We start from the raw sequence: 72,089 nt of genomic DNA on the forward strand, positions 1-72,089 counted from the left end.
CTATGTTTGAATGCATGATATGGTTGTATGGCGGCATAATGATGTAATTGGGCTTCATAGGGACATAATGAGACTACAGTGTATGATGTCATAATGATGGATATAAATCACTTTATAATAGACTTCTGGATGTGATGTGAACTGTAATTTGCCATATAACGCTCGCTAAGGGTAGAATTTCGTGTCAGTTGAATTTCGCAGTGAATCGGTGGTTTTGCCCTTAATCCTTATCTATCTCAGCATTCTTTATGCGAATAAACCATGTGGCTCAATAATGATTTGTCCTCCCAGTTTTTCGAAGTCAGATATTGCAGCCTTTTATATACAAATTATATTTTGCCTAATTAGTACAATCATTTAATCTTAGTGGTCAGGATGTATTGGCTTCTGCTCCTAGTAGCCAGTCAGTGCCCTTACTCCATCCACATCACCTGACTCCCCTCACCACTCAACCCCAAAGCCATCGCACCACCTGGAGGTAGTTTTGTTGCTGACTCAAACACTGGCTGCGGTAATCTTGTTACAGGCAGCCTTGTGGTGATGTTACAGAGAGAGAGAGAGAGACTATTTAGTCCCGTTGATGGCATTGATTCAGCCCTGGTTTAAATCCTGGTTATTTCTGGATGAGTTAGGTAATGCTGCATCTTCTAAACTAAGATTCACAGGCAGCATTGGCAATTATGTACGTTTAGGCCTTTTAGACTTATTGAGGTGTCATTCTGTACACAAGACCCTTTCCTTTAACTAAATTTCAGCCTTATGTGGCCGCTTTCCTCATAATGTGCTGATGTATTAGGAAGACATGAAGCGCATTGGAGGCAGAGGCACGGTTAAGTTAGATTTATTTTGTTATAGAAAATACACAACTGAAGCTTTACACAAGAGAAGTAATTAGAACAATCTTCTGGCGGTTTCCAGCGGGTGCGGGGTTAATGGAGCAATGTACAGCGGGTGTCACTGGTAAGATGCTTTACAGGCAATAGTTGCATGTAGTTATGTGCTGCTGTTCTTTTACTAGTAATGGTCTGCAGATCTCTGTCGAGGATAGATTAGTGGAGCGATGTTCTGCACAGAGAAAAGTTCAAGATTCCCCACAAACACATGGAAGGGTTTCAGAGGGTAACAAACTGCGGGTCCATGGCCAGGAATGGCTGCAGAGAGCTGATATTTGGCATGAACAAGCCTCTTTCGGGGACGGACAACACACTCTGCAGGTCACTAGCAGGTCAGCTCCGTCTACCAGTGCGATAGTCTGCAGGATATTGGATATAATCACATGTTCTCTTTGAGCAGCTTGGAAGCAAATCTGGGAGAGAGAAGAGTCAACAGATGAGTCTGGAAGTGGTTGGAACCAGCTGCTTATTTACACATAGTTACACACTTACCCCTTACACTGACATCGCCTCTGCTGGTGGATGTTCTGCAGCAGCCACGCCCTATACCGGGCCCTCCGCTACAAAGAGAAGCAGCAATAATCAGCACAAACACGCAGACCATTGTCACGCAAACATCAGGACATATACAAGGGAATTATACACAAAACTGCTTTCCACAAAGTAAACTTTATTATAAACAATGTAAAACTGTGCAAAGTCTCCAAAATAGAGAGATTATATGCATATATGGGGCTACGTTAGGTCTTTTGGGTTAGTGGGTGACTGGAATCAACCAACAAGAAAGTAAATTGGGGGCCGGTTCAGGGCCGAAAGATGATAAGTGCTGAGGATGTAACAATAAGGTTTTCAATATTGGGTGAGGCAGGGGAAAATGCAGGATTTGTAGAGGGGGGTTTCCACACCACGCCACCAGTGGGCGTGACCAGCATGCATGGGGGCGTGGCTATAATATTAGACAGTGCTTGGCTGCTCCTCAACTCTTCCTATCCCCATAATATACATGGGCAATGCTGCGTGCACTACTGTTAGGTGCACGCAGCTCTCCCTTGTCAAGCAGAGCTGTGTGAAGCAGGAGCAGGGTCCAGCACCCTCAATTATACAGTGCCCCAGGCTTGGAGGGGGGTTTCCAGGCACTAGGAACCCCTCCCCCCTCGGTTTGCCTATGTGAGGGTGCTGCTTAGCCCTAGCTAGAGAAAGATGAGAGCAGGGGGAGGTACAGGCGGGAATAACTATAGTGATGAAAGGGAGAAGTTAGGGAATGGCCAATGGGAAAACAACAGGGCAGCGGAATAGCGGGCAGCGCTTGGGAGTAAAAGGAGATTAAAAGCAATACAAGGTGGGCTGGAGACAATAGCCTGTTCATAGGCAAACCAAGGGGGGGGGGGTTCTAGTGCCTGGAAACCCCCCTCTACAAATCCTGCATTTGCCCATGCCTGTTGGATCTGCAATGTCCCATCCGTCCACACACAATATACAGGGTCATTTATGTCACTTGCTAACATCATCCTATTCTAGATGGGACATTAATGGGGAAGGCAGATCTCTATAAATGTTAGCGTATATATCGGCTTCAACACTGATAAAATTGTTAACTAAGAATCTCCTTTTTTGGGAAAGAACGACCTAGTTTAACAATAAAAAGCTGTTTTTTTTGTGTAGTTTATTTGCATTTATTTTAGGTGTGCTCGTGCTATTTTGCATGTTTTTTACGTTTAGTTACTTCAGTGTAGAACATTTTGGAGTCTTTAAATAACAGGGTTTGTGCAGACACTTTTTGGGTTTTGATTCTCTAACAAGGAAAAAAGCCTCCTAAAGACGAGTAGAAAATCATTTCTCTGCTGCCTTTGGTGTCTTTTGCCTTGGTCTTATTAAGTCTATTCAGACACTATACATACACCCCTGCCTATATGGTGCTATATCTCATCATTATCTCCAAGGAATATAGAACAGTGGAAACACCAGCAGCTGTTTACACCAGACTAAATTGTTTTTCCTTCTGAAATGCGTCAGTTTTGAAGGTGTTTATGAATCACTAATGTAGCTAATTAATAACAAAATTGTAATGTTATTCACCAACTGTTTGTAATTATAGCCAGCAATGTTTCATATTTATATACCCAAGTTAGTTTAAAGGCAAAATTAGAATGTATATGCTTATAACATACAAGAACTGGTTTCCCATAACTTGTATGGCAACAACTGTAGTGCATTTTGTTTTATAGTATGTCTAAGTCACGACTGACGATAAGTAAAACTGTGTGTTATATTGGCTTTCCAAGAGATTGGACACACCACTGAAAATTTTGGACTTTGCCAAAAGGTTTACTGAACTGCCAGAGACTGCATTAAGGGTATAAATTGCAAGCCCATGAAACCAATATAATTGTGTTAATAGATTTCCAGTAATAGGCCCTACATCTCAGTCATATGCATACATTTGGGATTTCAGTAACATCCAACTTCATAATCTGATTGAAAAGCTGACTTTTATGGCTGGGACTGAAAAAAGAAATATAAATAACCCATGTAAGTAACTAATGATGATGGCTGAGTGATAGGCAGCAGGCTAGTGCTACCAAGGTCTCTGTAGGGGGATGGTGGAGACACTTTCCCTCCTTGTCTTTATCCCTTATCCCCCCAGCCCAGTGGCGGATCCAGGAAGGGGCGATCACCCCCCCTAGCAGGGGCTTGCTGCCGGCGGCTGCACATTATGTGCAGGTCCATTCAGCAGTGACAGGCAGGGCCAGCGTGCTGCCCGGCCGGTCTGATTGTGCTTTAAACACAATCAGAGCATCCGGGCAGCACACTGTCCCTGCCTGTCACTGCTGAACGGACTTGCACATAGTATGCAGACGCCAGCAGCCTCAAATGTCAAAAAGGGGGTGGGGCCTAAATTGCCCCTCCCTACATCGCCCCGGGTAGCAGTATTCTCTAGATCCGCCCCTGCCCCAGCCCACACCTGTCTCTCATCTTGGTTTCCATAACAGTGGGGTTTTGATGTGATCAAATGTCCGTAGCATGTAGCAAGTTTTCCTAGCATGAGCAAATAGTGTTTCCCTCTCACTGTTGTGCATTAGACTGTGCCTTGATGAAGGAGGAGTCATTGACATTTAAGGACATGTGATGAATTCCAGCCCTCCAATTGGCTGTTTTCTCTTTCTGAACAAATTTGCGACTCCCATGTTGACCCCATATTTAGAAATTGTCTCTCTGGTCATGATAAATCAATATTAAAATTTCAAACTTTGCTAGTTCATGTCTCTCAGCTCTAGTCACAACTACTTTCCTTCATGTTTGGGGCATGAAAGAACAGAGAGGTACAAAGAGAGGGTCATTGTTTCCGTTACTCACCATCCTGCGGCATCGAGCGGTCATAATAGTTATGGTCACCACAATTAACAGAAGCACCAGGACTCCCACTCCAACCGCTACCCAGACCAGGTAGTTTGACATATCCAGGAAAATCGGCTGCGCCTCTGAGGAAAGAATAGAAGACAAATATTTCTCATTTTAAAAGATTGAGGCAACTTCAGTAGTCCGTGTTGTGACCTATTGGTGTCTAACATTGAGCAGGGTCTGAATAAATTGCCACTAGACACATAAAATGATAGATAGATAGATAGATAGATAGATAGATAGATAGATAGATAGATAGATAGATAGATATGAGATAGATAGCGGGGAATTCAATTAGCCGTGTTACTTGAAAAAGTAACGCGGCTTGCGCACTATTACTGCTATTACGGTACTTTTAATGCTGGCTTTCTGCTCGCAGCTCCCGGGTTAGAATTACCGTAATAACGGTAATAGTTTTAACGCCACATTACTTTTGCTAGTAACATGGCTAACTGTATTCCCCACATAGATAGATAGATAGATAGATAGATAGATAGATAGATAGATAGATAGATATGAGACAGTGGCTTAGTGGTTAGCACTTCTGTCTTGCAGCACTGGGGTCATGAGTTTGATTCCCAAAGATGGCCTCATCTGTGTGGAGTTTGTATGTTTTGCGTGGGTTTCCTCCGGGTGCTCCGGTTTCCTCCCACACTCCAAAAATATACTAGTAGGTTAAATGACTCCTATCAAAATTGACCCTAGTCTGTCTGTGTGTTAGGGAATTTAGACTGTAAGCTCCAACGGGGCAGGGACTGAAGTGAATGAGTTCTCTGTACAGCGCTGCGGAATTAGTGGCTCTATATAAATAACTGATGATGATGATGATAGATAGATAGATAGATAGATAGATAGATAGATAGATATGATACAGATAGATAGATAGATAGATTTCATGTGTTTATTTGTTTGCTGTGAACCATTACACTTGTGTTCTATAGCTAGAAAAGAGAGGGAAGATAGAACACCATTTGCTTTCGCAACAGCCAATACCACCAGACTTCACAAATTGAAATTTGAATTTTGACACCTATTAAACATCTCAGGTCTTACTAAGTTTTATTGTGATGTGTGATTTCAGCTAGCAGCACACTTTAATACAATGTTCTTCATCTATCCAGGAACAGGATTGGCTGGACAATCTCTCACTTTAGTGGAGTGATCACTCACATAGAGTAAACAAGCCCAGTGTCTATCACACAGATATTTATGACTCACCCAGCTCCAGGTTAGCGCTGACCTTCCTCTCCTCTCCGACAACAACGCCGCAGGTCCAGTCTCCCACAGTCTCCGGTAAAACGGTGACTTCCTTGGAGAAGTTACTTTTCCCCGCTTGCCCACAGAATTCTTGTCCTATCTTCAGATGATACCAGCACAGCTTATGGTCTTTGTCAATGCAGGTGACATTACACAGGAGATTGACGGTGGACTCCATGCTGATGCCACTGTGTGACGCAGACACTGAGAAGAGACATCAGGGAACAGAACATCAGATATAACACAGACGTAGGAACCCAGTTATCACATACAGTGGGAGCGAGGAAGCCGGTATTACACAGAGACCCAACAGACTGTTTTGTCCTCAACAATCTAATCAATCAGGACCTCTGTGATAGGTTCACCCAGATACAATTTAAAATAAGTTTCTTAATCAAAATAACAAAATAGCCCTTTTGGCTCAAGGGTAGAGTAAAAGTCAGTTTGGCGCTAGTGTGTTTGGATTGGGCCGGTTTGTGGCTTGGTTCTTGGTTTCTTAGGTCCATCTGGTAATCAATCAGTTTAGTTTAGACATTCAGCGGTGCAGAGAGTCTCGTTATTACATTTTAATTGTCCCTATGGAGTAGTGTGGGACACCCAAGTATCACCCGGCGACAAAGTTAGTGTTATCCTGCCACTGCTTCCCACGGACGTGTGGTGCGGTTCAGACATGTATGCTTTGGAACATCATGCAGAAATGTACATGTATCCAGGGCCCTCTTAAGAACATCTTGGGCCCCCAGGCACAGCAGTGCATCGGGGCCCCTATATATACAGAAAAAAAAAAAAGATTATATATATGGGCCCTGCAGCCCAGGGGGGCCCGTCGGAGGCAGCAAAAAAAACCAAAAAACCTGAAGAAAATACTTACCTTGCGGTCAGCTGGCGATCCGGCTGCCTCTATGGTCTTCTCCTTCGTCGCGCTCCGCAATGGATGTCGGGCGGCGTGATGATGTCACGCCCGACATGCACTGCGAGCGCGACGGAGGAGGAGACCAGGGAGGGAGCCAGATCGCCAGCTGACCGCAAGGTAAGTTTTTTCTTCTTTTTTTTCAGGTTTTGTTTTTTTTTGCTGCCTCCGACGGGCCCCCCTGGGCTGCAGGGCCCCCGGGCACCTGCCCATTGTGCCCAATGGGAAAGACGGCTCTGCATGTATCATGTACAGAAATATACCTGTACATATGTAGCATTCCTCCCTACACAGATAAACAGTTGACTATATCACTACTGTCTCCCACACTTTATCATTCCTGATAAACCAATATAGTAACACTTATTTTCTTGGCCTCTTAAAGTGGACCTCGCTTAGTTTTTAAATACACATTTAAATATTTAACAATGACGCTGCTGACTTTTTTCCTGCCTGCAGCCCCTACCCACGGTTTGTCAGGAAAGACCCAACAATATGTAATTCACTCCTCTCATAGCTACTAGTTGGGCATAGGTGGATATCTGCCCCGTCTACGCCATCTTCTGCTTGTTAGTGGTGATCAAAATGTTGCACGTGCCGTGAGCGCAGGGGTTAACCTGCTGATCATCCTTCAGAGGATATTAATGTATTACCTAGTAGATGCCCTCATGCAGCATTTTAAAATTTATTTATCTTTAAGTCTTCTGTGTGTTTCATCAAAAGATTTTTTTTATCATTAGATTTGCTCATTTTGTTGCACTAACAACAAAAATCTCAGTCTCCCTGGACTTTATAGGGTTATGAAATAATCATCATCGTCATCCTCATCACAACAGTCAATTTGTTCTTTGGCTTAAAGGGTAACTCTGCTGCAATATGATTTTGCCTTTTGGAAATCATCCTGGCCTCAGAATCTTTCAGACCCCACCATGCCTATCATCCCACTTGCTCCCATTGTCTCTCATTACCCCCTCCCTTTAGAATGTAAGCTCTCACGGGCAGGGTCCTCTGCTCTATGTCTCGTGTCTGTCTACTGTCTGTCTTCCTCACTTGTCCCTGTCATGTCTTATGCTGAGTTGTTTCTGTATACCACGCGTATTGTTTTGTCAATTGCATCCATGCATCTATTATTCTGTTCTCTCTATACCCGTGTATATATTCATGTATGATTATGTCAGACCCTACGAAATCTGTGACTCCATATAAATAAACAATAATGTTGATGATGACACTTGTGGGTCTCATTTTACCTGCGAGTTTAGCCAGACACACATGGGTCAAGAGCGTCTTCTCTCTGCCGCCAATCTTTAGAGTAATTGCCATCTCGTAATGACCAGTGTTAGGGTTAGACAGAGAGACGCTCAGGTTATACAATTGCTCAGGTGGAGTTTTTAGATCGGTCGTTTCAGGCCAGGACGCAGCCATGGAAGTGACAGTGAGTTCTTTAATAATCTTGGACTGGTAAGCGATGTTCCCTCCTACAGTGCCAACTTCATTGGCTAGAGGTATCTGCCGCACCTTAAAATTGAAGATCCATGGGAGAGTTATGGGGTGTTTCCCCGCCATGTACACAATGGCTGAAGATTGCACAACACCTGTGAAAATGCAAAAGAAATATAAAGATTAAGGACAGTGGCAGATACATTAAGATGGAGGACAAATAAGAGACAAGGGTCACTTCTAATATAAAAGATAAAGAAGCATAAAAGGCAATATATATAATGCACACTCAAAGCGATCTCTAACGTCCCTTGCTTTAAACCACTGCCAGTAGATGGTTAGCTGCTCCTGTGTTTCCTCACCTACCTTCTCCTAACAGCTAACCTGAGCATTCTGGATGTGTCTGCGAGGGAGCACACAGGGAGAGACAGCGCAAAAAGTGCTAATGCTCATTCAGAGTTTTCTTTACAGTGGTGACAGTTAGTGGTGGAGCCAGGGAATACGATTTGTGGTTTTTGATTTTTACTTTCACATATATTACTTGATGATTTGTTTCTCTTTTTATAGTGTGGTTTACTTTTTAAGACATCAAAAACAGCTTATTTGGTGCATAAAAATAATTAATGAGAATATCATTCTTCCTAATTGTATGATAATTAGCTTGCAACAACCTATTAGCCTACGCTTCGATCTGTTCGTCTCCCTCACTTGAAAAGTGCAAGTATAACGGAAACGAGAAAAAAAAGCTAGCGAGCTGCGTATGTTTGTATGCTAATTATGTTAGTTACCTGAAGACTAGTGAGCTTAAAAGCAAAACAAAAAGAGCTGAGATGTCATCTATGTAGAATAACACATTGATAAAATCCAACAGATTCAAACAACTCTTGGAGGTAAATTTATCAAGCTGCGGGTTTGAAAAAGTAGAGATGTTGCCTATAGCAACCAATCAGATGCTAGCTATCATTTTGTAGAATGTACTAAATGAATAATAACTAGAATCTGATTGGTTGCTATAGGCAACATCTCAACTTTCTCAAACCCGCAGCTTGATAAATTAAATCTTTGGGCTCTCTTGACCATTATTTTTCTTTGTAAAGTAAAAACCATGAATCAGTAAAGATACATTGTGAATAGAGGTTACACTACCTTTAACTGCGATTCTTGTATCTATGGTCACGTCATTTGCACCATCTATTTTAACGTGACACACGTAACTTCCGCTGTCTACTAGCTGGACATTCTTCTTCAGCAGTTTGGAGTCCCTGCTAATAGATTCACCATCCTTCTTCCAGGTGACTTGTAAACCAGAAATAGTCCCGGGAGATGACTTAATGGTCAATTCCAGGTCTTCCGATGAGATGAGATCGGCTGAAGGGTTTACGGATACTGTAGAATAAAGCAAATGAAACGATAAAGTCTCCTTTCTTCACTTGGAGTAATGTCTTCCTTCTGGAAGGCTTTCAGGAAGCCAGATAGATGACTAACATCTTCCCTGAGCTGTTAGCTTCATGCAAGTAGCTTATATTTGCTACAGAGGTTGTATAAACAGTATTCATACAGTTCTTCAATGTTAATCAATGCATGTACATTGTCACAAAGCTGTATGACTCTGCGCCAGACATGATTGGGTGAATTGGGGGGGAGCTGGTTGTCAAAAGATTCCTATAAGGAACAAATAGCCTGGTAGTTTAATTGTCCCTTATATACAGTCATGTCCAAAAGTTTTCAGAGTGACACAAGTAATGGTTTTCACAAAGTTTACTGCAGTGGCGGATCTAGGGGGGGCGATCGGGGCGATCGCCCCCCCTAGCAATCGCCCCGGGCAGCACACTGTCCCTGCCTGTCACTGCTGAACGGACCTGCACATAGTATGCAGCCGCTGACAGCCTCAGATGTCAAAAAGGGGGCGGGGCCTGAATCGCCCCCCATTCCCCCCCCCTACATTGGCCCGGCTAGCAGTATTCTCTAGATCCGCCCCTGGTTTACTGCTTCAGTGTTTTTAGACCGTTTTGTCAGATGTTGCTATTGTATACTGAAGTATAATTACAAGCATTTCATAGGTGTCAAAGGCTTTTATTAACAATTACATTAAGTTTATGCAAAGAGTCAATATTTGCAGTGTTGACCCTTCTTTTTGAAGACCTCTGCAATTCGCCCTGGCATACTGTCAATCAACTTCTGGGCCACATACTGACTGATGGCCGCCCATCTTTGCCTAATCAATGCTCAGAGTTTGTCAATTTGTGGGTTTTTGTTTGTCCACCCGCCTCTTGAGGATTGACCACAAGTTCTCAATGGGATTAAGGTCTGGGGAGGTTCCTGGCCATGGACCCAAAATTTTGATGTTTTGATTCCTGAGCCACTTAGTTATCACTTTTGCCGTATGACAAGGTGTCCATCATGCTGAAAAAGGCATTGTTCATAACCAAACTGTTCTTGGATGGTTGGGAGAAGTTGCTCTTGGAGGATGTTTTGATACCATTCTTTATTCATGGCTGTGTTCTTAGGCAAAATTGTGAGTGACCCCACTCCCTTGGCTGAGAAGCAATCCCACACCTGAATGGTCTCAGGATGCTTTACTGTTGGCATGACACAGGACTGATGGTAGCGCTCACCTTTCCTTCTCTGGACAAGCGTTTTTGCAGATGCCCTAAAGTATGGTTGTCCAACCAGCGGCCCGCGGGCCGCATGCGGCCCAGCATGCCTGTAATTGTGGCCCAGCAGGAGTTTTGGTTGTGGCAAGGGGGCAGGGCTGAAAAAAAAATCCTGCAAAAAAAAAAAGAAAATACCTTGCGGTCACGTCAGCTGGCGCTCCGGCTCCCTCCCTGGTCTCCTCCTCTGTGTGGCGCTCGCAGTGAATGTCGGGGGTGACATCATCACACCCGACATCCATTGCGTAGCGCAGCGGAGTCACCCGCGCGAACTATCACCAGCAGTGAAAGATTATCCAGTATCTTATTGTTGTTACTCTGAATTTGGACTTTCTGCACCGCAATTATGAACTAGCTGTGTTCTCTGTATGTATCTAATATAAATATCAAGAGATAATTGTATTTTTAATATTTTAAACCATTTTAAATGTGCAGTGCTGAGTAGGGTAAAAATATCACCCACTGTTACTCTCATCGGAGGCTGCTCCATTAGCCATTTTTCCTGCCACCCTATCTTTAAATCCCTGTAGATTTCTATTAGTCCTCCTGATGCTACCTATATCGGTGATAATTTCAAACTGGTCAATAAAAAAATGATTCATGGGTGCAGAAAGAGAGGAAAAAAAAGTTTTTGGCATTTAATTACCCAAACCCCACTAAGTGACAGATGCAGGTAAGTTAAATTGCAGCTGGTAATGGGACTACTGCTTTAATCATGATTCTGCAACAGGTTTCCTAACTCTTACTAACTTCATTTCCAAGTAAGTTTAATATGTTAACTATGTTTTCTATGTTTTTTTTCGATGATCAGCTATCGTTAGGATTAGTGTATTTTATGTGCGGCCTAAACCAACTCGTCATCTTCCAATGTGGCCCAGGGAAGCTAAAAGGTTGGACACCCCTGCCCTAAACAATCTGAAAGTGCATTCATCAGAGAAAATGACTTTACACCAGTCCTCGGCAGTCCAATCCCTGTACCTTTTGCAGAATATCAGTCAATCCCAGATGTTTTCCTGGAGAGAAGTGGCTTCTTTGCTGCCTTCTTGGCATCAGGCCATCCTCCAAAAGTCTTCGCCTCACTGTGCGTGCAGATGCACTCACACCTGACTGATGCCATTCCTGATCAAGCTCTGCAGTGGTGGTGCCCTGATCCTTCAGCTGAATCAACTTTAGGAGATGGTCCTGGCGCTTGCTGGACGTTCTTTGGCGCCCTGAAGCCTTCTTCACAATTATTGAACCTCTCTCCTTGAAGTTCTTGATGATCCGATAAATGATTGATTTAGGTGCAATCTTACTAGCAGCAATATCCTTGCCTGTGAAGCCCTTTTTGTGTAAAGCAATGATGACTGCACGTGTTTCCTTGTAGCTAACCATAGTTAACAAAGGAAGAACAATGATTTCAAGCACCACCCTCCTTTTAAAGCTTCCAGTCTGTTATTCTAACTCAATAAGCATGACAGAGTGATCTCCAGCCTTGTCCTCGTCAACACTCTCATCTGTGTTAACGAGAGAATCACTAACCTGATGTTGGTTCTTTTGTGATAGGGCTGAAATGCAGTGGAAATGATGTTGTTTTTGGGATAAAGTTCATTGTCATGGCAAAGAGGGACTTTAAAATGAATTGCAACTCATCTGATCACTCTTTGTGACATTCTGGACTATATGCAAATTGCCATCATAAAAACTGAGACAGCAGACTTTGTGAAAAGTAATATTGTGTCATTCTCAAAACTTTTGGCCATGACTGGATGTTTTTGTGGGGCTGTATTAGGGAAATTAGACTGTATGTTCCCCTGAGTCAGGTACTGATGTGCCTCACTAAATATTATCTCTATACAGCACTGTGGAATATATTGTCACTATAAAAAAAGGGATGATCGTAAACATCGTCTAGATTGGATTTTGCCAAAATGAAACCATAAAATATTAATTTGGTAATTTTAAGAGCCTAGTTTACGAGCAAGTTATCCATCCTATCGTAAGATCCCACCACCCGATCTCTGCCGCACCGCACACATTCCTACCTTGGATGACCAAGAGCTCCACCTTTCGAAAATACTTTTCTTTAATGCAAGTGAAAGTGCCTGAATCCGACAGTTGTACGTTAGTCACTTTCAAGTCGTTTGTGGAGTGTGATGGGACGCTAAACCGACTATCTGTAGAAAGGATCAACAATGAAACAAGATAATTATTTATTTGTAAACTTCAGTGGTATATCCCTGCTCTGGTCTCTATGTGAATGTAGCAAGTAGACGGACTAAGATTGTAGTCAAACAATCCGCACCCAATATCTCCATTATGATGAAACTCTGCTCATTTGCTGAGCTACATTACACAGTGCATTAGGGTAATGGGTGGGGGGCGTTGTATCTATCCACATTGTCAATATTTGGGGCACTTGTATAACAGAAAGCAATACAACTATAAACAAGCAGTGCCCATTCCCCCATACCCGGCATAGCGCAGACTAAGGCCAGTAACAGAGCCTTGTAATTGTTATTTTAGTCTTACCTTTTCCAATATTTCTCGGTAATGTCCCTTGTCGGTATCTCAAAAGCAGACCATCGTTTTTGTTCCACACAATATCTCCCTGTGTATCCACACCACAAGGAAGAGAGATATCCTTTCCAGCCACAGCTATAATCTTTTCACTGGATACCAGAGACAGACCTGTAATACAATATATTGGTCAGCAACATTGGACCTGATTCTTTAAGGAAAGTTAAGCAAAATTAAGTAAGTAAGGCAAAACCATGTTGCTTGGAGGGGGGGGGGTAAATTTAAAATGTGATGGCAGATTTATATTTAGGGTAGAGCATGTCCTAGATCAACTTTAAATTTCAGTGTACCAATAAGCTATAAAGTATTTGTGTGCTACATGAAAACAGTCAGTTTTGTCCTTAAGTGCAAAATAATAAACTAATTTGCACCCCTTGCATTGTAACATGGTTTTGTACAGAAAACTTGAGTAAGAAAACTTACTCAAGTTCTTGCTTAACTTTCCTTAATGAATCAGGTCTTTTGTCTCCTGTTCCCAATCGTTCCATTGATATCACCTGTTACATTGGCGCTAAGCTGTGCAGTCGGTAAGACAGGAACAAGAATCAAAGCAAGAGGGCAACAAAGTAGATTTAGTGTAGTGTAATTGGATATTCATTAATATAGCCCTCCGTAAAGTATAAAGGGGGAAACGAGAGACTGTTTATGTGTAGAAGCAGGACCACTTTCCAACATTAATGGCCCATGTAACAGTATTTTAGGAGATAAGGGTATCACATTTTATGCAGCAGAGCTGTAAGGGTTTTGCTAAATTTTTATAATAAGGGGAAGGTTAGATCATACTTGCCTACTCTCCCGGAATTCCCGGGAGGCTCACGAATTTCGGGGAGTCCTCACGGACTCCCGGAAGAGTAGGCAAAGCTCCCGTATTTGCCGAAATTCACGGCAGTGAATGGAGGGGGCAGGGCTTAACTGTGTCATTAAGCTCCTCCCCTCCATTCAATGCCGTGTATTTCGTCCTTTTATAGTCACCACGCCCCCTCCTATCCCTTGTCACAAGAAATCTTAAAAGTTGGCATGAATGGGTTAGATGAGAGACTCACAATCTGGTATTAAATCTGGGGGTTGGCAGATATTTAGGGCACGGGCAGGAGGAATAATTAATGTCCAAACAATCTAATATCTTCACCTGCGGGGGGTCCACAGATTATGTATTCTTGTGAAATTAGAGGACAGGGCTAGAAGCACACAATCAGTTTCAGCCTATCCCACAACAACCCCCTTTGATCTGAAGCTGTTGGTGTTTATTGGGACTGCTAGGTAAAAACAATCTCAGTCCTTCTAATATGTAATCATCGACTGTTACATTCAAGGAGGCTTCATGAAACATAATATAAAAAAAAAAAAAAAATATTTATACTCTACGTATCTGCTTCACACTTACATGTCTGTAAATACAGGAGGGAAAGGATGAGTCTCAGTAATTTCTCCTTCATTTCTGAAAGTCGGAGTCAGGTTAATGGGCCTAAACTCTTTATGTGGCTCTACAGTACGTCCAGAGTGCTGTGAACAAGATACATTGTAAATAACTGATCAGTACAGAACACAATTCTGATTGCAACATAGGTTATCATGTAGTACAGTGTATTCCAGGGGGTAAATGTATCAAGCTGAGAGTTTTCCGGCGGGTTTGAAAAACCAATCAGATTCTAGCTATCATTTATTCAGTACATTCTACAAAAGGATATCTAGAATCTGATTGGTTGCTATAGGCAACATCTCCACTTTTCAAACCAGCCGGAAAACTCTCCGCTTGATACATTTACCCCCAGGAGTTCTTAATCAGTTGGTTGGTCCACAAGACACAGTCACGCCCCTGCAGCGTTTAGGAACAGTTGTGTGCTACCAATTCATTATTAACCATGTATGAATAAAGCATCATATGATCATATTTGCATATTGCATGTTATATCAGTTATATCTAATCAGTAACATCTAGAAGCATTTATACAGTACCTAGTGCACTATGCTGCAGGGAGCATTGAGAACGCACTTGTAACGTTCTGTTAAAACAAAGTGAGGATAAAGTACAAGATTACGGCTAAGCTTTTAAACAGTGTTGTTTTTCCCCACCTGTGTGTACAAGCTCTAAGTAACAAGACATATAACTATTAAAAAGATTTACTGCGTGTGGACGTCTGCAATAAGACACAGACACAACGTGACTTCCTTCTCTGATTACATGAAAAACGTGATTTCAAGATCCTGAGCAGGAGAAGAGGGGTCTGAAGTGGTTTTGTGGCACTATCCTCCCCCACCTTCCGCCTGATGTATCCTATTTCCCTGTATCCACGGGGTGAAACAATCGTTCATTTCCTGTTGTTGTGGGGAGACCACAAAAAACAAAGGGGGAGACAGGTAGTTATGTGAGCCTGGGTACGGATTTGCAGAAATAATGAATGTAGAAATGAGTAAATTTCTCATATAGACTATGCTAGATCATTTCACAAATATTTACCAATAAAACCTGTATTTGGACCGAGTTTGGTGCATTTTGGGACCTCGTTCCATAATGTAAATTGTTTTTGGCCACCTTAAAAATGATCCCTGGGTATACAGATATCATAGATATTCTGGGGGGGATGAGAGTGTGAAGCTGCCAGGTGTCCCTATTTTTAAGGTTAGTCTCAATGTTTAGAGATGTGTTCCTTGAAATTCCCATAACTGCGGTGTAATATTGACCAGATGCATAGTACAACTACACAGTACCATATCTTCTTCTGTGTGCATTTCCCAGTGTCGGATTCTTTATATCTGGTCAACTGCGAGTTGTGTTCTGTATGTTGGATGCAATTTCCAAATATTGGTTTGTATTGTGTATGATAATAACCTTAAATTGCAAAATAAATAAACAATATAATTGTACTACTACTGCCCATCTGACATGTAGATTGTTTAGTCCATAACAGACACTCCTTACGTTCTCGTCGGTGCTAAATACAGAGAACTGCTTCTGAGTTACATTCGTTTAATCTAGTGGGGAGAACAGTTTGTGTAAAATCTTCCTGGTTCACGGTGTGGTTTCAGTCATTGTATGAGGTCAGTAAGTGTCAGCGACACTTATGATTTTGGGGGATTTAGCAGCAAGATGACACTGACCAAGGCCGACATGGTACTTACCGGTATAATATGTTTGCTCTCTGGTCGTGACAGACCCAGGCAATGATTATTCTTAGACACATAGGATAATGTTTGTTTTTTTGGGGGCCTTGTAGTCTTGAATAATGTTATACGCAGTCTGTGTGGGTGGATGTAGACCTGTGAACAGAGTTATTCAGGGGGGATGTGGTGGGTTCCTGGGATGTTTGATGTTCACCAAAGATAAACTCTGATTTACCAGCCACTCCTGGGTACCACAAGTTTCGCTTACATCCCCCCCTCACCGAGACCCCCTTAGCCGCAGAGCTGCGGCAAGAATAAATATACATGTATAAAGCTGCAACTTCAAACAATTGCATGGAAAAATGTATCTAAATAAAGGTTCAGCACTATACAGATTACTATATCTGTATATCAGGTGTGAGAACTATCACATATCCCCCATATTCTCTCCCACTTTGATTATTGTAACCTCAGACTCACTGGAGTTCTTGCTGCTATAAACTGTTCTTGAAGTTTCTGTGTGATGTAAACAGCAGCAACACAACAACCTCTCAATCTAAGCAACTGTATAAACTGTGAAGGGAGAGAGACAAGGCTGCTCTTTGACAGTATAAATCTGTTTTATGTTTATGCCCCAACTTTCAACAGTTTGTACCGAAAAAAAATATAATGAAAAAATGATCTACAGATACTCCTTTGTATGGGGTAAAGCATCTAGAGAGGATTGGAAAGCATGGGATTATTTCATATAGTCAGAAATACAATTTCTAAAGATAGAAATGTTGATGGTAGCTCTTTGAGTCAATGCTGCATTCACCGGATTTTTTCAGAGCACTGTAGGAGCCAGTGCTGAAATTTCAAAAGAAAGCTGGACAGTGGTTTCATTAAAAATCAAAAAACCACAACATAACTAAACCTATATAAAAATAATTTACATATGTGGAAAAGCAAATTAAATGAGGGGGGGGGGGCAATGGTAAATGATCAATGGTCAAAATTCTAGTTTTCGAGGTGAGGGCTGGGTCTTTATTTTGTTGGAGCTTCCCTACTGGGATTGTTAGAAGAAAAAGACCCATGAATCGACTGAAGCATTCATGGGGAGAACAAGAGAGAAATGTATCCTAATTTTTGACTCTCTAGTAGAGTTGCCGGCGTCCTGGACTATGTTTTCTGTACTATATATCTGCACAGAGCTATAAGGATTCCGCTACTATCCCCCTAAGAGGTCACCCCTCTGTGTGAGGTGCCCTGTGACATGAAGCCAGTTCGGAGGACTTGAGAGAGGGGTAAGCTCTCACCCTCAGCTCAATACATAAGAGATGAGACCCAGCAGCGAGTGGCTTCTGTGGGCGAGATGCTCATGAGATAAACAAGCGGTACAAGGATTCTTCTCTCATTCCTGGATACGTAGCAGACTCTTGAGATCTCTTATCAAAGCAGCTTTGTCAACAGGAAGCAGTAGGAGGTGAGTGTGTGAAATGGGGTAATTAGCCCCCAAAACTCTTCAGAAACTAGTATTTACATTTTTTCACATATACTCTGGACAGTAACTCATTCTCCCAGTTTATATAACATATGCTGCTGCCATTAATGAAGTCACATTAAATTTCACATGATAAACTAGTGCACTATATGACTGTTATCGCACTTTATAGAAAAGCTGTTTTGGGATATATCCGAACAGAGGATGATTTGACAAAGCAGCTCAAACATAGACCAAACCCAAGTTCAGAACCTTTTCCGAGCTCCAAAAGATCTCATTCCTTTAGTAGATAAATGCAAGAAACCCAACATACAGCATCATTTTTATCAGTGGAAATGGGGGAAAAAAGCACGTGGCATGCTAGGAATGGGTTGTAGATGAAATATTGTGCCCTTTTTGTTTATAAAGATGGTCATTAATGTGATTTCCACTCAGGGCTCAAAGAGCAGCCCACGTATCCAACCCACGTATCCAACCCAAATACCAGTCACTGAATATAATGCTCACGCAATTAGCCGTGACAGAGAAAGCTGTGCTTGACGCTGGCAGCAAAAGTTGTATCAAGCTTTGTTACCAGGATTAAGTGGCACAGATATAGGCTTTTATTTATGTATACCCCTTTATAATGCAATCCTTACTTACCACTGGATATTTTCTCTGCACAACAGTGCATCAAAATTAATTAATTTCACAATATGTCACCCTCTCTATATAAACACCGTCCTAACTGTAATACCAGCCTTGGCCTGTGTTTTAGATGGACGTTATAAAGAGGGAGCACAAGTGGCATAGAATCAAGTACTTAAAGGATTCTTTGCAGTTAGAGCAGTATATATGTGGAAACCCTCCCAGAAAAGGTGGTATCAGCATATACGGTTAATAGCTGGTTTGGATCAGCTTTTAGCAAAATAAGCAAAAGTGCTTCAAACATTGCCGGGTCTGAATAACAAAGCATTGTACTTAATGTGATTAAATTAAACAGAGGTAAATTCAATAAACGTAAAATATAAGCCCAACTCGTGATTAGCATTTCGTTCTAGATCCTAAACTTGCAGATAGCAGAGTCAGTGATAGGAAGTACACTGAGCAGGAAACAAGCTTAGCGTCATAAATAAACAATTAGGGCCTGATTTTGAGCTAGGAGCAAAGCAAAGAAAAGGAGTAACTTTGCACCTTGGAGAAACCATGTTGCATGAGAGGGGGAGGTAAATTTAAAATGTAGGGACAGATTTATAGTTGGGATACGGCATGTTATAGATCAACTTTAATTTCAGTGTAAAATAATGCTATCAAGAATTTGTGTGCTACATGAAAAAAAAACAGCCAGTATTTCCTTTGCGTGAAAAAAATTGGACCCCGTGCATTGTAATATGGTTTGTCCAGGAGCAAAGTTGCTCCATTTCCTTACAGTTCCAATGGTTTAATTCAAATAAAGCAGTAAGGAAATGAAGCCTTTGTCCCAAGCAAACCCCCCTCCCTGCCCTACCAGCTGGCACTGTGCTTTATATTTGTATTTGAGTATCTTTAAATTATAGTGCAGTAACTTGAGACTTATTCAGTAGTTTATTCAGGAGTTTTTTCTGGGAGATCCAATTTTAAAACTACATACACCTGTATTTAAGCGTTTTAGCCAATTATGGAGTGCCAGTTCCCCCGTTAACTTATTGTAAATTACATGCGCCTCGATTAGTGCAGGCGTGCCTATATTCCATCCATAGCACATGGGTGTGGAGAGCAAAATAACAGTGTTTGGGGGTGTGCAGATGTTTACAACAGTCCATAGTTGGGTAGAGCGAGGGTCCTTCTTGCCAAAAACGAAATATCCGTAACGTTGCGCTATTTTTGCAGAGCAGCGTAAAAACGAGACTCGTCATTTTGCAGAGCGAGATTATTGCCGTGAGATAAAGGGATAGGGAGGAAATATAGGGACATTCCTTGCTATCGGGGCACATTTTCTGTGATAACACAATGACATAGGACGCGCTACCGCTCCATAATTTCTGATTCCCTATGGTCTGAGTGGTCTTTCCAGAACCCCAGGCCTGGAACCACTTAGTTACACAGTTATTCTTGTTAATAACACACAAGTAATAGATACCATCCATATATCACATGTACCAGTTACAAAGACTGAAGTCAACTAATGTAAATTTCGAAAATTTTAATGTGGAACGAGGCTCTAAGCCACGTTCCATGTACCAAACACTGGTTCACATGTCGCTACACGTAGGGATCCCTTGTGGGGGTTCTCGCTCTCTCTATGGGTAAGGGGAACACATCATTTAGATATTTAGTCATCAGCAACAAAAGAGAAAAGGGGGGAACACTGAGACATATAAGTGAAACAAACACACAGAGGTGTCGTTCTTAGCTGTTTTCTTTCATCTAGATTTGGGTCATGAACAGTGAAGCTCTGGGTAAAAGTCGGAGGTGGACACATTAAATGAGAAAACTCCTAAAAACAAAATCACAAACATATGTAGGAGGTTGTTTTATATATATCACAACTATATAAGGTTCCCTATGAGTATTGATTTTGGGATGTTCTTGCTGAATTTCTGAGTATTAACTTGTTTATTTATGAACTATTAAACTGTATATTCTTAACATCTATAAGAGCCAATTCTGTTACAAACACAATATTCTGCCTAATTATTTTTATATTGCTTAATCGACTGAGACTTAAATATTCCTCAGCGCTGTTTTTTTTTATTATTTATTTCTTTTTTGAGTATTTTGATGTTTTATTTGTGTGTATCACTTCTCAGAATAGCAGCAGAGGAATATATTAGGTGCGTTGGGTTGGGGATTAGGATATTGCACTGTGTATAGCCCCCCCCCCCCCCCCCCTTCCCTGAAAAAAAACCCCATATCTGCTAACCTGATTGAATTTGATCAGATCATTACTGGACAAATGGTCGATAAATGACCGCAGATGATCTGTATTGGGCTGTGTGTGCGGTCATCTAACAACCGCACCGGCAGACCCCTGTAATGCTAGACGAGATCTGAGAGCTCAGTCTGGTTCTGGTACAGTAATGTGTCCAATCTGGACCCTGATCCTGTCAGCTCACTTCTTGGACCGAGCTGCAGGATTGTATGACGTCTGCCCGACATAAGCCACCAATGCTGAAATAGAGAGAAGCCTCCTGTTCCCACATCCATTTAGCTCATATATGATGTCTAAAGAGACCTTCCTTGTTCACATGTACAGGCAAATAAGCTTATTTTGCATAAACATTCTGGGCCTGATTCATTAAGGAAAGTAAGGCAAAAAAATGAGTACGTTTTCTGCTGGACAAAACCATGTTACAATACAAGGGGTGCAAATTAGTTTATTATTTTGCCCATAAGTTAAATACTGGCTTCTTTTTCATGTAGCACACAAATACTGGATAGCTTTATCTGTCCCGCATTTTAAATTTGCCTCCACCTCTAATGTAACTTGGTTTTGCCAAGGTGCAAAATTGCTCCTTTTTTTTGCTTTTCCTTTCCTTAATGAATCAGGTCCTCTATGCTCAGAAAAAGCCCCAACCAGTAAGAATATGATTTTGAGCATTTATTTTTCTTGGTTGAAATGAGTTTCTCTCAGGTTCCTTTTCCACCTATGTCCCAGTAATACACAGTAACATCTACAGAACAACCACATACAAACACCCGCACACGTAGCCGACAGCGCGGTAGATACAAGTAGTTTCTGGGAGCACTTTGCTGCAGGTGAGTCTAAGTGCTCACAGTTGTCTGCACGGCACTCTGTGCATACTATCATCACTGTCATATATTTATGGACACAGTTATAATGTCTTTTTTATTTTAAATACTACATTTTTATTAACATAAGCTGCCCCCAGAGACATCAGTCTGACACTCCAAGTCTACACTAATTTCCCTATTTAATTCTGATTGATGTTCCTTTAATAGTGATTCCTCATCTAATAATAATCCTTAGCTATAGCTGTTTATGTGTTGTGTTGTAGATCTTTATCCTGCTCGTAGAACATTTTCATAAACCAGTGTGTCCGTGTCACTATAGAAGTATTACATAGGATGCACACATTGCTCTACGTATAGAGGATTTTTTATGAATGTTTAATTTTTGTTGCTCTTCTGCAAATCATCAACATTAAATTCGAATTTGTTTAGACAGTTAATCATTGAATTTTATGGATTTACATATCAGAAACTTAAATAACTATTAAACCATTTCTGAACAAATATTAGACTATTACATTTATTTTCTATACATTTATTAGTATAGCTCCTGCATATCCTGTAGCCCTTTACAATTATGAATACGCAGTACAAGACTTTGTATTAACTAACACACAAAAGGTGAAAGTTTAAGGAATTGGAAAACATGGGGACATAATTTTCAACAACTTTTTTTTTAAATTGTAAATAGAACTTGTTTCCAGCTAATGACCTGATCATATATAACATGTTAACTGTAGATAATATTATTTATACATTTTATGTTTATTATTAAGGACATTGTTGCATAACTAAATAATACTCCCAGCTGTAGATCATGTAATTATTTCAATGTACCGTGACCTGTACTGTACTAAATATATAGCATAAGAATAATATTCAATGATCTGAACAGTATAATAGAATAGGCAATAGGAATAAAAAAGGGTCTTTGGAGATTATATAATAGTTTGACAGATGTTTGTAGTACCAGTGAAAAAGTCTGTTGAAAAAATATTTCTGCCCAAATGTTTACAATGTTGTGGTTATATTGCAGTATAATTCTTTGTTTTCATTTTTGCAACTGATGAAATCAGCATTACTGCAAATTTGTTGTGATTGCACCAAGACACAAATCAAGTATCTGCAAATAGACAATCTGACAGCAAAATAATAGTGTAATTGCAAAAATGCTTTATAGCTGCAAATATGATCTGACGTTACCTAGTTACCTTGGTAGTACATATAATAAAGGTTCTGAATTACTTATTGCCTTTAAAAGGATAGTAACTCCTAAGGTTCATAATATATATATATATTTATATAAATTTATATCATGATAGATATATAACTATATATATATATATATATATATATATATATATATATATACACATATTTATATATACACACACATATATATATATATATATATTTATATATCATGGTAGTTTGTATATGGGATCAGAATAATTAAGTAAGGCTGGTAATTTTAACATACGTTACGCTGTAAAGAGTGTGAAAAAATAAACTGAGGTGGAGAGTGCTTATATCTATTTTGTTGTACAGAGCGGTGCAGCTAAACTCTTACTCTGCTGCTGTGTCTCAGTGTTATGACAATGACGCACAAACCAGAACTTTGTACAGTAAATTATGGCTATTAATGTTTTCTATGAAAATCTGGAGCAAATGAAGATTTTTCTATGAAGGGGGAAAAATGTTACTTCTTAATGCCTTATTATTATTTATTATTTACAAAACATTTATATATATAACTTGTTCTAACAAGTTGTACTATTCCTGGTTAAACTGAACCCTATCATGTTATTTTTTACATATGTAAACACTGTCCCAGATCACATATATCACAAAACAGAAATAGTTTATAAAAATTAGGTATTTACTAACATAAACGTCTCCTCTCCCTCTGCCTGGGAGTTTCATTATCATCTCACATGTTATACTAAACCCACTTTCCTATAGCTTATAAATGAGATTAATTTGTATGTGCGATCGTCGTAATATATCCGGGTGTGATATAACCATTTATCTCAGTATTCTGCAATATTTGGACCCAGCTCCCAATGTCTCTGTTCTGAATAACAGTGTTTATAGCATTGCAAGTGTTACATGTTTTGCAATATTTTTTTTAATAACTGATTTTTCACGTACAATGAAAATGCTTCAAAATACGATTGCAAACAGAAACATGACGTATTCCTTATAGTCTGTGCCCATAGTCTGGTTGGCAGTGAGGTTGGACAATGAATTTGTTGACGGCGTTCATTTGTAAAGGATGTGGATGTGTATCAGATCATTTAACTGTGATATGTGGTTTGGTTTTGCCTGGAGTTAGTTGCTGCCCGAGTGATGATTGGAAAAGTCCTAACATATTGTAGCATGTCCAACACTTATTGTCATTTTTGCAGCATTTGGTTTGAAAACATTGCTGAGTCCTATAACTGGTGAAATGATGAAAATACTGTTTTATCATTTTGATGATAATTAGATTGTTACATGTAGGTAGAACGTCTAGCTACTTCACTTTCTAAAGTATAAACGTAAACTATAACCTATAGATTGCAAGCTTGCGGGCTCTTACCCTTTGTCTGTCTGTTAATACTCTGTCTTGTTGGGGAGTATGTTAGCACTATATAAATACATGTTAATAATGACAGTAATAATACTATGCAATCAGTGAAATGAAGAGTTTTGAATCCCTCCTTGGTGCTATACGCGCGGTCTTTGTATGTTCTCTTCGTGTCAGTGTGAGTTTGTGAGTCTGTGGTAGTGAAATTAGCTTGTGAGCAACATTGGATTATTGTTTATAGTAGTAATAGTATTAATATTATTAAGTTGTAGTTATTATTATTATTATTAGTATTAATAATATTGTTACTTTTATCTTAACATATTGGTTCCATGCAGAGTCGACGACAGAGCAGTGATCAGGGGGAGTAACCAGACATTTGTGGCTCTATAGCGAGATTTTGCAACTGTCCCATCATTGCTGAAGGGTGGGAATGACATAGAAACTTGACCCCCCCCCCCTCGTTGATTGGGTTCGATACAGCCAGTCTCCGACTCTTGCCCCCCTGTCAGTCTCCCTCTCCCTCACCCTTGTCTTATGTGTATTTGAATGTTTCTTGTGTTTCTGTTTTTTGTTATTTTTTTGATTGTTTATGGGCAGTTCTGACTGATTTATTGGATCTACATTATGCACTGTACTCTGTAAGTTAAAAACTTGACCACCCCCCCCCCCCCCCCACCCTCCAGTGCTGGTATCACCCCCCATCACTATGTCTGTGATAAAGGACAACCCGGATAAGTTCTCCAGTATCTAACCCCTCACTTTAATATCTACCTTTGACATAAGTCTGGGGCACAGAAGGGTTTATGAAAACTCATGAAAAAAATACTGAATATTATCAGTGTTTTGTTTTGTCCTCTATATGTTATTTATTTGTGTCTTTTTATTATATCTCAGGAGCCCTTTATGTCTATTAATATAATGCAGGCAAAAAATGTACAGATTGAAGGAACACATGCATTACTATATCTTTCAGCCTTCCAGAGAAAATAATGAATAGTATTCAATTATAATGAAAATGCATCGTGCTACCCTAGACAAAATACGCATGTGTGATACAAAGTGCAATGCAGAAATAAATACTGGCGCGTTTTGCATCATTTGAATGTGTCTTTTTTATGCATTATTGTAAAAACACAAGTTACTGAGTCTTTTCTCTCTGTTTTTTTTAAGTGCGGTGGAAATACAGCGATGCAATATGTGCACTGTTACACCCACAGAAAGCAAACACTGCCAGTGTTCATTCTTATGTATACCAGTATTATACAAGCCAGTTAGTTCTGTCATTAGAATTTCTAAAACATGTTTTATTAAATATGCCTATGTGGCAGGATGGGAGGAAGGGGTTAACTTCTCCAGAATCATGGGATAGCTCCACCACCTCCACACAAAGTGGGGGGGGGGGGGGCTTATATAGGGTCCAGCAGGCCCAGTAGGGAGACTTAAGAAGGAGTGCAGTATGTTGGCTCAGCCTGTGCTGCCCCCTGCTGGTGCAGATGCTGTTTCTTTTGCTTACAGACCCTTCACCCCCCATCGTTCACCCCTCAGTCCTGTTCCTGTGTAGCTTGATGTTCCTACACTTGGACCTACTGGAGCCACTGTTGTACTGTACGTCTATCTCCGGAGTCCTGACTCGACCCCTGCCCTCCGCAGCCTGCCAGTCATCTATATAATAATCATTACTGGTAAAATCTAACAAATATTTTGCTAATATATTGTCTAATTGTTCTAGGCCTGGGGGCTTGTAGCTGAAACTGCTGTGTCCCTTTGTACGTTTCCAGTCTGCAATGCCTGCAGGATATAAAATTGCTGTCTAGCATATTTTGTTAAACGTTTGCAAACGTGATTACTTACATGAAGCTTTAATTTCTACATTTATACTAATCGGATAGTCAATACCAACGAATATATAGACTCTGAATCTTTACATTTTAGCTGATTTAATAGAGGTTTCTGTACGTAGAAATATAAGAATTGTTCTATGTATAAACACGGTCACGTATATGTATAATACACAAACACACAAGGGTATTGGAGATAGCAGCCTGCATCTCTATTTATAATACGTTCTGCCTTCTCTGTACATTAAGCGTTGGGAGAATTACTATAGATCTTTATTGTGTTTCTCTACCCCGAGATCACAGTCAGCCTTACTGTGGTTCAACCATTTCTGAACATTAAGTTTCCATCTCAGATCTCCTAATGTATGTATAATATAACTCTGCGTCACTACGCTCCCCGCTCTTCTGCCCTAAGCGCTAAGAGAGATTAAATGTCAAATACAAAGATAGTACAATAAACATCAGAAAGGTCAGAATACTGCATAAGTACAGACACAAAGAAGGTTAAACACATAAAACCATGTAAAAGAAATAGTAGAAAATGTTATCAAGGATTTTGAATAACAAAGTGCAGATTAGATTCTCTGATAAAAGTGTTAAGGGTAAGAAACTGTAAAATAATGAGTTTGAATTTCAAATTTGTATCATAAAAGCAGAAAAACAAATATTAGTTTCAAAATAGAATTCGGGTTAAATGGGTTTTAGCGACAAAAAGTTACATCTACTTCTTGGTATTATTTGTAGCCAAATCTTCAGTGCCCCAGGCTTGTATCTCCCCTTGGATGCCCCAGTGTTACCCAGACGCTTGCCAAATGCTCCTCAATATTATATTCTATAGTTATTAAAACCTGTAGAAGTTGCGAGATCAACACAGGGAACAGAAATGGGGGAGATATCGACCCGCTTATACATCATATGATAAGTTCAATTTCCATTATTTCTAATAAAGAAGAAACATTAAATGTTCGATGTCACATAATTCATAGTGTAAAAATACATTTCACACATACACAGCGACTAAACGTGTATTAACCAACTGTTAAACGACAAGCGGACACTGTAATACAATCTATATGGATGTCTTGTATGTACAATAAAGATGTAAAGAATTTAATGTAGTTTTAAAAACAACTAGCAAAGTAACAAACAACATGAGAAATTGTCATTACATTATAAATATGGTACAATGTATAGAAATATTCAAGAGGAAAGATAAATTAGATGTTCAACTATAGGTCAAATGTTAAGATCATTGTAATAGGAGAAATGACTCTAATAATTTCTCTATTGCTGTACAGTGGACGGAGATTACTGTTATATGGGTGTAATGTGTTAAGTTGGACGTGTAATGTTATTTTTCTCCACCCTTGCCTGGTAATGAATCGATAATAAAATATTAAATGACACCCCTCCCCCCCTGGTGTCCCCTATGTATTATTATTATTATCAGAGAGGCCTTGCAGAAGTTTTCACGCTGAGCCATTATGTATTATGTTATATACAACATTACAGAACGTATATATATATGAATTAACAAGTGTGTACTCTTTCAGAGCGTTGGTGTTATTAAGAATGGGTGTGTTTTGATAAACAATATTAATATATAGCAGCGTTTATATTTGTTTTAGTTGCATTTGTTTTCTAGAATTCAGAATCAGATAATTTGCTATCACAAAATTCAAGTCCATACATTCAAGGTAGATATTTTGAATAATTAAGAAGAAGACAAAGAGAACTCCCTCCAATGTATCAATGTCTAAAACCTCTCAACTCATCAATAACAGTCGTGTAAACTTTGAGCCGCACAGGTCAGGTTCTGTTCTGTGCTCCAAACCCATCATGTTCTGTACTGGTAAAAATACAAACTCTGACCCCTATACACTTCACAGCTGTTCCCAGCCACAGAATACACACAACATCAACCACCGACGTAACTCGCAGACATGAAGACGATAAAGGTAACACAACTTCACATCACCCCGGCTATAGCTAAATCACTTTATTGTGCACTGGAAAATGATTAGGGTTTCAGTTCATTATTTTGATTATTTAATTTGCAAACTGTCCATGATTTTTCTTTGAGCTTTGATTTACTTATAACTCTGTATAAATTAAACAGTATATCAGTTCCGTCTCTATTGTTTATCTTAATAAGGAAGATTTTGTGAAAAACCTTCTTTATCCAGTTAGCAAGTAATCTAACTAATCAATTCTATAGCACGCTGTTATTGCTTTTACTCTGTGCTGGGTGCACTTATTACTCTATAACATATATACATTAATAGATGTTTAGAGGCTTTATTTTGATTTCTAGAAACATTTTTTGGTTTCCATTGTTAACCCCTGTGAGGCTGTAGAATCTTCACAGATTACGGAAAAAAATATAAAAATAAAAAAAATGTACAAGAACAATTTGGAAATAATTCTGACAAAGTACAAAGATTGATGAAATTAACTGTCACCCTGTGTTTGTGCTTCTTACCTGCAGGATCTGGGGCACAGATGTCTCTGCTCCTTGTGCTAACTTCCCTTAGGGTTTACATTTGATGTCTCCTCCCCTCGCTTACAGGAAGCTTCAGATCTGGGGCATCAAATCATACGGTGAAATCAACATGTACATGAACTCAACTCAGCCTGAAGAGGGGAATTAACACAACTAACACTGTGCTAACACAGCCAACACAACTTCTCAAACTAAAAGTGAAACCAAACAAATCTAAAAGTGTTCACTCAATAAATAAATAATACTAATTATGAATGACAATGTAAACTAAAACTGCAGCCCCAGTAAGAGGTGAAAATATCAATGTTTGTTCATGAGCAGAACAATTTGTGAGGTGCTGCAAGAAATTTTAGAACCTTATTTTTATGTCAGTGTTAGTGATGCCTTCTACAGTCTTCTACCATCTTCTGCTTTGGCAAAATGTAGGCTGTTAATGAGTATAGCCGTCAGCTGGCCATTTTTTCCATTGAATATTGGCACTGAAAGTTCATTACATTTGTCTATGGACACCTAGGAATATAGGACATTTGTTAAAGGATATAGAATTTATAGACCGCTGTACCATCTTCATCTCCTCTTGCCTCTCCAACCACTCCAATCCCTCTTTTCCTTTACCTGTTGGAGGTCCCCAAGGTTCTATTCTTGACCCTCTGCACCTCCTCCCTTGATGACCTTATTAGCTCCTTTGGTCTCCAGTACCACCTGTATGCTATTGACACCCAAATCTATATTTCCTCCCCCGACCTCTCCCCTTCCCTCAACTGTTGTGTCTACTGCTGTCTCTCGCCCATCTCATCTCGCTTTCTCAAACTTCTAAGACTGAAGTCATTGTCTTCCCCCCCTCCAGAGCTCCATCGTCTTCCACTGTAACGTTACTGGTGGTATTATCTGAAGCCCAATAGCCGAGTAGATATGCAGCGAGTAGTCAGACGTTTGCCAGGTCGGTACACAAGCGGGTAATCAGACACTTGCCGGGTTGGTACACAAGCGGGTAATCAGACACTTGCCGGGTTGGTACACAAGCGGGTAGTCACAGATGTAAGGAAATGTAGCAAGTAGCAGGAGCTGAGTAGGCAGAATACTCAAGCACATGTCTGACTCAGGAAGTGCCTATTATAGGCCCAAACAGGAAAACAGGATCAAAGATGGTTTCTCCTTGATGCCAATCTGGCCATCTTGGATAAGGGCAAATCTAAGGGCAAGTTTACAAATACAGAGACCTCTAGTGGTCGTAGGTGCAAATATCAGAGTAATTCCTTATACCCACCCTCTCTCTTTCTGTTAAAACACTACCTTCTTCTCTGTCCTTCAAGTCCACTACCTAAGGTTCATCCTCAACTCCTCCCTCTCCTTTAAACCTCACATTCAGTCCCTTTCCAAGACCTGCCGCTTCCACCCCCAGAATATATCAAAGATCCATGTTTTTCTCACCATGGAAGCAACCAAATCTCTTATTCATTCGCATATCTCTCGCCTGGATTACTGTAACCTCCTCCTCTTTGTCCTAGCCAGGTACAGCCTTGTCCCTCTTCAGTCTACCATCAATGACGCTGCCCACTTTATTTTTCTCTCCATCTCTGCTGTCCCTCTCTGCCAGTCACGACACTGGCTCCATGTGGGCAACAGAATTCAAGATAAACCACTGATTACTTCTTCCCCCTCCCACCTCCAGGACTTTGCCTGGGCTGCTCCTCTCCTGCAGAACAACCTCCCACATCCTATCAGGCTAACCTCTTCTCTCCAATGCTTCAAATGTGCTCTTAAATCTAATTTCTTTACTCAACCCTAACAGTCCTCTTGCTAACTCCTTTGCCTCTGCGATTACCGACACTCACCCAACGGTGGCACTATATTCATGTCTTCTCCTTCCTTTTAGGGTGGGACCTCTTTTCCTTGTGTTCTCCTTCTACTATTGCATCACATTGTACCTCTAGGCTGCTTTCCTAGCACAGATTTCTTAAGCCCAGGCCTACTTTACATTGGATATTACCAACACTCTAACTGTGTCATAAAGAACTTGACACTGCTTTATCAAATTAACTGTATAATCTGTTACTAGTAGAGGTCTGGTCTGTATAGAAACCCCCCCAGCACACTGCTATAGCCAGCCTGTCTCACCCTTTCCTGCTCCTGTCACTTGACACTTATCTTTTCTTTGTTTGTAACAATACTCCTTCCTGCTCTTTATCTTAATACATTTCTTGTGCTCACTAATTTCTAATGTCAATACTATATATTAGTGTTAACATTATTTAAACAATTTCAGTAACACTGGAAGTGAAGAGGGATAAAGTAACAGAAGAGTGGAGATAAATACTTGAGAGATTTCAGATGAAGATGGTGATATGATGAGGACCCAATGTTACTTGTTACTTTCATCTTGTGTTAGTTACTATACATAGTGAAACGTTTGCAAATGAAAAATAAAAATTTGATAAAATATCATTATAATGTGAATAACACCACAAAGAAATAAAGGTAGAAAAAATTCATGAGCACCAGAGTATTAGAGTGAATCCATCTTGTTTAAAGTTGCAGTATATTCTGATACCACTAGATGGTAATGTACACGTTAATGTAAAGATTATGTAGGTTAGAAGGGTTGTTTGGAACAAAAGATAACACTTTAAGGGGGTTATTCAATTGGCCGCGTTACTGTTAAAAGTAACGCGGCCTGCGCACTATTACCGTTATTATGGTAAGTCTTACACCGGCTTTTTGCTTGCAGCTCCCCGAGCTGCGAGCAGAAAGCCGGGTTAAAACTACCGTAATAATGGTAATAGTTTTAGCGCGGCGGTACTTGGGGGGGATTGAATTCCCCCCTAAACGTTTGAAACTGATTGGACAGAGAGAAGATGCTACATTCTATATACATTTGTACTTATTTGCTAGATTCCATGCCATGCGGCTGACAGATTGGTGATGATGTCACAGGGATGCGACAGATACTGCAATGCATCACTGTACATGTAGTTCTCTGCCACAATCGTTGCACACAGAGAAGCGATGTCATTGATAGATAATAATAGATAATAATGATTAATGTAGCAGTATATTAAGAAATGTAAGATATTTAAATTTTATGATCAAATGTATTCATTGTATAAGTTTTGTGTAATTATATAAAAACATACACACATGCTGCTAGACATCTCTATACTCTCTCAGTGGCCACTTTATTAATTACACCTTTCTAGTACTTAGTAGGATCCTCAATTTGCCCCCAGACCAGCTGGAATTATTTGTGGTATCGATCATACTTGCTAACTCTCCCGGAATGTCCGGGAGACTCCCGGATTACGGGTAGGTCTCCCAGACTCCCGGGAGAGTATGGCATTCTCCCGCATCTGCCCACTTCACTAGGAAGGGTTCACTTTGCTCCCAGACCATTTTCTCCCTCTGCAAATTCCAACTTTGAATTATAAGAAAGTGTAGATATGGGTGTAGAAGTGACTGCATTTAGGAGTTAGACAAAACGTGTTTATTCGGCAGGACATACATAACTAGAATGCAGAACAGAGAAATGGAACTTCCCAGCATGCATAGCCAACTACATCACTTCCTGCCAGTCACTGGCAGGTCATACATTTACATAAAGCGCCCTTCTCAGTGTCCCACACATTGTCTGACCCAGAGGAGAGGTTTGTCATTGCAGTGTGCTCTATATGTATTTTATAGATGACCTTAGTCTTATGTTAGACCAGTGTTGGCTAACCTGTGACACTCCAGGGGCTAGATTTACTAAGCTGCGGGTTTGAAAAAGTGGGGATGTTGCCTATAGCAACCAATCAGATTCTAGCTGTCATTTTGTAAAAAGTACTAAATAAATGAAAGCTAGAATCTGATTGGTTGCTATAGGCAACATCTCCACGTTTTCAAACCCGCAGCTTAGTTAATCTAGCCCCAGGTGTTGTGAAACTACAAGTCCCAGCATCCCCTTCCTGCAATAAGCTGCTATATGTTGGCAAAGCATGCTGGGACTTGTAGTTTCACAACACCTGGAGTGTCACAGGTTAGCCAACACTGTGTTAGACCGTCTGTCACCAGCTTCCTCACTGACGGTTTTTATATTCGCCCTCCAATGACTCCGGATCTTTAACAGGTACAGGTAAGATATTGTAACCACGGGCACAGGATAGGGTCCACACAACCTCTGATCACCGTCCACCATCGCTGCTGAGCTCAATAAGGTTTGTAGTAAACGTCATGTTAGTTTCCTGCTTTGTTTTGCGCTTTAATGTGTTTAAAGTGATTAGTTCATACGAGTTTTTACAAAAATATATCTATATGGTCAACTTGAAGATTTGCCCGGGAGATGTTTGTCCCTGGAAATATCCCTATTTTTTTGATTATTGGCTGCACAATATTGTGCATTTTTTTGTATATGTTGACTACACTTTTTTCGATATATTCTTATTGCCTAAACTTTGTAAGTCAATATTTAATTAAATAAATATTCACAATCCCTAAATCATGATGTAGATCAGTGATGTTGCCATGAGGGAGATTGTAAAGCTCCGAGCTCCAACGAGACAGTGTGATGTGCTTAGATGCAGGGGCTCTACCTTTAAACCCTGTACCAGCAAGTCAGTAATATAAGTCACCTTCCGCTCTGTGCAGGAGACAGGTTCTCTTTAAATGACCGAACAAGGATTTATATACTAGAGTGTGTGCAAAAGGAAAATATGCTTTTAATAATATTTTCTCTGTTCCCCAAAGCTACAGTGGTCATTGGTTTTTCGCCAACTTCTAGAAAGCTGTTGAATCTATTTCATCCTCTTTTGTTTTGAAGTTTATTATCAATGAGCTATGAACTCAGAATGGAGTTTTCATGAAAGAACTATTCTTAGCAGGTCCTTTTTTTAAAAACTATAAGATTACCTATTCACTGTGTTTCATTTTAATAACATAAATTGTGACTACTATAAGTCCAGTCCTGTTTCTTGAGCACTAACAGGCGTACCGTTAGCTATCATAGGGCTAGATTTACTAAACTGCGGGTTTAAAAAAGTGGAGATGTTGCCTATAGCAACCAATCAGATCCTAGCTGTCATTTAATGACAGCTAGAATCTGATTGGTTGCTACAGCAACATCTCCACTTTTTCAAACCCGCAGTTTAGTAAATATACCCCCTAATGTATAATGTGAGATCCGCTATTATAAATGATGCTGACTGATTCTCCTAGAAAAGAGTCTGTAGATTTGCAGTCTTGTGGAACAGGAGCAAGATAATCAAATATTGTTGAATCATATGTTATATATCAGAAGTTTAGACAAATGTTTCTTCATTGCTTTGAACATGAATAGCTGAGGACATAAGATAATTCACCATTGAAGGTCCAACATATGACATCAAACAATAATCGTATTAATTGTTGCAGAATAGTAATATTAATAATGTTCATATTCTTTCTGTTTAGGAGAATAATGTATGCCAGGATTTTTATAATCTTCCTGTTGGCTGTTCAATCTTCAGCAATTAACCTCTGTTGCCGAACATGACCAGTGCCAGTCACAGACGACATGATACTATAGAACTGGAGGAGATAAGAGATTATGGGAGGAATTGACAGCGTTACTTGTGAGAATAATGCAGCCCTCGCACTATTACCGTTAGTGCAGTAATTTCAACGCTGATTTTTGCCCGCAGCTCTGAGAGCCGCCAGCAGATATCCGCGTTAAAATGACCCTACAAACGGTAATAGTCCTCAGGCCGCGTTATTCTCACGAGTAACGCTGTCAATTGGATTCCCCCCTATGAGAGATTTTGGGCAACGCATAACCCTTTTAGCGGAGATGCAGGAGAACAGATACACCGAGAGCGGGAAGTTGCCAATCTAATATCTATGCCTAGTGCTGGCAATTGCTTTATTTCCAATGATGGTTTTATGGCAAATAAAAAATTACGAACTGTGCAGTATAAGGGTGGATGCTTCTCGAAAGTTGCGTGAATGTTCACGAAAAATAAAAACCAGCAACTTCTGTAGAGCTAGAGAAAAAAATAAGCCTCGGTATATCCCATATTATATATAGTACCAGCTGCAAGGCAATAAGCCTGCACTCAGTATATACCACATTATATATGGTACCAGCTGCAGGGCAATTTAAATGCCCATATATGTATACAAAAGAAGAAGACATTTGTTGTCAGGGCTTATGCTTAACACTGCATATCTCTGTGTATCTAGCAAAATGAAAACATGAGGTATCAGTTCATGAGGTCCCCAGCTTCTCACATCATCTCCCTATTTTCCCAGGCTCCTTCTTATCTTTTTTCCCCCCTTTTTTTACAGCCCCTCCTCCTTCTCACTCTGGGGCCTATTTATCAAAGTTATCACCCCTGTTAAATCCCCGAAAACTGTTGTTTTCGGAGATTTACCGGTAAATCACTATGTATTATTCATACTTGCCAACTCTCCCGGAAAGTCCGGGAGACTCCCGAAATTCGGGTCAGTCTCCCGGGCTCCCGGGCGAGCTGGCATTTCTCCCGAATCCCAATCTCACCGAGAATCGCGCCATTTTGGAGGGCGGGAGGGGGTGGGGCGAGGCCAATCGCGTCATTTTGCCCCCCCCCCCCCAAATGACGCAATTGGTAAGTATGGTATTATTGTAGCATCACAGCAGGTATCTCAGGTATCTGCTGCTTTGCATCTATTAGCGTTTTTCTGAGCACTGCCCATAACAGTCTATGGGGAGTGCTCAGTAACGCTATGTATCTAAGTGTGCCCTGTGAAATGTCTCTCTTTTTGTACATGTTAATGAACGCCATCTGAACCTGGCGTACATGAACATAGCTGAAATCTATCGCAGCTGTCAGCTCTGATCTGAAGAGCAGAGCTGGACAGCGCATGTGTGGAGGGATCATGTGATCCCTCCCTGTCACATGACTCACCTTCTTGCAGTCCAGTATGTTAGTGCGCATGCCCGAGGTTTTCGGTCGGCGCATGCGCACTAACAAAAAAAAAGGAAAAGTTCACCGCAGCTTTCTTCAGATGAGAAGAGACTGCGATGAACAGGTGAGTCACTTATCATGGACAGCAGGTTATCAGCACTGCTGTCCCTGAGATCTTTTTTGATACATAGCCGGAAACTTTCAATCCTTACTAAGGAGATAAGGATTGAAAAGTTTCAACTAAAAAACCCGAAGTATGATAAATAGGCCCCTCTGTCTCTAGCAAACTGGGCTTGGTTATCACCAAAACAACCAGTCTGAATCACTGCTCATTCCACAAACACCTAACTCGCCACTAGGGGGCGTTACAATTACATGCCATTTTATTTTATAGCACTATTCCTGGAAAATGCAAATTAATAATGAATAGTTGCACCCTTCATGAGTGTTTATGTCTCTGTAACATCTCTGGCCATGAGTGCTGTAATAATTATCACTTTTCTCTTCAGCACAGATTCACGTGGACATTGATTAATTCTATATTTTCTGTTGTATTTGGAAATGGATTCCACACAGGGAACATCAGCTCTCCATAGAGGAAACGCACAGTAAATGGTTTTTGTTGCCCTTCCTGTAAATCACGTTTTGAGCAGAAATGATGAGAATAAAAGATCATTGGAGCTGGGTGACTGCTTAATATGTGGGAGCATTATGGAGGGAAGGAATTGGGAAAAGTAATATTAAATGTGAGACAATGGTGCTCATGTGTGTGCGTGATAATTATTATATGTGGGATTAAATCATTGGTAGGCATCACAGTGGAATGGTTGTTACATAACTAGAGGACGTTCTCTCCTTAAAAAGAAAAGGTGTTGATAAAGACCAATTCTAATCAGTCATATACTCGGTGAGTTTAGTAGGCAGGGGCAAATGCAGGATTTGTAGAGGGGGGTTTCCACACCACGCCGCCAGTGGGCGTGGCCAGCATGCATGGGGGTGTGGCTATAATATTAGACAGTACTTGGCTGCTTTCCAACTCTCCCTATCCCCATAATATACACGGGCAATGCTGCGTGCACTACTGTTAGGTGCACGCAGCTCTCCCCTTTTCGAGCAGAGCCGTGTGAAGCGGGGGTAGGGACCAGCCACCTCAATTATACTGTGCCCCAGGCTTGGAGGGGGGTTTCCAGTCAATAGAAAACCCTCCTTCGGTTTGCCTATGGTAGGGGGTAGAAGTTCCCCTCCCTCAGTAAAGAGGTTTCTGCAGTTACATAGTAAATTTTGAGGAAAAACAGACATAAATTTACAAAATACAAAAATCATTCTTCTGTTTATCTGAAAGAAAAGGGAAAAACCCAGTTGAAATAATTTGCATAAATTATATTTTATTCTAAATATTGTTATTGGATTCCTCCCTGGATCACTAGTCTGTAATCTCACACAGGGTGATCTGTGTTTTACGCTTTACCGTAGACAAGTTCCCACTGTCCGCAGTGCGTATTGGCTGCTATCAGTTCCTAGGCAGATTGTTTTCTGGGTTCAGGTAGAATTGATTTCAAGCTGTAATATAGTGGTATATTTTTTATGTATTGCTGTTTGATTCTTCATAATAACAGAATTTTCCTCCCCAGACGATAAACATTTTCTATATGGACACCTGGTGGAGGAGACATGAACAGCGTATATTTCCCACCAATCCTTCAATGCTTTGTGGTCCGTTACCGTCAGTGTTTTGCACTTTGGCGCATTTCTATCTGCCCTGCTTGTTTCACCGCTGGCAAAACACTGCAGGAGGTAAGTTCTCCTGTCTTCAGTCATTAATATTTCACAGTATCACAATCTCACTCTATGCCGTGTGTTTGACAACAGCTATCGTCACTGGTGCAAAGCAGCATTTTCTCATCGTCTTTGGGTCTATAATACGTACGTAAAGCTTACATGACCTTTATAGAATACTGCTTCGTGTGGCCTATTTCTGGTACAGCGGACTCTTCTCAGTTTTTCTTATAACTTTATCTAAGTAAATTTGTCATTTTGTACTGAAGTTTTACAGGCAAGTGCTCAGAGACTATTCTAGTATAAAAATTGGAGCTGGAAACTTTCTGCTCCTTCATTAACAATTGAATAATCTCTATTGGTCTATTCAACAGGGTAAGCACAAAATAATTATACAGGTGTAGGATCTTTAATCAGGGAACCTGTTACCATGATTAGTACATATATTATGTTCCCTGTTATCTGAATTGTTGAGAAATCTCTTTTCTTGTGCAGGTGTCAAGTTTTGAAAGTGTTTTGGGCACAGAAAAATGGTGGCTCAGGGTGTTGAACATATCAGCAGTATCGGCCTTTCTGCAGTTTCTGACCCTACCCGTCTGCCCTGAGAGTCCCTGTTATCTGTTCAGCAATTGCAAGATAGAAGAAGATGCTAGAAAGGGTAAAAGAGAAACTGAAATCAATAAGGACACCATGCAGAGTGATACAAGGATATATAGCCGTGTTGTGTGATAGTAACAAGGGATGGAAGGGATGGAAGCTTATGGCCACCTCTATGTGAACTATTCCTAAATGCAAATAAATGCATCAGGAATCTTATGCTTAAAATACATTTTCTGAACCAAGATGGAAAAACAGGAGCAATAATTACAAATTACATTAAAGAAGGGTCAACAGAGAACACAGATCTTAACCAAGATCTGACTTTTATTAAAAGGGAATTAGATTTGAATATTTTTTGACCTGAGCAATAATGACTTTGACAAAATCTGTAACGATCCACCAAGGAAAGCCTTAAGAGATTTATAAAAAAAAGTTTAATATTATGATCAAGACAGCCGATAAGGGAGGTGGTGTTTTAATTATGGATCGGGAAAGTATCTCAATGAAACTTGGAGTTTATTTTCAGATACCACCACCTATGAGATATTAACAACTAATCCCAGTGAACAAGTTGTAGAAGAGGAAGAAAAGAGGTAGAAGAGGTGTCTCTGAGGGTGGGCTAAATAAAAAAGAATATGAGTACCTAAAAAACCGATGTGAGTACCTAAAAAACCGATGTGTGACGGGTTTTTTTTCTTCCAAAAATGCATAAGAATTTGGAGAACCTGCTGGCAGCTCCATAACATCTGGTATTGGGGCTGCAACCTATATAATATCACGATTTTTGGATTTACAGCTAAAAAAAATGTATATTCATTAGATTCATATATAAAGTTTGGACAGAGGCCTCAAGATCAACTTAATTTGGACCGTAAGCATACGTGGCCTACAGACAATGACTCTTCCCTATATACTAGTATCCATGAGAATGGATGAAAAGCTCAGAATATGTTTGGGTTAAAGTAAGAAGAAATTTATTTTAGATTGTAATAGGTCTACTTTGAAGAATAATTATTTTACATTTCAAGAAAACTTTTACCTCCAAGTATGTGGTACCGCCATGGGTACTCATTTCACACCAAGTTTTGCGAATCTGTATATGGGCCAATGGAAAACCAAGTATATATACAATAAAAATTATTTTAAGACTAATGTAAACATTTTCAAAGATAAATTGATGTTGCTATTATAGAATGGAATGAATCAAGAGACAGATTTGAAGAATTGTTGTTTTACTTCTAATTCTGAAATGCAAAAGTAGAGTTAAAATGAGTGAACTAAACTGTCCCGGATTTATTATTATATAAAGATAAGAATAAAAGCAATGACAGGAGTGTGTTTGTTTCTTTTACCACTATCAACAATACAAAAGGAAATTAAAGAGACATTAGAGAATGTGCTGAAATAGATGCTATCTTAAGGGACAATATTCCTGAGCAACCACATTGTAAAATATGTCAGTATCATCATAGAGTTTGGAACGCATTTTGGAATTTTGACAATACGAAAGAAAGAGGAGGTGAAAGTCAAATGAACTGTTAAACTATGTTTTCTTTATATCTAAGTCAGTATGGAAAGAAATATGTAGGAAAAAAGACGAAACCTCCGGTGAAAACAAGAATTTTGGAACACACATTAAGCTTAAAGTTCAAAGCTATAGTGTACTGAGGCACTTTGTAGAACAGCATAACTCCTCTCTAGACACCATTACATTTAAGGCAATTAAATATGTTGTGGTAAAAGAAAGTGAAGGTGATATGCCGAAGAAACTGGACAAGAAAGAGACTTTTTGGATCTACACCTTAAACACATTTACTCCCTATAGATTAAATGAGGAGTGCGATATTGTTCCATATATAATGTTAGTACTTTAGAATGTGAGTTTAGTATCCTTTGAATTTTAGATTCTTTATTTTAATCATTAAAATGCAATTTTTAATATTTTGATGTGTGTTTAGTGGGTGAGCTTTAAATATATTTTTATTATGAATGAGCACAATCATTTTTTTTATCTTTCCTCCCCTTCTCGTTAATTGACATCTATTATTTTTTTATTCTAAATCATCTTTTAATAAGTTTTAGTAATGGATTTTTAGGGAAATATAGTGACTCTTTATGTGAAAAGATTCCCGTTTTATGAAAAAATATTGTGACATTAGAATGTTTTTAGACCCATTGAGAGAGTGAGATGGGTTCATAAGAACTATAGTAAAATTGTGACCAGGATATCGGTTGAAGAATCTACAATTCAATATTATAATTAAACAGTAAGAAATTACTTATATAATACCTTTAATAATAATTGTCTTGTTCATAAATATGTTAAGAATTATATGTTAAAATTAATTTTGGCATATTTGAATAATAAAATCCCACAAATTTTCCCAAACATGAAGTGTTTGGTTCTTATATAATAGCCCCCCAGGACCCCCCTCCCTCTGTACGTTGGCCCCGGGGGGTACACGACCCTTACTGAATTTGTGTAATGTCACCTATTATGGCCTTTTCCATTTTTTTAAGCTGTTTGTATAAAATGTGTGCTTTATAAATAAAGTTATTCAAAAAAAAATGTTTACAGCTCTATGTGCTTGCTGCTATTGGTCCAGGTTACAACAAAATGGCGTCCGTAATGAAGCTGCACTACTCCCCTGATGACGACGGGCGTTTGCCAGAACTAAGGACCGACCCATGTGCAGTGGGCCGGAAAAGGAAAAGGCTTCAATCCCCTTCGGATATGTTACACAGCCGGGATGTGCAGAGATGAACCTGTATTTTCCTGGATGGGAGCAGCTGGTGGATTCATAAATGATTTGCTTCTTGATTTGTTTTATGTACTTTTTTTTATAATCCTCTATTAAAGTTGGACATTTTCCGCTTACTGCACCATCCTGCAACTTCTGTTTCTTCCCTCTGCAAGATACATTTATATATATAGAAATGAAGGCTTATGCACTTTTTCTTTAAGACTGCAAAAGGAGTTGCACATTATAAACTTATATTATTTGACACCACTATGTGGATTTATACAGGTAACCTCAGACCGTGCAACCACAAGCGATGCAGCATGAGAGATAACTATGCAGTGTGATAGATAGCCAGTGTATGAAATGTGACTAATAATAGTACATTGCTATGTAATGCAGCATTACCACATTAACTGTAATCACAGCTATTTATTGTGATAAATCCTGTCCTGGTTGTGACACAGCGACCAGAAGTTGCCTCTGTTTCTTAGAGTTGCAGAGACTTCGGGGAACATCAGAAGTCTGGGAGGAGGTGGCGGAGATGAGGGAGGCGGTGACCCAGCAGGAGTTAACCTTATTCCAGCTGGTTACTTGGTGCAGAATGCCGGTCATTTCTGTCCTCGTCATCTGTGGCAGCACCCAGTTGTCCGGCTTTAATGGAGTAAGTTCTCGTCCAGAAAGAACTGCCATAGTCAGGATCTAGACTAGACTAAAGAGAGTGGGACGTGATTTCACTATGTAACAGGAGGTAACCACACAATGCCTAGTTTGGGAAAAAGCATCCGAGCCAGTGATCAGTGTTAGGCAGACAATGTGGGAACAACCATCTCATCACAAAAGATGGCTATAAAGCTACGTCAAATGGCTTATAGGAAGATGGTGTGTAAGCCATAGCAACCAATACAAGTTTAGCTTTCATTATCTGAACTATTTGGTTAAACCTAGTTTCTGATTGGTTGCTATGGGTTACAGCATGTTTGGCATGAAAAATGATTTTAGAAAGTAGTGATAATGACAACAGGAAAACATGGAACATAAATGAATAAACTCACTGATCGTCATTTCTAAACCTGAGGGCCTTAGTGGAGATTCTGTGTTGTGAGGTCATGCGCGATCTTTATGTGATGGGCCTTCTGTTACCTGATGCACATGTCACTTTGGACTATTGTTTGGAGTTGCAAATTTTAGCTTCTTCTGATGTTAGGACTTGGTCTTTACAAATCCTTAAGGTGGTGGAAATGGTTTGCACATTCCAGGCACACATTATACATTCAATTCTATGCTAGTGACATGCACTGCTATGTGTACAGGCATAATTTGTGGGTTCATAATGGACCTTTTCTGTGTATTACACAAGTCTTCTCATTGACCTGGTACCATAAACAAACATAATGATGGGTCTCTTAGTTTTGTAAAGTCTGTATACTCCTAATCCTTTTATTTGTATTATTGTTCTTTAAGATGATTAATTACTGCACAGAAATATTCCACCATGCTGGTGTCTCTCATCCCAATCATCTTATGTGTGATTCCTGGAGCACCAGTTCTTCTGATCCCTCAATACAAACACACAGAGGTAATGTCCTAATTATCATAATCTTAAAAACTGCGCCCAGCTTGTGTGTGCGCTGGACTTCCACGTAATAAGGAACAAATTTCTGAGGTATGTGTAGCGCACAATTAGACGTATCTCAAAAGGGCGTTCCTAGCTTGTGGCTGTACTGCTATTGCGTGTTAACGGCCCTGATCCGCATCTCAAAGCACAAGGAGCGACAAGTGTTACCCGTGCAGCTCAAATACAGGCACAAATACTGCACACGGCATCAAATTTTACACAAGACGGATATTTATGATTTGCAAATCCAACCACGCACCCTCAAGTGCCACAGAATTCCGTCTATCACTACTTATATGAGATGAATGAGTGCGTGTTCATGCCTTGTAGCCGTAAAGTCGACCCTAAGCCAGAGCTGGGTAACTCCCCGTTGGCACTGCAGGCTGTCATGATGACTAATAACCGTAACTTGATGACCAAAATCATGTAAATAAATAAAGCACTTTCTTTATGTATAAACCCTGCAATTCTCCAGCGTAGGCTACCAATAATAACTAGACCCCAATGTCCTAGGTGCAAGCTCATTTCAGGAAAGTCGGAAACAGTTTCCCAGCAGTCATCTGTATTTCCTTCTCTCTCCAGCTGTCTATAAGTTTCATTCTTTTTCTCCTTCTACACAGATACGATTGCTGTTTTTCTGAAGAAGCTGGAATTACTCAGATCCAGATTCCTCCTAGAGAAAATGCTTCAATATAGTGATTCTGCAGTTTGAATGGGATCTTACTACCTCCAGGAATCATCGGACCTCTTTAATCCAGTATGGTCTCTCTGGCTTTTTAGAGCCAACACCAACCATTGTACACTCAAGCGTTGACCTAATCTTCTGAGCTGCCCTGAAAATGGAACACAGGCCACTGAGTTCATCAACTATCATCCAAAAATGTACCTAATGCCTAATCCTTGATACTGACTTTTCATCCACCTTCCCTTCCCCCAAATCTGGCTTGTATGATGTTACTGTTTATTCAAAAACTGAATTATAAATTGCAAGGTAGCATGGACCTTGTATGTGATTATTATTAGTATTACTGTGTACCGATTGTACTTGCTACATGTGCTCTTTCAAAACAAAGAGTTTTTTAAAAAGACAAGAGACTAAAGAAGAGTTGGTTAAACAAAGAACTGCTGGAGGGATGTGCATGAATTGTTTATATTGTCAAAGAAGAAAAGAAAAGTATGTTATTGCGGGGCACGCTAATGAATATATACTCATATTAAAATCATAATCTTTATTGAAATGTCTTAAAATCCAAAACTCTAATATATCGAGATTATTCTTAATTTCAGAAGAAAAACTTTTTAAAAAAATGTGTCATAATTGATATCCAGAAAAACAAACACAAACTGTTAAGATAGACAGTAATTTACTGTCTAACCTCGACGCTGTTCTAAATTGTGTGTGTATATATATCTAATTAAATCTTAAATTGCTATAATACTCAGTTGTCACTTGGTTTAATATCCATTAAACCTCTCTATTTCATACTGAGTACTACTCTATTTATTTCTGAGCCTCAATATTGATATCATGCAGGGGATCTTAATAAACGGAAGATATATGTGGATGAGCGATTTTTCTTATTTTGGTCATTGGGAACCATGCATGTCCCTAATATTATTCTATGTTTAGTTGTCATCCATCTATTTAGTGAAAAGACGTTATAATATTAGGGTATATATGGGAATCAATAATCCCATCAAGAATATATTGCCTTTCCATTTATCCAATAGGAGGGGGTTTTGCTGTCTGATTAGCGTAATTCGGCAATACAACAAGTTATATTGATGGTCATAACCCTCATATCCACGGCTCAGAAGCGGAGATCTAACTACCCTATCATCTTTTAGTATATGGCCCTTTTGTTAGCTCCTATATGAATCTGGTAAGTATTAACACAATCAATTTTTTATAACGAGGTCAGTGACATGCAGAGTATAGAGCAGCAGAAGCGGCGTCTGCCGATGCGCGTTTCGCTCAAAGCTTTAACTAGGCAAGCCTAGGATCAGTCTTGATTGGCTATTTCTAGTGGTAAGCCCTCCCATAGGAATGACGTCAGCCAGAGTTACTATCAAACCATCAGAGATTTATTGGTCTGTGATTCCTATTATAATCGATGTTGCTTTACAATGTTGATGGTGCCAATTATATAGTTCTTACAGATAACGGCTATAATAAGTCTTTTTTATAAATAAAAAATTAATTGCTCTATAAATTAATAAACAACTGGGTAAGTATCATCCCAGACGATGAACCAATCATCCCTGCTTGAGACATTTTGTAAATGTGAATTCTAGTGAACTGTTTCATCAGATTAGTATCACATGTCCAACATAAAAAGAATAATCATCAGCTAATATGGAAGATGGCCATTGAGAGACCCTAGAGATAGGAAAGTGGTCTAAATTAGAAAAGGGAATGCTAAGAGTAATATATGTGTTAGAATAAAATAAAACTGTTATAAAGTTCTCTATAGATGGTACTTAGTACCCTCCCGGCTGGTGGCAGTGTGGAGAAGAAGGCACCATGTCCCACATATGAAGGGATTGCCCTAACATGATTTGTGCACAAGATACATGGCATTATCTAGAAAACAACAGCAATTGTGCGTCTTTTACGCCCTTCTCATTTGTTTAAGCTAATAGGGCCTTATTCAGAATATCACGCATTTTGCACTCTGACCATCCCCGCACAGATTATGTCACAAAATAAGCGTACGTATGTTGAGCCATACGTATCTCAAGATCTGTCCAACTCAAAGCCAAGGGCACGTATATATGTACACTTTCCTGCCGCAGTCCAAATGGAAACGACAAATAAGTAAAGCGAATAGACGTCCGAAGCTGAAGAAGTTGCAAGACTTGCAGCAAAACGCGTAAGTCACCTTCACTGCCGTGGTTTACTTTGAGGCAACAAGCTTACGATGTGGTCCTCATTGCTGAATTTGTAACCTGCTTATACTGCAGAAAGCCATGGACACCTATTCTGAGGACATCTACCATTTTGCAAGTATATACTTTGCTAAAAGTCTCCATCCCTGTGGAGTTACCTGTGTGTATTTATAACTGCACTTGCACTGACATATCTATAGATGAGGACATTGACTGCTAAATACTTGTTTATCATGGTCTGTTAATCATTTAAAGGTAATATACAATTAACTTGCTCCAAGAATAGTCTCTTTGTGAGATTTTTATTATCATTATATTTTATTTTTTACACTGTCTCCATAACCCTCCTGTCCTGTCAGACTCATCTCCTGTCACTGTCATCTCATGTTACCATGGCAACTCATGCATAGCCAGTGCTTCAAACTAACATAACTTTATCGACAACAAATTGTCAATCTTAACAATTGCCACTTCTAACTGTATTGATATCCCATAAGCTGATCACCAATGTTGATACATTGCTAAACATTTTTACACCATGGCTGATACATTTTACATTTTAATGTCTCTACATACTTAAGGTTTATTTTAAGACACTACAGTGGCATTAGTATTGATTCCCTTTAGAGTACATTCTCCTACCGATATATATTCCCTGATATATCTATAATATAAAAGCCTAGTGGCGTGTGTTAGTCTGTGTGTGAAAAAAAACCCAACAAGCTGCAGCGCCACCTGCTGGGCGGAATTATACACTGACCTACTAAATTCTTAGCATTATCTAATATATAAAAGTAAAAGACTAGCGGCGTGTGTTAGTGTGTGTGTGTGTGTGTGTGTAAAAAACTATTTTCTCAGAAAGGGCTCGTCCAATTGACCTGAAATTTGGTATACTGACATTATTTGACAAAAAAATTAGAATAGTGAAGTCAGTTAATTTCCATCATCCCCCCTTCCCCCTGTGGGAGGGGTAGTAAAGGCTAAATTTACGAGTTGAGGGCTAAAACTCATTTTCGTGAGGTAATTTTACCTCATGAACACACATGTGTAGAGGCGTGCGCTAGTGTGTGTGTGTGTGTGTGTGTGTGTGTAAAAAACTATTTTCTCAGAAAGGACTCATCCAATTGACCTGAAAGTTGGTATACTGACATTATTTGACCAAAAAATTAGAATAGTGAAGTCAGTTAACTTACATCATCCCCCCTTCCCCCCGTGGGAGGGGTAGTAAAGGCTAAATTTACGAGTTGAGGGGTCAAACTCATTTTCGTGAGGTAATTTTACCTCATGAACACACATTAAAAAGGGCGCTTGCGTCGGGAAGTAACGCTCTTCCCCTGAGGAGGCCTGGGCTAGGCCCAAATGCATGACAAGAACCTTTTTAAGACCTCAAGTAGCTTGATTTGACTAGAATGCATGAGTATCATGCACGGGTTAACTTGTATTATATCTTCCCTGATATATATTATATATTCCCTGATATATATTTTCTCTGATATATATTATATATTCCCTGATATATATTTTCTCTGATATATATTATATATACCCTGATATATATTATATATTTCCTAAGGAAGCCCTAGAAAGACATGTGATGGAAGCTTGACATGTCATCCCCATAGATAATTTACCATTCTTATACATCGTACCATGTTACTATTTATATGACGTTTACGAGAGAGTAGTTAGGTATGGTTTATAGTGTGCAGGATGCATAGGGATGTTGGGTCTTATTCACCAAGGCACGTCTCTGCCGATTTTGAGCGTATTATAGCTAAAATCATTCTGCACATGCCTAGAATCGGGTCATACAGCAGTAAACGCAGCCCCGTCCGCTGCGTCTTTGAACGTAAAGGACACTTATTACACCCCACGATTCCAGAGAGTGAACGAGACGGGGGAGGGGCGTTTCGCTGTAGTCACTGAACATTAAGGGCCAAACTCAAGCGCACGCAGCCACGTCCGAATCTAGCTCTGGGCATCTCAGGATTACTTGTTCTTCTGCTGTATCTCTTGAGGGCTATTCTTGATCAGCAGTGATGACAGTCTCCTCTGCATGCTATAACATGTGTTTGCAATCAGGAGCAACTGTAAAAATGTTTTTTATACTCAGTAGACATTAACAACAGCCTAATAAATGTATTTCATGGGAAAAAATAAATAAAAATCCATTGAAGACATAGACGAGAACGGACTGAACCTCAACTTCATCAAGGAACACAGCACCACCAGTATCAAATTCCTGGACTTCCAAAACATTATACAAAACTGTGGACAGCAACAATTATGTCCTTAAGAGCTCAACAACAGACCCTTTAACCAACAGAGACATTTCTGGTTTGCCTGTAACCTCCTCTTCCTTCACCTCTTTGCTCATCTTTTCCTCTATATTTTCTCTTTCATTACTCTTTTCCTTTCCTTTGATTACCCTCCTTTCTGATATAATTTGATTATTATAATTTACTTATCCACATTTCCCTCCATCTATCCAAGCATCTATTGTCTTGTGCCCCAAGCAGCCCACATCATCCCCTCAAGATCCCTACTCCTCATCGTCAACAATACTACGGTGGACCCCTGCATCCAGTACAACACCACTGTAGACATCAATCTACAGGACATGAAGAGACACCACATGGCGCTCCATGGCAATCATCAGATGGGCCTAACCTTGTCCTTAATCAAAGCTAATACACAATTCAGCTTCCTGACGAGTAGTCAATTTGGAGCAGCAGTTTCACATTTTAGACAATCCTCCTCACCACTGAAGCGCGTCAGGGTGTACTTCCAAGGAATTAATGTGTTTTTTGCAGAAAATGTTTCCAGGCAAGTTTTTTTATTTCCTCACCCTCAGTTCTTTTATATTTAAATCTGTGAAGTTCTCAATGATGGGATTGATGATAGGTAAGAACACATGAGGGCACCACCAGCCTCTAACGGAAACCTTTGGTGCCCCCAGCCGCAGTTTTGGCTCCTTCCCCCAGTAGCGAGCATCCAACAGACCTGCTCTACTGCTTGTTGAGAACACATTGGTGGAGGTCTGCTCCAAAATAGACACCAAATTTGCAGGGCATCTATTCCATAGTAGCCACCAGATTGGGACCATTTCAAAAAAATAGTACAGTATATTACACCTGAAAACTGGTACATTTCCAGGGACAAAGATTCCAAGAAAGATATTTGTTATAAATTTGTAAATTACGGATGTTTGGCTACTATGATAATGAATTATTTTGAGAATGATCTTTTCAATATTGATGACATTCATTGATGTTTGAGGGCACATGTTTAGGCCTCGCACTCGTGAGGCCTCCCCACAGCTGCTCATTGGGGTGAGGTTTGCACTTCTTCCACCCTTTTTTTTTACACCCAAGTTTTGCCTATATTTTGAAAAAAATAATAATAAAAGAAAGTATTGAATTTTAATTTATAAAGATGTTGTTTGTTTCTGCACTTACAATACAATACAGTCATTTTTAAGTTAATTTTTACCAGTGTCAGAAAACCTTCTAAAATGAACAACAGAGGATGGGCAGCACGGTGGCTCAGTGGTTAGCACTTCTGCCTTACAGCACTGGGGTCATGAGTTCAATTTGCGACCTTATCTGTGAGGAGTTTGCATTTTCTCCCGGTGTTTGCGTGGGTTTCCTCTGGGTGCTTCGGTTTCCTCCCACACTCCAAAAACATACTGGTAGGTTAATTGGCTGCTATCAAAATTGACCCTAGTCTGTGTGTGTGTGTTAGCGAATTTAGACTGTAAGCCCCAATGGGGCAGGGACTGATGTGAGTGAGTTCTCTGTACAGCGCTACAGAATTAGTGGTGCTATATAAATAGCTGGTGATGATGATATGATATGGATTTAACGTGACTGTGAACATTAGTGTACAGTACTTAGCAGGGCCGCCGAGAGGGGGGGGAGCGGGTACAAATTACCCGGGCCCGGGCATGTCAGGGGGCCCGGGCCCTCGCGCCGACGATTTTTTTTTTTTTTTTTTCAAAACTAATTTTTTTTTCTTTTTTTCGGCGGGGGGGCTCGGTCGTTGGTGGGGGGAGCAGGGTAGTAAAAAAAACCAAAACCATACTCACGTGATTGCGGCGCCGGCGTCCCTCCTCTATGCTGCTTTGTGCTCTATTGCTCCAGGCTGACTGATTGCCGGGTGTGACATCATCATGTCCAGCATTCAGTCAGTCTGGAGCAATGGAACACAGAGCAGCAGAGAAGACAGGGACACAAAGGGGTTAAAGAAAGGAGGGACAATAGCAGTATGACACAGGGGTTAAAAAAAGAGGGACAATAGCAGCATGAAACAAAGGGGTTAAAGAAAGGAGGGACAAGCAGCATGGCACAGGGGGTTCAAGAAAAGGACAAGCAGCATGGAGGGCGCAGTGTGATCATAAGGGGGCATAGCGTGGTGATGATAAAGGGGCACAGTAATGTGTGTGTGATGGCACGGAGCTTTTGGCAATGTAGTGTGTGTGAGGTAGATGGTGGCTAATTAATGGCTGCTATTTTGTTTGCGGGGTAGTGGGAATACTATTTTAATGTTGGGGCTGGAGGAAGGCCTAATTATTAATCATGGATGTTATTGATTTAACGGTGGGGCTGGCTGTAATTTTCTAAATGTAGCCATTTTTTTTCCAAATAGGTCCTCCAACATTCCAGGATCCGGACAAGCCGCAACTAAAGAAATCTGCAGCCACATGTGGTAAAAGTGAGAAGAACAGGTAGGACAGAGCAGCATAGTGTGTGAAATGTTGTCATTCTAGTAGGGACAATGTCAATGTTTGGTGAGCCCAGTGGGCGCAGGCCAAGACTGAACTCTTTGTGTGCACACTGCATTCTTCCTATAGTACACAAGGGTGCTAGATGTCCTGAAAGTCAGGAATGCTTGGACAAATGTCACGCTCCGGGGAATTCAGGACCTATTGATTTTATTGTGCTAGCCACGCCCCAACGCTGCATTGCCATGACCCCAACTGTGCTAGCATATACTTGAATTTTTTTTTTGCTTACTCCACTATAAGGAGGGGGCCCCATGAATTTGTTGCACCGGGGCCCTGAATTCCTCTTGGCAGCCCTGGTACTTAGTATACTACAAGACTACAGCATTAGTTAAGACGTGACTTCAGTAATAGCCGCTCTGTCTGTCTGCCAGCTGCTTGTTCCACTCTCATTTTTCCATAGGATTAAACTGATTAATTGAACTAAAATCACTAGTAATGAGAATCAGCTGCAACGTAAAGGAGCCCACACAATCTGCGCATTCATTAATTACAGGAAGAGCCAGTTTATATGAAATGAGACTTAGTTCATCAAAACTCCCCACCATCTGCTTCTGTCTGGTGCTCTTAACTGCTGAGCCTGATGTTTAATCACATTGATGTCATCCAGTTATTTTATCCTGTGTTATGTGTCATGCACGGTTATATATATATATATAGCATATTCATCACTCAAACCTCCCACCTCAAAACAGCTTGTAATAATAAATAGTGACTTTGTAAGGCTGAGTACACACTACAGTGTTTGCAGCAGAGTATTGGGTTTATCAGCAGATTAACTACTGTTCGTTGTAGTGTACACTACAACGATGAGAGACTGTCCTTCCAAAGCTCATCATATCGTTTCATTTGATTGTTCAACAGAACTAACAATCTGGTTCAGCTATGGAACGACGTCCTCCCAACCCTGCAGTGAGTACGAACTCACGATCAGGATCTCCACAGAGTTTACAGAGTCAAGATTTCCTCAGCAGTTGGTTATGAGCTTATGACAGATGAAGAGCACTAATCTGAAAGTAAATCTTGTAAACCGTATATAGTGTGTGCACAGGAATCGGCTGCTGATCGGGACTTTTTTTTTTTATCAGTCATTGGTACAATAGTTGTAGATAACACATTGGTCGGACATTTCTGTAGTGAGTTCCCGTCTTAGTCATCTATCTTCATTTCCTTAGAATGGGACTCAGTATTCTCACCCGACCCCATAGAAGGACCAGATGTGGCTGCCAGACACACACACAGGTCATCGACCATTCACAGCATAGCCCCAGACCACCCAACAGCAACATAGCCACGCCTCCTTAGAGAGGCATGTGTCGTGCTAGGGGCGTGGCTGCGTCATACAGAGGCGGAACTAGCGAGTTGTGGGCCCCGGTGCAGGGAGGGGGAACCGGTGCCTCTGCCCCTCTGCCATGAAGCGGGCCCCATTCTCTCCATGGGCCCCTGCCGCACCAATGTTAGTTTCGCCACTGGCATCACACACAAAGGATATCATTCATCCACACCATACTCCAGTACTCCTTATCTTTGACATTTCTAAACCACGCCTCCTTTAAAGGGGGTGTGGCTTAATTTCAATGAGCATCTAGTGCTTCTGAAGAGTTAGGCCGCCCTCCTCTAAAAGCACCCTTGAAACATATTGCTTCTAAGCATCCTTCCTTGTACTTTGCTACCCACCACTTTCTCTTGTCCTTATATTATTTTTAGAAATCAATGATAAATGAGAAACTCCAGCAGATCTTTTTCTTAATTACACCATTCCCATAATTTGTACAAACACGGGTCAACTGCTGGGGACCCTGCAGGCCAGACGGCAGCGATCGCTGTCAGCACCTGCAAGCAAAGCTTCGCCGGTGGGAAGCCGGAAGGTCGTTATTTCTGCAAGTTGGTGGTGGAGAAGGGAGAACAATAGTGTTGTGATTATATCCAGTGTTCAGGCCACAGTCTCAGCGTCATACAACACATTATTTACATAGAGGTGTCTGCTTAGCAGCAAATTATTTTCACATAGTAAAATCTGTATTATGAAAGAAGACTTATATTTTACATATAGAGCCATAAGCTGCATTATAAATTGTAACTTTTATTATTTTATGTGATGAATATATAATATTGTAATAATTTATAAATGGAAAATAATGGACGGTGTATATACTATTGTTTATGTTTTTGCGAAAGGTATGGATGTTGTGCTACTGCCATCTGGTGGAAGCATTAAATATTGCACCCTGCTCCCTCATAAAAAAGACTATTTTTAGTGAAAAACAGACATCTTTAATACAGTGTTCAAAAATATATATATGTCAATTCATCTTTGGCAAACCTGGAGAGTGCTTCTCTGCTCTTGTTCTGCTCAGTCTACCTGTCCTAGTTCGTATGCTATGGACCAGTCCCAGTTTGTATGCTATGCACCAGTCCCAGTTCTTGTGCTATGGACCAGTCCCAGTTCTTCTGTAATGGACTAGTCCCAGTTCTTCTGTAATGGACCAGTCCCAGTTCTTCTGTAATGGACCAGTCCCAGTTCTTCTGTAATGGACCAGTCCCAGTTCTTGTGCTATGGACCAGTCCCAGTTCTTGTGTAATGGACCAGTCCCAGTTCTTGTGCTATGGACCAGTCCCAGTTCTTCTGTAATGGACCAGTCCCAGTTCTTGTGCTATGGACCAGTCCCAGTTCTTCTGTAATGGACCAGTCCCAGTTCTTGTGCTATGGACCACTCTCAGTTCTTGTGCTATGGACCACTCCCAGTTCTTGTGCTATGGACCAGTCCCAGTTCTTGTGCTATGGACTAATCCTAGTGTAATACCCTGTGTGGTGTTATTTAGAGTAATACGTTGAAGTTGCACCTTACCAGTATTATATAGTTCTCTTTCTGGTTTCAACACTTCAGATTTTCTATGCACCAGAGAGGTCAGGAGATTGTTCCACAGAGATATAAAATGACACAAGTGTATTCTGAATTCATTTCCTTTTATTAATAAGAATTATTCTGATACTTATATTAGAAGCGCACAATTATTTGTAAACGATATCTCATCACTTTGAAACTATTTACAATTGACAAACCTTTAAATTCGCCATACTAATAACACCTATATCTTATTGGAATTCTATGTCTATGGATGTTTCTGCCAGAATAAATTATTAATCTTCACATATATATATATATATATATATATATATAAAATTACCTAACATTAATATATAACTTAATTTCTCAATCATTTTCAGCACTTTCCTTTTTACTCAGCCTCTTTTGGTCACTTCTTCTCTTCTTACACTTTCTTCACTTTTAATCTGCTTATATATCACTTTGTCCCATTGTCATTCTGTCCCTATCTTTTCTCTCTCAGTTTATCCAGACAAAGGGATCTCTCAGCGGTCCTGAGTATCACACTGCTCTCTGCCTGTCACCCCCGGCAACTACCAACCACCCCCAACTGTCACCCCCGACAACCACCAACCACTCCCAACTGTCACCCCCGACAACCACCAACCACTCCCAACTGTTACCCCTGGCAACTACCAACCACCCCAACTGTCACCCCCGGCAACTACCAACCATTCCCAACTGTCACCACCGGCAACCACCAACCACTCCCAACTGTCACCCCCGGCAAGCACCAACCACTCCCAACTGTCACCCCCGGCAACCACCAACCACTCCCAACTGTCACCCCCGGCAAGCACCAACCACTCCCAACTGTCACCCCGGCAACCACCAACCACTCCCAACTGTCACCCCAGGCAACCACCAACCACTCCCAACTGTCACCCCTGGTAACCACCAACCACTCCCAACTGTCACCCCCGGCAACCACCAACCACTCCCAACTGTCACCCCGGCAACCACCAACCACTCCCAACTGTCACCCCAGGCAACCACCAACCACTCCCAACTGTCACCCCTGGTAACCACCAACCACTCCCAACTGTCACCCCCGGCAACCACCAACCACTCCCAACTGTCATCCCTGGTAACCACCAACCACTCCCAACTGTCACCCCAGGCAACCACCAACCACCCCCAACTGTCACTTCTCCCTCCAGGAATCTTTTTTTTTTTTTTTTTTTTTTAAATCTTTATAAACACTTATAACCATTAACAAATGTAACCGCATCTAAACAGGCAGGAGGTACATGAACATAGCCATGAGTACACACATATATTTACATATACTGTAGATACACCTCGGGGTACTCAAGTTTTGGGGTATCACACCAGTACTTGTGCTATGGACCAGTCCCAGTTTTATACTATGGACCAGTTCCAGTTTTATACTATGGACCAGTCCCAGTTCTTTTACTATGGACCAGTTCCAGTTTTATACTATGGACCAGTCCCAGTTTTATACTATGGACCAGTCCCAGTTCTTATACTATGGACCAGTCCCAGTTTTATACTATGGACCAGTCTCAGTTTTATACTATGGACCAGTCCCAGTTTTATACTATGGACCAGTCCCAGTTCTTATACTATGGACCAGTCCCAGTTTTATACTATGGACCAGTCACAGTTCTTATACTATGGACCAGTCCCAGTTTTATACTATGGACCAGTCACAGTTCTTATACTATGGACCAGTCCCAGTTTTATACTATGGACCAGTCACAGTTCTTATACTACGGACCAGTCCCAGTTCTTATACTATGGACCAGTCCCAGTTCTTATACTATGGACCAGTCTCAGTTTTATACTATGGACCAGTCCCAGGTCTTATACTATGGACCAGTCCCAGTTCTTATACTATGGACCAGTCCCAGTTTTATACTATGGACCAGTCTCAGTTTTATACTATGGACCAGTCCCAGGTCTTATACTATGGACCAGTCCCAGTTCTTATACTATGGACCAGTCACAGTTCTTATACTATGGACCAGTCCCAGTTCTTGTGTAATGGACCCCACATGCCCTCAGATCTCACATGGACTCCAAATCTCCGCACATGTCATTCAGAACCCCTTGCACATGCTCTCCCCCACTTATTTACAACTATAAATACTCAATAACTAATGGCCACTAATTAACCATTAATCACCCCTACACCATAGAGTGCACTTACCTCCTCAGTCAGGACTCAGGTCTTTTGACCTGAATGTACCTATGACCTCATCACTGTGATGCAGCATTGCTAACCACCGTGCCACCATGCTGCCCAAAATGCCTCAAATGTGAGACTGATAAACTGAAAATAATACAGAAAATAAGTTTGTTGACTTATTACCGCTAAAGATGGTTCTACCAGTTACTGGATCATGGCGTGTACTTTTCCACACGACTACTTCATGTTGGCTTATTTATTTATCATAAAGATTTGGTATGTGCTATTTATCACATGAGATTAGGAACTAAGGGCGTAGAGTTATGAAATATTCTAAAAAGGAAAAGTGGATGTGTTGCCCATAGCAACCAATCAGTTTCTAGCGATCATTTCTCTAGTACATTCTGGAAAATGATAGCTAGAATCTGATTGGTTGCTATGTGCAGCGTCTTCACTTTTCTACTACCTCCCAAATTTTGATGGAACAATTTGTAGAACTTGAAAGGGGTGGGGCTTACATTAATTGGGTGGAGTTTGCCCAAAGTGGGTGCTTCTGTGTGGCTCAGCCAGGACGTGGGAGGCGGAGCTTGTTTTGTCCGTATTTGGCATGTCTTAATATTGGAAGATACGGTGTAGTTCTGGTGCATTATGCAGACATAGTTGCCAACTGTCCCCAATTTCTAGTTGTAGAGATTTGCCCTGGAAATTATTGTCCCTGTCAATGTCCCTATTTTAATTTATTGAATGCTGAAACACTGCACAATACAATGCCTCTTTTTTCTGCATGTTGGATGCAATTCTCTGGCTATGATTCTTCAGACTTTAAGTGAATGTTTATTGAATAGCAGTATTTAATATGCAATAATACATGTTATATACAAATTTGGTAAACATGGCATGATGGATGTTGTAGTGCTCCAAGGTCCATGTTCAATCACTCTGGACACATTACAGAAGCTGTGCAGGACCTTAGGGCCACAGAACAGGGGGCCACGCCATTTTCCCTGGGGAGCTAAGATGTTCTTAGAGATCTCTCATTGCACAGATCTTTTACTACAAACCAGTTCCCTGTCGTGAGTTTTAGTCACAAAGTGAAGGTTCCGTTACTAATGAAACTCTCGCATCATAAGCTCTTCCCGTAAATGTGTAGGCTATGTGTGCTCACACTGGTATTTTACAATTATAAGAAATCCTGTAGAGACGCACTCAGGCTCATACAGTCCATTTCTTGTGAAACAGATTAGATTTGTTGTTTTCTCTCAAATATATGAACACTTTTCCTCCTTAATCATCCTTTCCATACACATTAATGAGCATTTAAGGCTTCTGTTCTAACTAATCCTATCAATATACCAGTCATACAGTTTGACGCCTCAGTATAGTTCTATTCAACGTCCAGCAAAAATACAGTATACAGACATATATGTATTCAGTGCCACTAAGCTGTAATATAACAATAATATGATGAACCTCTATTTTTAATATATATATATATATATAAGTTAACCCGTGCATGATACTCATGCATTTTTTTGTCAAATAATGTCAGTATACCAAATTTCAGGTCATTCGGATGAGCCCTTTCTGAGAAAATAATTTTTTCCACACACACTAACACACACACACACACACTAACACACACTAACACACGCCGCTACACATGCAGGGGTGGATCTAGAAAATGTTTGTTCCCGGGGGAATGTTAGGGGGGGCGATTTAGGCCCCGCCCCCTTTCCGACTTCTGAGGCTGCCGGGGGCTGCACAGTATGTGCAGGTCCGCTCGGCAGTGACAGGCAGGGACAGTGTGCTGCCCGGCTGCTCTGATTGTGTTTAAAACACAGCAGCACACTGTCACTGCCAAACGGACCTGCACATACTGGCAGCAAACCCCTGCTCGGGGGGGGGGGGGGGGGGGCGATTGCCCCGATCGCACCCCCCTGGATCCGCCACTGTACACATGTGTGTTCATGAGGTAAAATTACCTCACGAAAATGAGTTTGACCCCTCAACTCGTCAATAATGTCAGTATACCAAATTTCAGCCCTTTTTGAGGGTTTTTTTCCACACACACTAAGAATTTATTAGGTCAGTTAACCCCGTGCATGATACTCATGCATTCTAGTCACATCAAGCTACTTAAGGTGTTAAACTCCCCACTATCACCTACAGCAACCACCAACCACTCCCAACTGTCACTTCTCCTTCAAGAAATATATAGGTCAGTGTATAACTCTGCCCAGCAGGTGGCGCTGCAGCTTGGTTTTTTGTTTTTTTTCCACACACAGACAGACTAACACACGCCACTAGACATTTATATTATAGATATGCAGCACAGTAGCATAGTGGTTAGCACTTCTGCCTCACAGCACAGGGGTCATGAGTTCGATTGACCTTATCTGTGTGGAGTTTGTATGTTCTCCCCGTGTTTGCGTGGGTTTCCTCCGTGTGCTCCGGTTTTCTCCCACACTCCAAAAACATACTGGTAGGTTAATTGGCTGCTATCAAAATTGACCCAAGTCTCTCTCTGTCTGTGTATGTATGTTTTAGGGAATTTAGACTGTAAGCTCCAATGGGGCAGGGACTGATGTGAATGAGTTCTCTGTACAGTGCTGCGGAATTAGTGGCGCTATATAAATAACTGATGATGATATATGTATATATATATATATTACAAATAGAGATTCATCTTTTTATTGGAAGAAACCATATTCAGTGGCTAGAGATGATCAAAGTTGCATTAAGCTTTCGCGTTAATTAAATTATGCGACAGAACAGGCCATTTGGCAGAGATGCGACGTTCTGGCAACACAATGTTCGAGCTCCGCTTTTGGTTTGCTGTTCAGCCGAAAGCCATTCCATAATGTATTTTTAAATAAAGGAGGGACAATGGTCAATTAATTCTGCTATATGGTGCTTGTCGTGTAGGATTGGAAACACCTTAAGCCCAAATGGCGCTGGCGAAACGCGCAAGTTCTTGTTGCCAAATGACCAATGAAGCAAATATTTTGCGGAACAATTTTGAAAATGTTACCTCTCCCAACGGCACAATTTGTACTTTCGTTATTCATGCAAGTCACGTCTGTGCTAAACTCATTTACACAAGAAAACTTAGACATTGATAGGTCCCGACCCTCTGCTGGGTTTTCTACATGAGAGACGCTGTTTTTCCGCATATTAACTTCTGTACTGGAGTCAAATAGAGAATGACTGGGGGCGGGAAAAAGTGATAACTACTCAAGATGTAATCTCATAATGAGAGGTGTTGAGTTCTGAAAAAGCAATCATTCATTTGGTATATTGGACACTAGATGGTAGAACATACTAAGAAATTCCTGGAGATAATGTGATCTGCAGTCAGCAGATCTCGGGCCAGTATGAAGTATTAGAAATTGGGTTCTACATTTTGGAAAGGAGCTGTCATACCGGTACATGTGGTCTGGTTGCCTGATTTAAAGGAAATGTTCACATAAAAAAGTAAATTTCCTTAGTGCAATATACGTAAGGCACAACTAAGAAATTACCCCAGGTTCAGTCGAGGCTCCTATGTGTCAAAGTCGTATAATTGGATGAACAAAAGTATATTGGTTAATATAGTTTTACCGTCCGATTGCGATCAGTACCACGTGTTACGTGGCATGGTGCGATCGCACGATAAAATACGCACGCATTCACTCGCACTCTCACATTCATTTATTTATATATTTCATATTCATAATGGTTCCATTCCACAGTCGTTTATGAGCAGATGGTATTTGGTTTATAGTTATATATATATTATAAGGATATATGTACACTTTAGCGATATTTAAGGTTCAGGAAATATGTCATATTTAGTATCATTTTAATCCCCTATTTGCGGTTGTCCGATTCATTCGCCGAAGGGATCGCACATTGCATACTCTAGTTAGCGATGTTAGGGAATAAATATTTAAAATGATACTGACTGTGTATTGTAGACTAGTTTAAACTGGATTCTGAGCGGGAAAATCAGAGTCATCATCTGGAGGGCAGACCCCCACCCTTGGAATGTTGACCCCTACCTTTAGAGGGGGTTGTTGGAACTAGCCTTTGACCTGCATTACACTGGACCCTCCTGAAGCCTGGACCTAAAGAAGCAAGCCACATCATTTGTATTGTTTTCTCTGTATCACTGAGTGTATATATACAGCTCCCTGGGACCAGATAAAACAGTCATCTCTGACCACGGTCTTCTGGACTGAAGTACTGTAGCTGGTTCCAGCGGAGCGCAGCGGGCGCGGCGTATGTATGTATGTATTTATTTGGCATCGGCTGTATTGTACTGTATTATAATTATGTTTTGAACTGTTAAAACATTTGCTTTTGCTAAATAAATTGTTTGTGCTTTGGAACCACAAGAAATCGCTTAGACAATGCTTATTGGAAAACGATGAAACTACTTTAATATATGTTATAAGTGTACAGTTTGCCAAGCAGAAGAATTCATGGCAACCCAACAAATAAGTAGCCTATTGAGTTTTAAACTTGATGGACAACTCAATCCATCCTCAACGCCGCGATAAGAAAATTTTCCTCTCTCACCGATCTTCTTCTGCCTCCCACCTCTGCCGATCCCTACACTGGCTCCCATTCCCTAAAGAATCCAATTGAAATTCATCACCCCCACCTAGAAAACCCTCAGCCTGTCCACTCCCCAATCCCCAGCCCACCGATACCCCTTATTCATTCATCTACGACCTCATCTCCCTCATACAACCTCTACTATAACTGGTACATCCTACAAGGAAAACTGATTCATCGCCAGCAGGATAACTGATACAATATCCCAAACCATCAGCAGATAAGGCCACATTTTAGCAAACTCACAACCCCCAACAAGACACCCACACCAGCCTTTAACACTGCAAAGCAGCCAAAAAGGTGCAGTGCAATATTAACGTAAGTCACTCACCACCCCACTTCCCTCCTGACTCTCTTCCTACAGAAGAAAAATGGATACCCACCCACATTATTGTACCACAGAACTCTTGCAGCATTGTAATTCCCCACTAATTGATAATAACTCCTTTCACACACGAAAAAAGAAACTTGCGTTGAGCTCTTTTGCTGCTCAGATTAGCTGTTTTGCCATCTATATTTACTAGCTGAGGACACCCAGTACCCATCTGGGTTCAGAATCCCCTAGGCAGAGAACTGGCAAAGTACAAGTCTACTTTATTTAATTTTAAAAAAACCTGATGCATTTATAGATCACAATTAGCAACAGGTGGTTCACCGCACATGGAAGTCAATCCTACCCAAAAGAGGCTATAGTAACCCAGTTTTCTGGATTGATGTTCCTGATCCTCTGGAGCAATGTCTCAGCCACCAGACCACACTATTCACTCCTTTGACAGCTGGGTTTGGACCAAGTCCCATGTCCTCCTGCTTTTGGCAGGCACACAAGGTAACAAGGTTCATGAAGGCTTGAAGATCCACACAATGGCACAATACAGAAGTGGTCCAACAGGAGATGTAATTCCTACTCAGTCTGTCCTGCAGTAAAATACCAACAACACCAGCAGATGACTTAGATTCCTCTTTTAAGCCTGCTCTAATTTCCACAGTGGCCTCATTGCAGCTGGTTTCAGATAAGACTTCCCTGCCGGATCAGGTTCCTGCTTTTTGGAGGGTTGCTCCTGAACCTTCCCCCAAGTTCTCGGGTTGCAGCAGACTCCCTGCGAAGAATGGCTCCAGTAAGTCTACCTGAGCTTGGTGGAGAACAAGGGTCACCCACTTTTAGGTAATTAATTCGATTAAGTCTCTGTTCCAACTCTTTGCTAACCCATGAGTGTCTTTTGAAGTGAAAGTGGTCCTACTTGACCAGAACTTCTAGCACAACATGGCCAATCGGTAACAGTCTTTAGCCAATGGTTGGTATAACTTCTCAGGGTGCCTGACTGGGTGGTGACAATAGTCTCTTAGGGGACATATTGGGGAACCAGACAGAACCATTTGCCCCCTGGTGACATTTAAGAACAAGTAAAACAGCATATAATAACACCATTACCATATAATAATATACTATCACCGGCTTAGAGGAGATGCCAGGAAGGCTTAAACTTTATTTGTGATGCCCAGCACCTGCTCTTGCCATACCATGGGAACCAGTGGCATAACTTCAGTTAGTGCAGGAGGGCTGCTGCGGGACCCAAATGTGGTCATTTCTAGGCCCATCTCAGCTCTTTTAAGCATGCACAGTGAAGCCCTTCTCGGGGGACGATAAGCCAACTGGAAGTGTGCCGATTGGTTCCCCATTCCTGCATGGCATGGAGTTGGCTTGTGCATGGTTGTCTGCTGTGATATTTGGTCTCACAGCTGGCATCTGTCAGAGACAGATTTTAGGCATGACCCCACACGACAGAGCTTTTAAAACTAAAATGCAGAACTTTATCCCTGGACCCCATGACATGTCTGACCTTGCACATTAGTGTGAAACCTGTGAGCACTGATAATATTATTATTCAGAATTTTAGAGCAAAAATGCACTAACTTTTTATATATGTTCCCAAACGAGCATCGGTGGGGGCTTCTCACCCACAGAGATGGACAGTCAATTACACTTGCTGAACGGAGGCAGGAGGTAAAGTTATTAACAGCCCCTGAAGTTGGGGCAAAGGCTCACTGTGACATGTAATGAATAATACCGGTCATAATAAGTACTCCCACCACACTGGTCTCTGTTGCTTGTGTTGCTGTTGCTTCCTGTCTCTGTTCAGCGAGTGTAGAACACTTCCAAACTCTCCGAGTGAGAGGTACTCACATGCAGCCATTGGCACCTTGTGAGCTGTCACCTGCCACAGGAGAAGTGCATTAATAGATCTAATGTCTAAATGTCACAGTTGAGTCTGTCTTTTAGCACCATGTCATTAGGATGCATGCAATTAATTGCCTATGCACTTCTTATCATGGATTATCTCCAGTATGTTTATATGATTTCCCTTCTTAAGCTGATGCAGACTGGTGGTGGCAGTATAAGACAATGGAGGGGAGTGATTAACAACCAGGGGGCACAAGAAATTTGATCAATAAAGTCATTAAGTTGCGACTTTTTTGTCAGCTTTTGACAGGCCAGATGGTATATTTTGCAAATGTTTGCTCAGGATAGTGAGTAGATCAGCTTTAAACATATCAGTCTAATCACATATTTGGGAAATACTTTAAAATTAGCAGTACCCCTCCATTAAGGTGCATAATAATTCTTTGTTGAAGACATATGGAAGTCATTCATGGTGGACTTGGGTGCTGTCTACACTATCACTATTATAAGAGTCCTCAGAGTCCACACTAGGGTAGCTGCAGAGGTAATGCCAATTGAGGGACCCCCCTTCCTGGATGACAGCAGGACCACATACTGCATACAGGATGGCTCCTGAAATTCTGGACTGCACAATGACCACTGACAATAGAGATCGGTAACGTAGCAGGAGTTTAAGGAGTCTGTGGAAGTGCCACCTATAGGGGGAGGCAGAGAAGTTGTCAAACAATAGAGGAACAAGGCAGCACATGAGCAGAGAAAGTAAACCAGACAGGGGCAGTGCAGGAAGAGCAGGGTCAGATTGTCTGGGTCAGTAACATGAGATTAAACAGAACTGGATCAGAAGTAGCAAGGAAACAAATGCAGGAAAAAAGAAATCAGGGTTAACAGACTAACTCCTTCCAGAAATCAGGAATATACAATGAGGTGGCAATGAGTGTATTGCAGGAAGCAGTTTATATAGGCCTGGACGGTGATGGATGAGTATCAGGGGCTGACAGCTCATTAAGAGTAATTGGCTGTTAATCCATCTGTCCAGTCTAACACTGATCTGGGCCAATGGTAATTTAATCCTATTGAAAGCTGTTGACTGAGTCACTGCACAGAGTCCGTCTTGCAGCGATGTCCATTCAAGCCCAGCGAGGTCCATGGCAGTTTTCCATAACCATTTGTTTGGAAATATTCCCAGCCTTATCTATCATTCACCAGTGAAGGAGAGACGTATACTGCTTCATTTTCAGTACTGTCTGCTCACAGATCTTTTGATACATTTACACATCAGTTTCACTGTTGATCTGTTGACTTTTACGCTGCTACAAATCAGATGAATTCTTTTGTATTCACTCTCATACATGTGCTTTACTTTTTTAGGTTTAATCATTTTGTAGCCAGAAGGATTTGATTTTTATTTATATTTTAAACAGATTTTCTTTCACTTTTTCTATCAGGTCTGATTTTTTATAGCTGTTAGAACAGTCACTAGTTGTTTATTGTTATTTTAGTCCTAACTACACATTCATAAGGGTTTATCGGATTGATTATAGAATGCATTGCATATGTTTATTTCCATATTTTACAATTATACTATAATATATAAGGATTTGTGGTTTATATTTTGAGGTATATTGATAACTATTGATGTGCTTAATTTAGGGGTCTATACATCGCATCATAAACTTATTTTTTAGTTTTTAATGGTAATGTATGAACTAATTTAACATTATTATATATTAAATTCCAACCATTGATATACTCTTGTTTCTTCCTTCACTTTCTTTTTATTTGAAAGACCATTAAATGGCATAATTGAAAATCTCAGCTAGGAAGCAGGAAGGCAAATTGTTGAGTGTTAACCTAACTTTTCACTGTGACTCCTACCATATCTGTAGCACACTGTCCTAATCACACAGATCAAAAATCTGAGACTGCAGTCATCTCAGATATGACATCACTTTCCTGCCCTTGTACATGTGTATAAAGCAATACTACAAATCTGTCACTCACCCTGTGCCTGCTCTGCACCCTCCTTAAATGTCAATCTGCTGCAGAAGATTGCAGTATAACATAGTGGACATATTCAGTTAAGTTTAGGCGCAATAGTTATTCTACATCATGTATTTTAATCAGATCAGCAATATGCAGATGTTGATGCACTGTTAATTAACATCCAATAGTGGATTTACCTGCTCTTAAATGATAAACACATGTAGGCATCTGATCTTACAATAAAAATTGAGTAACATATTATTTTACTATGACTTTTATCTTTTAGATTATACTTTTTGTTAATATAATTTAGAATTCCCTATCCCCCCCATTCTAATACTTTGATTCCTGCCTTAGGATCTTCTCAGTGTTCCGATATTATTAGTGGAGACTTGTGTTGGTCAACTTCTGTGATGATCTATTAGTGCTGTAGGCATTAGGAATGGCTAGAAATATTATCTGGCTGTTGATTGGACAAGTACCATGGATATCCATTTAAAAGCTGGCTCTCATTCTACTAGTATAGAAGTAGTGGTTTTGAGGTCTATTGAGGAAGGGGATACGTGCAAAAACAAAAAGACTTGGAAGGTAGATTCTTGGTGACAACGAAAGATGATAGTGATGGTACAGTGACAACAGAATAGGATGTATTAGCTGTATCTGAGCTTAGGCATGTATCCGACCTGAATATTTTCATCTAGCACAGTGATACTTGAGTTCGATTTACTGCCAGTTCCAATCTTACGCATTTATCCAACCACATTATTTCCATATAGAACTGTGACAACAGATTTGGATTTACTGGCTGTCCCTGGTCTTAAGCATGTATCCGACCAGATTATTTCTATCTGAACACTGTATGGCACAGAGACAAAATAATTGGATTAAATATACCCCTGCATGTGAATCCCACCAAATGCTTTCACACTGCCCCCACTCTGTGCTTTTAGGGTACATCTTGCACACAAACTGCCGTTAGTCTCTATCAAAATGTCAAATGTCGCTGTGTGGAGGAAGAGTTTATTGCGATATGCCATCATGTGACCCATAATCGGCCAAATGTGAACGGATCTTTACCTATTTTTTAATTGAAAATTCACAAATTGTTTTTTGAGACCGATTACCTGCCCAAATGTGAAGAATCCTGAGCAATCCGTCTGATCAGCTCTAATAAGAACAATGCCGTTTCCATGACAACGGAACTCTTCCCACGTTGGTAGAGCACTGCGTTATATTAAGGCAACGAAGCCCAAATCAGCTGACATCCTCTCTAACGTTTCCTTTTGACATTATCTATATCTCATTTGTGTGTTCTCTAACAAAGACCTGTTGAATAAATTAGTTCCAGTTCTTAAAAAAACACATTTTGGCTCCAGTATAATAGGGTATTTTCTGGTCGTTTAAAGTCTGTCAAATTCATGAAAAAATTGTATTTCCTTAGTGGGCCATATTGGATGTCATGACACACAATACTGTAACTTCTAAAGGGAGCAAAAAATTCCTATAAGCAATTTCGGCATGCGGCCAGAAAGTGCGTTCTCCACATGTGGATCCAGGGCTCTCTACCCACGCTTGATCTCTTTAAAGAAAAGTTATTTTTTTAACCTGCGAATGGACTTTTTGGAAGCTTTCCTTCAAAAGGAAAAATGGAAAAATTTACCCGTCAATTCTTTAAAACATGGGAAAGTTTTATAAACACACTGTCTATTCCCCTGAAGGAGAAACGTCAGGAGCGCTTTCACCAGACAATTTGGTTAGTGACCAGGATGTTTCTGCAGGATCCCCTTATTTTTCTTTGATACTAATTATTTTACCTGTTCTGGTCTCCATTCACCTCAGGTCTCACCCGGTAACTATATGACAATTACTCTCCTGCTGTCTTCAACGACATTTATCCTTTATTATTCAATAATAATCTTTACAATTGTTATGTACTGTCTATGCCACTTGTAATCGTCAGCTTGAATTCTTGAATTTATGATGCTTAAATGTAATTGAAACGCTTTTAATTTGAACTTATATATACATTACAAAAAATATTGTCTTTATTTATTCATTTAAAAAGAGATTTTTGATGCAATAAAACCAACAGAGCCTCTCATTTTTCTACTTACCTGTATATACTAATATTAAATAAATAACAGCCCACTTTTTCCATCAGGAAAATATTCTCCTGGCTCTCACTAGGGCTAATTAACTAGCACTGCATCCAAATGCAAATCTGCACTAAAACATAGCAACCAATCAGCATTTTTCTTTTATATAACTAGGGAAAGTTAAACAATAGAAGCAAGTTTTTGATTGGTTGGTATGGGGCAAAATTTGCACTTAAATGCAGTGTTAAGAAATAAGCCAAAGGCCCACTGAGACCATCAGTAACCATTAATATATCAACGCTCATACAGGTTAATAATGCATAACATTTTAGCTCCATGATTCAAGACTGGAGGCAGGGCCATGATACAACATACTTGCCAACTTTTCCTCGTTGGCTTCAGGGAGATCCCGGGGGAGGTGTGTGTGCGGGGGCGGGGCTTGACGAATCGCATAATTTTAGCACCACACCCTAAAGGATTGTCACAATTTTGGCCAATTACAGCAGGAGGCGGGGCTAATATGATGCAATATTTGCTTTATTAAGCTCCACCCCCCCTAAACTTATCTGTTGCGGGGACGAGAACCAGGAGGTTGCCCTGCTCTCCCGGGAGCCCGGGAGGTCTCTCAGAAATGCGGGAGTCTCCCGGACATTCCCGGGAGAGTAGGCAACTATGCGTTAAAGAAAAGCAGCTAATGAATCTCTAGAGACTGAAGGGTCTTTTACATTTCTGTCTCCATTACTGAAGTCATGTTGTCTTACCTGTCAGTCTTTGATTAAATCTTGGTCTCCATGAAAATGGCCACCTCCACGGGTATCAATACATGGACATAGGACACAATTTCTGAACTGTGTCATCATGCCACAGATGGCGAAGCCAACCATGTCTTGTACTGGCTCAGCATCAGGGAGAATGCCAGACTCTTCAGGGAGTGAGGGAGATCACCCCTATTTCAGGGAGCCTCACTGACATTCAGGGAGAGTTGGCAAATATATGATACGGGATGGGGGTGGGGCCATGCCTAAGGGGCGTTCCTAACACCTATTTGAAGCACTAGGTTACATCTTAAACTCCACTTCATGCACCAGTAGCTGGTGGGCAGAGCACCCGTTCACCGCAGTTCGGCTAATGCAGGGACACACCTTATAACTTTATATGGTATGGTGTTGTCAATATTTACCATATATTCCTTCTGTTTGTGTGTTATCTGTTTGTATCATAATTTCATTCATGTGCAGCATTGCATTATATGTCAGAGCTTTATAAAAAAAAAAATAATAATAATACTGGACAATAATTTACATTCCAGAAAAGATCAGAACAACCAGAAATAAAATACAAGTTTTTCGCATTGAAAAAATTAACAAAAACCCATTGCTGAGGTATTTAATGTGTCTTCGTTATTTGCTACATATTTAAACATTTCTTAAATAAATTATTTTACATTTTACTGCAAACTTAAAACTTAATTTACCATATTAATTTTACATATATTTATATAAACTGTATTTATGCTACAATTCTTGAACATATACAGGTGCAGGATCCTTTATCGGGTAACGCAAAGTATTAGAGAAGGTTTCCAGGGAGTGAGTAAACATAGGGATCATTTTTATAAGCGATTTGTATATTTTAGGCACTAAAACCGTTACACTTCTCAAGTCTGAATAACAGATCCAAACCTGTACTAAACATCTTTAAATGTGTATATATTATATACTACAAACTCCTGGTAATTTAATTTCTGCAGATGTTTAGGAATTGAAAGAAGAAAGATCGGTCGGAGGGAGGATTAAACGTAGACAGTAAGTAAGAAAACAAAGCAATAGATATGTAGATAAGATATATAGAATATCTTCCACAACAGGCTTCTGAAACCAACGAGGGGGAAAAAATGCACAATGCAATCAAATATAATACCACAAAATTGTTTTCACAATGGAAAATATAATAAAATATATCAGATGCTAACTAAGTAGAGTTTAAGTGGTTTAATATTTTTGCGTTCAGTTTCAGTCTCGCAGCCCGAGCGTGTGAATACTTTTTATTTGTTGAGTAAACTATTGGACTCGTCGTCTTCCTGAAATACTATCCAACGATTAGATTGCAAGCTCTCCGAAGCAATAACTCAATAACGATAACTAATGTTAGTCAACCATGTTGCTTTCAAACTTTTTAAAACTATATCACCATGAACGTATCCAAAGTAAACATAAAATGAACACATACATCTAGCGCAGAGCGACATTTGGCGTAACGAGGAGTTCACAGCAGGGATCCACTAGATCATTCGCACTCAGAGATCTTCTTTGGGTGAGAGACGGAGAGACCCTCCATGTGCGCCAGAGCTGCTAGATGAGACAGGCGCCTCTGAAATAGAAGAGAGCAAAGTGAGAGGGGAGATCAGAAGAACGAGACAGGAAGAGATGTGGTGACAGATGTGGAGTGACAGCCAGACAGAGAAACGGGTGCAGGAAGAGACATTCAGAGACAGTCACGGAGACAGCAAAATATGGAGAGTATCAGAAAACGAGACATGAGAAATAACTAGAGAAGAGTGAAAGAGACAGGGATGACAGAAGAGAGAAAGAGATGGGATCACAGACAAAAAGAGAAAAAGGGAGAGCTGTAGGAACAGTAGAATACTCTACATAGAAATTAGACAGGAAGGGACAGCAAGAGCAAGTGATAGGCAGAGAAAGAGACAGAGGGAAATGGACAGCTAGAGGAAATAGACAGAAAGTGATGTAGAGACAGAAGAGAGTGACAGACAGAGAGAGAGTCAGAGAGAAAATACAGAAGCATTTGCGTGGAAGGAGAGACAAAGAAAGAGATGTATATATGTGTGTATATGTATACACACACACACACACACACATACACACACACAACAGAGCCGTAAATTAATATTTTAGTACCTGGGGCAAGAAAGAAAAATGCTGCCTCCCTAGCCCTTAATTTTAACCAAATGAACCAAAAAATATTCATAAACGGTGCTCCCCCTTCAGCGCCCCTATCGCACAACCCTGGTTACGACTCTGTATACAAATGAGACAGCGGGAGTGGAGGAGACACAGTCAGAATTTATAGGACAAGTGAAAAAAAATCTTATGATGCAGGAGAAGAAAATGGAATTAGAGTGAGATGTACAAAGAAAGAATAATCCAGGAAGAGACTATAAAACATGTAAACTACTGAGAGACTTCTGTCATCTAAGAGAAAACCTTCTGTGAGTGGAGGAAGTGAAACATATGGAGAGCAGGGGGACATAAATAAATACAGGGGAATGGTGATGGAAGATATAGACATAGATAGACACAGGACAGTGATCCATATTAGAGAGAGCAGCAGAAAGACACGGTGAGAGAGGGAGCAGGATTTATCACTGGTAAGTTTCCATACAGTGGTTTTCAACAAAAGATGAAAGGGGAAAGGTTTCTCAGCTGTGCCTGATCTCAATTATAGCACAATGCCTTCATACTTCTCTATTTACATCTTACTTCCACCCTACTCTCTAACCTCCTACGGGGGAGAGTTAAACCCCATAATAACCCCACACACGGAAATACAGGGCCAGAAAGATACAAGTATCAGCAGCCACAAGAGCAAAATTGACGCCGTAATAAAACATAGGGAGATAACATTGGATGGAGGTAGATGAGAAACGAACCTGCCGGTTGCGGAAAGAAACAACAGCAATTGCTATTAGTCCAAAAATCAGTAGTAGACACAGCGGGAGGATGAAACGCCAGGATGAGAGCGATCCGATACCTGCAGTCTGAGCAGCTGGGATGGAGAAGGTGTAACAGTTAGTGGAAGGTGACAATGCAATGAAATGAAGAGCAAGAAGAGACCAAACCAATGGTGAAGAGAGGAGCAGGTAGAGGAAGATAGCAGGAGGGTGGAGAGAGGAGCAGGTAGAGGAAGGTAACATGATGGTGGAGAGAGGAGCAGGTAGAGGAAGGTAACTGGATGGTGGAGGGAGGAGCAGGTAGAGGAAGGTAACATGATGGTGGAGAGAGGAGCAGGTAGAGGAAGATAACTGGATGGTGGAGAGAGGAGAAGGTAGAGGAAGGTAACTGGATGGTAGAGAGAGGAGCAGGTAGAGGCAGGTAACATGATGGTGGAGAGAGGAGCAGGTAGAGGAAGATAACAGGATGGTGGAGAGAGGAGCAGGTAGAGGAAGGTAACATGATGGTGGAGAGAGGAGCAGGTAGAGGAAGATAACTGGATGGTGGAGAGAGGAGCAAGTAGAGGAAGATAACAGGATGGTGGAGAGAGGAGCAGGTAGAGGAAGGTAACATGATGGTGGAGAGAGGAGCAGGTAGAGAAAGATAACTGGATGGTAGAGAGAGGAGCAGGTAGAGGAAGGTAACATGATGGTGGAGAGAGGAGCAGGTAGAGGAAGATAACAGGTTGGTGGAGAGAGGAGCAGGTAGAGGAAGATAACAGGATGGTGGAGAGAGGAGCAGGTAGAGAAAGATAACTGGATGGTAGAGAGAGGAGCAGGTAGAGGAAGATAACATGATGGTGGAGAGAGGAGCAGGTAGAGGAAGATAACTGGATGGTGAAGAGAGAAGCAGGTAGAGGAAGATAACAGGATGGTGGAGATAGGAGCAGGTAGAGAAAGATAACAGGATGGTAGGGAGAGGAGCAGGTAGAGGAGCAGGTAGAGGAAGGTAACATGATGGTGGAGAGAGGAGCAGGTAAAGGAAGATAACAGGATGGTGGAGAGAGGAGCAGGTAGAGGAAGATAACAGGATGGTGGAGAGAGGAGAAGGTAGAGGAAGATAACAGGATGGTGGAGAGAGGATCAGGTAGAGGAAGGTAACAGGATGGTTTAGAGAGGAGCAGGTAGAGGAAAACAATATGGTGGAGAGAGAAGCAGAGAGCTAGAGAATAACAAAATGGTGTAACGAGAGGGAGTATGGATATAAAAGATAATAATAAAAGTGGATATTGTAATGAAGAGAGAGACTGAGCTACAAATATATTGTGCTGGTGGAGAGAGAGAGGTGGAAAGTTAATGTGATGACTGTAAGCTATATCAAGAGGCCACAATCTCTGGAGAGATCCTAATTAAAAGAGATAAAGAGGTAGATGCATCAAACATTCCTAAAGGGAAAAGTGGAGGTGTTGCCCATAGCAACCAATCTGATTCTAGCTATCATTTATCTAGTACATTCTAGAAAATGATAGCTAGAATCTTATTGGTTGCTATGGGCAACACCTCCACTTTTCCCTTTTAGAATGCTTGATAAATCTACTCTCAAAGAGTTAGAAGACAGCAATAAGCAAGATAGTTTTAGGAGAAAAGGAGAAATAGACAAGAGAGATAGTAATAGGAGTAATGAAGAAATAATGAAATATCACAGTAGGAAAAATAATTGATATTTAATAAAAGAACGGTTACCAAGTATATGGATGAAATGTTCCACTTTTCCCAGACTCCCGTTCATCCCATAAACTGAGCAGATCCAGGTCCCAGAGTCCCGTGAGTGTACAATGGGAAGGTCCAGTAAGGCCCCTCTTAGCGCTCTCTGTTGTCCTGTGGGATCCGAAGGTCTCGTCCACTCGAACTTCTCTTCTCCGGATAATCCGCTGACGTTACACACCAACTGCAGGGAGGAACCCTCTCTGGCCATTGTAGGGCCTGGAGGAGACACTGTGGACAAAAGAGAAGGATTTCAGAACTTATGTTATCTTTTTATAGAGGTTGCAGTCTTGTCAGAGAGCTCCACTAATCCACTAACAAACTTCTCCATACTGGAACATGTCTCCAAAACGCTCCTACCCACGAAGGTGATGTCAGAGGGCTGCAAAATTCAGTTTTGCAGCTAATTTTATTCTCAGTGTCAGTATATTACTCCACACCAGCACATGTATCAGTGAGTGACCACACACCAAATCTATTTACATAGATACAGAACATACATACAAAATATTCAGTACTATGAGTGCACTATTTGCAGAACATTGTGTTGCAACTATATAAAATTTACTTTTTTGGACACATTGTTTGATATATATACACACAGATCAATGTATCATTAGTATTCCCCCATCAAGCTGTGTACATTGGTTATCACAGACTAACAGACACTACGGAGCTTATTTAATAATTCATCGCTATGTGCTGTAAGCCACAGCAACCAATCACACTCTTACTGTCATGTGTCTAATGCAGCTAAAGAAAATGAAAGCAAACATCTGATTGGTTGCTGTGGGTTACAGCCCTTTAATTTTCCATTGTCTACGAAGTGTTATCTTACAGTATAATTCACCCACTGACCTTGGATGACCCTGAGGTGCACCAGTCTGGACATCTCTTGGCCTCTATAAGTAATGTCACATCGGTAGGTCCCAGCATCCTCAGCTCTCACGTGGTTGAGTAGAAGCACTTGTTTATTGTCCCCGACGGGGCCTGTGCGTCCGCTCCAGCGTACACTAAGTGGCCATTCCGCGGGCGTGTCAGTGACGTTACAGGGGAGCTCGGCCGAGGAGCCGGTGGCGGTGTAAACAGAGAGAGAGGACGGGCCGGAGATACCTGGTGGAGGCAGACAGATGGATCATT

General features: G+C 40.6%; 3 protein-coding genes and 1 long non-coding RNA gene across 6 annotated transcripts in view; 1 reads left to right on the forward strand and 3 right to left on the reverse strand.

Moving 5' to 3' along the window:
• Window positions 1–825: 825 nt before the first annotated feature.
• On the reverse strand, window positions 826–13,009 carry LOC142160674 (T-cell surface glycoprotein CD4-like). Its single transcript, XM_075215531.1, has 8 exons — window positions 13,003–13,009; window positions 12,575–12,706; window positions 9,046–9,285; window positions 7,710–8,054; window positions 5,511–5,753; window positions 4,248–4,372; window positions 1,386–1,453; window positions 826–1,306 (listed from the first exon to the last, which is right to left on the reverse strand). Exons 1-8 carry the CDS (start codon window positions 13,007–13,009, stop codon window positions 1,273–1,275), a joined length of 1,194 nt encoding a protein of 397 aa, XP_075071632.1. The 3' UTR covers window positions 826–1,272.
• A 32-nt stretch (window positions 13,010–13,041) lies between these two features.
• LOC142160824 (uncharacterized) lies at window positions 13,042–28,484 on the reverse strand. Its single transcript, XR_012693313.1, has 3 exons — window positions 28,298–28,484; window positions 14,494–14,612; window positions 13,042–13,220 (listed from the first exon to the last, which is right to left on the reverse strand). It is a non-coding gene; the product is annotated as an uncharacterized LOC142160824 (long non-coding RNA).
• Window positions 28,485–31,886: 3,402 nt separating this feature from the next.
• Window positions 31,887–40,459, forward strand: LOC142160185 (solute carrier family 2, facilitated glucose transporter member 4-like). Of its 3 annotated transcripts, none has more exons than XR_012693090.1 (5): window positions 31,887–31,959; window positions 35,721–35,896; window positions 36,843–37,005; window positions 37,483–37,645; window positions 38,114–38,868. XR_012693090.1 is itself a non-coding variant. In XM_075215129.1 (5 exons), the coding sequence occupies exons 3-5, from the start codon at window positions 36,883–36,885 to the stop codon at window positions 40,349–40,351; spliced, it is 444 nt and encodes a 147-aa protein (XP_075071230.1). In that variant the 5' UTR covers window positions 31,887–31,959; window positions 35,721–35,896; window positions 36,843–36,882; the 3' UTR covers window positions 40,352–40,459. The 3 variants fall into 3 exon arrangements, 2 of the variants coding, with proteins under 2 accessions (XP_075071230.1, XP_075071231.1); XM_075215129.1 differs by lacking the exon at window positions 38,114–38,868 and adding an exon at window positions 40,194–40,459; XM_075215130.1 differs by lacking the exon at window positions 38,114–38,868 and adding an exon at window positions 40,194–40,459 and having other exon boundaries at window positions 31,893–31,959; window positions 35,726–35,896.
• Window positions 40,460–66,885: 26,426 nt separating this feature from the next.
• The window catches only part of LAG3 (lymphocyte activating 3), a 16,985-nt gene continuing 11,781 nt past the window's right edge, over window positions 66,886–72,089 (reverse strand). Inside the window, exons 5-8 of the mRNA XM_075215131.1 lie at window positions 71,808–72,062; window positions 70,929–71,180; window positions 69,186–69,301; window positions 66,886–67,885 (exon numbers count right to left, since the gene is read on the reverse strand). Of these exons, the coding sequence (XP_075071232.1) occupies window positions 67,802–67,885; window positions 69,186–69,301; window positions 70,929–71,180; window positions 71,808–72,062 (707 nt within the window). The 3' untranslated portion in view covers window positions 66,886–67,801. The remainder of the gene's footprint in view (window positions 67,886–69,185; window positions 69,302–70,928; window positions 71,181–71,807; window positions 72,063–72,089) is intronic.

The sequence above is a fragment of the Mixophyes fleayi genome, chromosome 6 (assembly GCF_038048845.1).
Source record: "Mixophyes fleayi isolate aMixFle1 chromosome 6, aMixFle1.hap1, whole genome shotgun sequence".
Taxonomy (NCBI): Eukaryota; Metazoa; Chordata; class Amphibia; order Anura; family Limnodynastidae; genus Mixophyes; species Mixophyes fleayi.

Coding starts and splice junctions, on each gene's coding strand:
- LOC142160674 (XM_075215531.1), bottom strand. Junction 5,754..7,709: donor GTGTCTGGCTAAACTCGCAG/GTAAAATGAGAC, acceptor GTCTCTTCTCAG/TGTCTGCGTCACACAGTGGC. Junction 4,373..5,510: donor CAGCGCTAACCTGGAGCTGG/GTGAGTCATAAA, acceptor TTCTTTCCTCAG/AGGCGCAGCCGATTTTCCTG.
- LOC142160185 (XM_075215129.1), top strand. CDS start 36,883: ATGAACAGCGTATATTTCCCACCAATCCTTCAATGCTTTGTGGTCCGT. Junction 37,006..37,482: donor CTGGCAAAACACTGCAGGAG/GTAAGTTCTCCT, acceptor TTTCTTGTGCAG/GTGTCAAGTTTTGAAAGTGT. Junction 37,646..40,193: donor AGAAGAAGATGCTAGAAAGG/GTAAAAGAGAAA, acceptor CTATTGGTCCAG/GTTACAACAAAATGGCGTCC.